Here is a 71812-nt window from a genome sequence, read left to right on the forward strand (position 1 = left end):
AATTGCTATATCCAAAACTAAATATACCACAGGTGGACTTAATGTAGATTAAACATAGTAGGACAGAGGATTATTGAAGTAGAAGAAATGACAGTAGAAAATATCCAGATAGAAGCACAGGAGAAAAATACTATGGAATATACTTAGCATGTAAGAGAATTACAGGACACGGTGAAAAGTTCAAATATATATGAGTAATAGGAGTTCTAGGAGGAGAGAAGACAACAGAACAAAAATAAAATTTAAAGAAATACTGGATTAATTTAAATATTTTCTTTAAGAATTCACATATTTTTCAAAAATTTTCCTAAACTACAAAAGATATCAAACCATAGATTCAAGGAGTTCTCTGAACCCCAAACAGGATAAATACAACAAAATAAATAAAAATAATAAAATACAAGGACATATCATACCAAAGTGCTAAAAGCAATGATAAACAGAAAATCTTAAAAACAGCCATATATAAAAGATACATTATGATCAAAGGAACATGAATACGATTCATGACTAACATTTCAACAGAAACAATGGAAAACAGAAGTGGAATGCTTCAGAATGAAAAACAGCACTTTAAATTGATGGAAAAGGGACTTCCCTAGTGGCACAGTGGTTAAGAATCCACCTGCCGGGCTTCCCTGGTGGCTCAGTGGTTGAGAGTCCGCCTGCCGATGAGGGGACACGGGTTCGTGCCCTGGTCCGGAAGGATCCCACATGCTGCGGAGCGGCTAGGCCCGTGAGCCATGGCCGCTGAGCCTGTGCGTCCAGAGCCTGTGCTCCGCAACGGGAGAGGCCACAACAGTGAGAGGCCTGCGTATCACAAAAAAAAAAGAAAAGAAAAAGAAAAAAGAAACCACCTGCCAATGCTGTGGACACGGGTTCCAATATCTCCACATCTTTGTATTGCTGGTGGGAATATAAAATGGCATACCCGCTGTAGAAATCAGTATGGCCATTCTTCAAAAAGATAAACATAGAATTTCTATATAATCCAGCAATTCCACTTCTAGGTATAATACTTAAGAGAATTGAAAGCATGGATCCAAACAGATATTTGAACAGCAATGTTCACAGAAGCATTATTCACAATAGCCAAAAGGTAGAAGCAACCCAGTGTCCATTGACGAATGAATGGATGGATAAACAAAATGTGGTACATACATACAATGGAATATTATTCAGCCTTAAGAAGGAAGGAAATTGTGATACATGACACAACATAAATGAACCTTAAAAACATCATGCCGGGACTTCCCTGGTGGTCCACTGGTTAAGAATCTGCCTTCAGAGGGCTTCTGGGAAGATGGCGTTAGAGTAAGACACGGAGATCACCTTCCTCCCCACAGATATACCAGAAATACATCTACACATGGAACAACTCCTACAGAACACCTACTGAACGCTGGCAGAAGACCTCAGACCTCCCAAAAGGCAAAAAAAAAAACCCACGTACCTGGGTAGGGCAAAAGAAAAAAGAATAAACAGAGACAAAAGGATAGGGACGGGACCTCCACCAGTGGGAGGGAGCTGTGAAGGAGGAAAGGTTTCCACACACTAGGAAGCCCCTTCGCGGGCGGAGACTGCGGGTGGCGGAGGGGGGAACCTTCGGAGCCACGGAGGAGAGCACAGCAACAGGGATGCGGAGGGCAAAGCGGAGAGAGTCCTGCACAGAGGATCGGTGCCGACCGGCACTCACCAGCCCGAGAGGCTTGTCTGCTCACCCGAGGGGCGGGCGGGGCTGGGGGCTGTGGCTCGGGCTTCGGTCTGAGCGCAGGGAGAGGACTGGGGTTGGCGGCGTGAGCACAGCCTGCAAGGGGTTAGTGCGCCACGGCTAGCCAGGAGGGAGTCCGGGGAGATGTCTGGACCTGCCGAATAGGCAGGAGACTTTTTCTTCCCTCTTTGTTTCCTGGTGCGCGAGGAGAGGGGATAAGAGCTCTGCTTAAAGGAGCTCCAGAGACGGGCGAGAGCCGCGGCTAAAAGCGCAGACCCCAGAGACGGGCATGAGACACTAAGGCTGCTACTGCCGCCACCAAGAAGCCTGTGTGCGAGCACAGGTCACTATCCACGCCCCCCTTTCCAGGGAGCCTGTGCGGCCCACCACTGCCAGGGTCCCGTAATCCAGGGACAATTCCCCCGGGAGAACGCACGGCCCGCCTCAGGCTGGTGCAACGTCACGCCGGCCTCTGCCGCCACAGGCTCGCCCCGCACTCCGTGCCCCTCCCTCCCCCCCGGCCTGAGTGAGCCAGAGCCCCCGAATCAGCGGCTCCTTTAACCCCGTCCTGTCAGATCGAAAAACAGACGCCCTCCAGCGACCTACACGCAGAGGCTGGGCCAAATCCAAAGCTGAGCTCCTGGGCACTGTGCGAACAAAGAAGAGAAAGGGAAATCTCTCCCAGCAGCCTCAGAAGCAGCGGATTAAAGTTCCACAATCAACTTTATGTACCCTGCACCTGTGGAATACATGAATAGGCAACGAATCATCCCAAAATAAGGAGGTGGACTTTGAGAGCAAGATTTATGATTTTTTCCCCTTTTCCTCTTTTTGTGAGTGTGTATGTGTATGCTTCTGTGTGATATGTTGTCTGTATAGCTTTGCTTCCACCATTTGTCCGAGGGTTCTATTCGTCCGTTTCTTTTTTGTTTTTTTAATTTTTTTCTTAATAATTACTTTTTATTTTAATAACTTTATTTTATTTTACTTTATCTTCGTTCTTTATTTCCTTCCTTCCCTCATTTAGACAACGAATCATCCCAAATTGAGGAAGTGGACTTTGAGAGCAAGATTTATGATTTTTTCCCCTTTTCCTCTTTTTGTGAGTGTGTGTGTATGCTTCTGTGTGAGATTTTGTCTGTATAGCTTTGCTTCCACCGTTTGTCCTAGGGTTCTATCCGTCCATTTTTTGTTTTCTGTTTTTTTCTCTTAATAATTATTTTTTATTTTAATAACTTTATTACATTTTATCTTACTTTATTTTACTTTACCTTCTTTCTTTCTTTTTTTCCTTCTTTCTTTCCTCCTTCCTCCCTTTCTTTCTTTCTTTCTTTCTTCTTTTTCTACATTTTATCCTGAGCCGTGTGGATGAAAGGCTCTTGGTGCTGCAGCCAGGAGTCAGGGCTGTGCCTCTGAGGTGGGAGAGCCAACTTCAGGACACTGGTCCACAAGAGACCTCCCAGCTCCACATAATCTCAAACGGCGAAAATCTCCCAGATATCTCCATCTCAACACCAGCACCCAGCTTCACTCAACAACCAGCAAGCTACAGTGCTGGTCATCCTATGCCAAACAACTAGCAAGACAGGCACACAACCCCACCCATTAGCAGAGAGGCTGCCCAAAATCATAATAAGTCTACAGACACCCCAAAACACACCACCAGACGTGGACCTGTCCACCAGAAAGAAAAGATCCAGCCTCATCCACCAGAACACAGGCACTACTCCCCTCCACCAGGAAGCCTACACAACCCACTGAACCAACCTTAGCCACTGGGGACAGACACCAAAAACAACAGGAACTACGAACCTGCAGCCTGCAAAAAGGAGACCCCAAACACAGTAAGATAAGCAAAATGAGAAGACAGAAAAACACACAAAAGATGAAGGAGCAAGATAAAAACCCACCAGACCTAACAAATGAAGAGGAAATAGGCAGTCTACCTGAAAAAGAATTCAGAATAATCACAGTAAAGATGATCCAAAATCTTGGAAATAGCATAGACAAAATGCAAGAAACATTTAACAAGGACCTAGAAGAACTAAAGATGAAACAAGCAACGATGAACAACACAATAAATGAAATGAAAAATACTCTAGATGGGATCAATAGCAGAATAACTGAGGCAGAAGAACGGATAAGTGACCTGGAAGATAAAATAGTGGAAATAACTACTGCAGAGCAGAATAAAGAAAAAAGAATGAAAAGAACTGAGGACAGTCTCAGAGACCTCTGGGACAACATTAAACGCACCAACATTCGAATTATAGGGGTTCCAGAAGAAGAAGAGAAAAAGAAAGAGACTGAGAAAAAATTTGAAGAGATTATAGTTGAAAACTTCCCTGATATGGGAAAGGAAATAGTTAATCAAGTCCAGGAAGCACAGAGAGTCCCATACAGGATAAATCCAAGGAGAAATACGCCAAGACACATATTAATCAAACTGTCAAAAATTAAATACAAAGAAAAGATATTAAAAGCAGCAAGGAAAAAACAACAAATAACGCACAAGGGAATCCCCATAAGGTTAACAGCTGATCTTTCAGCAGAAACTCTGCAAGCCAGAAGGAACTGGCAGGACATATTTAAAGTGATGAAGGAGAAAAACCTGCCACCAAGATTACTCTACACAGCAAGAATCTCATTCAGATTTGATGGAGAAATTAAAACCTTTACAGACAAGCAAAAGCTGACAGAATTCAGCACCACCAAACCAGCTCTACAACAACTGCTAAAGGAACTTCTCTAGGCAAGAAACACAAGAGAAGGAAAAGACCTACAATAACGAACCCAAAACAATTAAGAAAATGGGAATAGGAACATACATATCGATAATTACCTTAAATGTAAATGGACTAAATGCTCCCACCAAAAGACACAGATTGGCTGAATGGATACAAAAACAAGACCCATATATTGGCTGTCTACAAGAGACCCACTTCAGACCTAGAGACACATACAAACTGAAAGTAAGGGGATGGAAAAAGATATTTCATGCAAATGGAAACCAAAAGAAAGCTGGAGTAGCAATTCTCATATCAGACAAAATAGACTTTCAAATAAAGACTATCAGAAGAGACAAAGAAGGACACTACATAATGATCAAGGGATCGATCCAAGAAGAAGATATAACAATTGTAAATATTTATGCACCCAACATAAGAGCACCTCAATACATAAGGCAAATACTAACAGCCATAAAAGGGGAAATTGACAGTAACACATTCATAGTAGGGGACTTTAACACCCCACTTTCACCAATGGACAGATCATCCAAAATGAAAACAAATAAGGAAACACAAGCTTTAAATGATACATTAAACAAGATGGACTTAATTGATATTTATAGGACATTCCATCCAAAAACAACAGAATACACATTTTTCTCTAGTGCTCATGGAACATTCTCTAGGATAGATCATATCTTGGGTCACAAATCAAGCCTTGGTAAATTTAAGAAAATTGAAATTGTATCAAGTATCTCTTCCAACCACAACGCTATGAGACTAGATATCAATTACAGGAAGAGATCTGTAAAAAATACAAACACATGGAGGCTAAACAACACACTACTTAATAACGAAGTGATCACTGAGGAAATCAAAGAGGAAATTAAAAAAATACCTAGAAACAAATGACAATGGAGACACGATGACCCAAAACCTATGGGATGCAGAAAAAGCAGTTCTAAGAGGGAAGCTTATAGCAATACAATCCTACCTTAAGAAACACGAAACATCTCGAATAAACAACCTAAACTTGCACCTAAAGCAATTAGAGAAAGAAGAACAAAAAAACCCCAAAGTTAGCAGAAGGAAAGAAATCATAAAAATCAGATCAGAAATAAATGAAAAAGAAATGAAGGAAACGATAGGAAAGATCAATAAAACTAAAAGCTGGTTCTTTGAGAAGATCAACAAAATTGATAAACCATTAGCCAGACTCATCAAGAAAAAAAGGGAGAAGGCTCAAATCAATAGAATTAGAAATGAAAAAGGAAACATAACAACTGACACTGCAGAAATACAAAAGATCATGAGAGATTACTACAAGCAACTCTATTCCAATAAAATGGACAACATGGAAGAAATGGACAAATTCTTAGAAATGCACAACCTGCCAAGACTGAATCAGGAAGAAATAGAAAATATGAACAGACCAATCACAAGCACTGAAATTGAAACTGTGATTAAAAATCTTCCAACAAACAAAAGCCCAGGACCAGATGGCTTCACAGGCGAATTCTATCAAACATTTAGAGAAGAGCTAACACCTATCCTTCTCAAACTCTTCCAAAATATAGCAGAGGGAGGAACACTCCCAAACTCATTCTACGAGGCCACCATCACCCTGATACCAAAAGCAGACAAGGATGTCGCAAAGAAAGAAAACTACAGGCCAATATCACTGATGAACATACATGCAAAAATCCTCAACAAAATACTAGCAAACAATCCAACAGCACATTAAAAGATCATACACCATGATCAAGTGAGGTTTATTCCAGGAATGCAAGGATTCTCCAATATATGCAAATCAATCAACATGATACACCATATTGACAAATAGAAGGAGAAAAACCATATGATCATCTCAATAGATGCAGAGAAAGCTTTTGACAAAATTCAACACCAATTTATGATAAAAATCCTGCAGAAAGTAGGCATAGAGGGAACTTTCCTCAACATAATAAAGGCCATATATGACAAACCCACAGCCAACATTGTCCTCAATGGTGAAAAACTGAAAGCATTTCCACTAAGCTCAGGAACAAGACAAGGTTGCCCACTCTCATCACTCTTATTCAACATAGTTTTGGAAGTTTTAGCCACAGCAATAAGAGAAGAAAAGGAAATAAAAGGAATCCAAATCAGAAAAGAAGAGGTAAAGTTGTCCCTGTTTGCAGATGACATGATACTATACATAGAGAATCCTAAAGATGCTACCAGAAAACTACTAGAGCTAATCAATGAATTTGGTAAAGTAGCAGGATACAAAATTAATGCACAGAAATCTCTGGCATTCCTATACACTAATGATGAAAAATCTGAAAGTGAAATCAAGAAAACACTCCCATTTACCATTGCAACAAAAAGAATAAAATATCTAGGAATAAACCTACCTAAGGAGACAAAAGACCTGTATGCAGAAAATTATAAGACACTGATGAAAGAAATTAAAGATGATACAAATAGATGGAGAGATATACCATGTTCTTGGATTGGAAGAATCAACATTGTGAAAATGACTCTACTACCCAAAGCAATCTACAGATTCAATGCAATCCCTATCAAACTACCACTGGCATTTTTCACAGAACTAGAACAAAAATTTTCACAATTTGTATGGAAACACAAAAGACCCCGAATAGCCAAAGCAATCATGAGAACAAAAAATGGAGCTGGAGGAATTAGGCTCCCTGACTTCAGACTATACTACAAAGCTACAGTAATCAAGACAGTATGGTACTGGCACAAAAACAGAAAGATAGATCAATGGAACAGGATAGAAAGCCGAGAGATAACGCCACGCACATATGGTCACCTTATCTTTGATAAAGGAGGCAGGAATGTACAGTGGAGAAAGGACAGCCTCTTCAATAAGTGGTGCTGGGAAAACTGGACAGGTACATGTAAAAGTATGAGATTAGATCACTCCCTAACACCATACACAAAAATAAGCTCAAAATGGATTAAAGACCTAAATGTAAGGCCAGAAACTATCAAACTCTTAGAGGACAACATAGGCAGGTCACTCTATGACATAAATCACAGCAAGATCCTTTTTGACCCACCTCCTACAGAAATGGAAATAAAAACAAAAATAAACAAATGGGACCTAATGAAACTTCAAAGCTTTTGCACAGCAAAGGAAACCATAAACAAGACCAAAAGACAACCCTCAGAATGGGAGAAAATATTTGCAAATGAAGCAACTGACAAAGGATTAATCTCCAAAATTTATAAGCAGCTCATGCAGCTTAATAACAGAAAAAAAAACAACCCAATCCAAAAATGGGCAGAAGACCTAAATAGACATTTCTCAAAAGAAGATATACAGACTGCCAACAAACACATGAAAGAATGCTCAACATCACTAATCATTAGAGAAATGCAAATCAAAACTACAATGAGATATCATCTCACACCAGTCAGAATGGCCATCATCAAAAAATCTAGAAACAATAAATGCTGGAGAGGGTGTGGAGAAAAAGGAACCCTCTTGCACTGTTGGTGGGAATGTGAATTGATACAGCCACTGTGGAGAACAGTATGGAGGTTCCTTAAAAAACTACAAATTGAACTACTATATGACCCAGCAATTCCACTACTGGGCATATACCCTGAGAAAACCATAATTCAAAAAGAGTCATGTACCAAAATGTTCATTGCAGCTCTATTTACAATAGCCCGGAGATGGAAACAACCATCATTGGATGAATGGATAAAGAAGATGTGGCACATATATACAATGGAATATTACTCAGCAATAAAAAGAAACGAAATTGAGCTATTTGTAATGAGGTGGAGAGACCTAGAGTCTGTCATACAGAGTAAGTCAGTCAGAAAGAGAGAGACAAATACCATATGCTAACACATATATATGGAATTTAATGAAAAAATTGTCATGAAGAACCTAGGGGTAAGACAGAAATAAAGACACAGACCTACTAGAGAATGGACTTGAGGATATGGTGGGGGGAAGGGTAAGCTGTGACAAAGCGAGAGAGAGGCATGGACATATATACACTACCAAACGTAAGGTAGATAGCTAGTGGGAAGCAGCCGCATAGTACAGGGAGATCAGCTCGGTGCTTTGTGACCGCCTGGAGGGGTGGGATAGGGAGGGTGGGAGGGAGGGAGACGCAAGAGGGAAGAGATATGGGAACATATGTATATATATACTGATTCATTTTGTTGTAAAGCAGAAACTAACATACCATTGTAAAGCAATTATAAAAAATAAAATAAAAAAAGAATCTGCCTTCAAATGCAGGGGACATGGGTTCGATCCCTGGCAGGAACTAAGATCTCACATGCTGTGGGATGCACCACAACTGCTGAGCCCACGTGCTCTGAAGGCCTCGTGCCACAACAAGAGAGAAGCCCACGCGCAGCAAGGAAAGAACCCTCATACTGCAACGAAGATCCCGCATGCTGCAACTAGGACCTGATGAAGCCAAAATAAAAAAACAAAACAAAAAAAAATTATGCTAAGTTCAATAAGCCAAACACAGAAGAACAGATATTCTATGATTCTACCTATATGAAATACGTAGAATACTCAAATTCATAAATACAGAAAGTAGAATAGTGATTACCAAGGGCTGAGAGTAGGGGATAATGGAGAGGTAAATGGGTACAGAGTTTCAGTTTGGGATAATGAAAAAGTTCTGGAGATGGATAGTGGTAATGGTTGTATACAACATGAATGTGCTTAATGCCACTGAGCCGTACACTTAAAAATGATTAAAATAGTAAACTTTATGGTCTGTATACTTTACCAGAATGAAAAATAATTAATAAAAGCAAAAGAGGACATTTTCTGACAATAAAAGTTGAGTGAATTCCCATTTGCAACAACATGGATACACCTAGAGAGTATTATGTTTAGGGAAATAAGTCAGACAGAGAAAGACAAATACTGTATGTCATCACTTATATGTGGAATCTAAAAAATAAAACAAATAAATGTATATAGCAAAACAGAAACAGACTCACAGATATAGAAAACAAATTAGTGGATACCACTGGACAGAGGGAAGTGAGGCGGGGCAAGGTAGGGATATGTGATTAAGAAATACAAACTATTATGTATAAAATGGATAAGCAAGAAAGATATATTGTACAGCACAGGGAATTATAGCCATTATGTTGTAATAACTTTAAGTGGAGTATAATCTATAAAAATACTGAATCACCAGGCTGTTCACCTAAAACTAATATTGTAAATCACCTATACTTCAAGTTAAATTTTTTAAAAATGTTAAAAAACTGAAAGAATTCATCAAGAGCAGACCTGCACTGTAAGAAATACTAAATGAAATTCTTTAGTCTGAAGGAAAATAAGCCAGATGGAGACATGGAACTGCAAAATAGAATGAAGAACCCCTGTAAGGGTGACTACATAGGTAAATACAAATGAATATTGGAAATGAATATTGACAGTTTAAAACAACAAAGAAAATAATGTCTTAAGGAATTTAAAATATACACTGAAATAAAACATATAGCAACAATAGCACAGAAAGCACAAAGTGTTAGAGTTAAACTATTTTAAGTTTCTAGCATTGTTCAGGAAGTGTGAAAAATACTAATTTAGGATAGATCGTAATGAATTAAGAATGCATAGTATAATCCCTAGAGTAACCACTAAAAGAGTTATCAAATAATAATCAAATATCTAAATAGTTAAATAATAATAAAAAAATAAAAAGTAGAATGATAAAAAATCATTGTTCAATACAAAAGAAGGTAAAAAAATGGAATGAAGGAACAAAGAACAGAAAGAACAAACAAAATAAATAGCAAAATGGTAGAAATAAACACACTGTATCAGTAATTAAATTAAATCGAAATGAACTAAAACACTAAATAAAAAACAAAGATTGTCAGGATTTTAAAAATCCAACTATATGCTATTTACAAGTGACACACTTTAAATATAAGGTCATCAAGGTTAAAAGAACAGGATGAAAAAATAGGTGCCATACAAATACAAACAAAAGAGAGCTGGCTTAGCTAAATTAATATCAGACAAAACAGACTTTAACATAAGAAGTATTACTAGAGATAAGGAGAGGCATTACACACTGATAAAAGTGTTTGGCTGAAAAATATGACTTTCCTATTAGTATATTTAGAAATTAAATATAAGAAGCAAGGGACTTCCCTGGTGGTCCAGTGGTAAAGAATCCGCCTTCCAATGCAGGGGACGCAGGTTCAATCCCTGGTCAGGGAACTAAGATCCCACATGCCACAGGGCAACTAAGCCCACGCACCTCAACTAGAGAGCCCATGTGCCATAAAGCACAGAGCCCATGCACTCTGGAGCCCGCATGCCACAACTACAGAGCCCACGCACCCTGGAGCCCACCCGCCACAACTAAGACCCAACGCAGCCAAAAATAAGAAATAATTAATTTTTAATAAAATGAAATATAAGAAGCAAAAAATAACAGAACCAAAAAGAAAAGTAGGGCTTCCCTGGTGGCGCAGTGGTTGGGAGTCCGTTTGCCAATGCAGGGGACAAGGGTTCGAGCCCTGGTCCGGGAGGATTCCACATGCCGCAAAGCGGCTAAGCCTGTGCACCACAGCTACTGAGCCTGCACTCTGGAGCCTGTGAGCCACAACTACTGAGCCCACGTGCCACAACTACTGAAGCTCGTGTGTCTAGAGCACATGCTCTGCAACGGGAGAGGTCACTGCAATAAGAAGACCGTGCACCACAGGGAGGAGTGGCCCCCGCACGCCGCAACTAGAGAAAGACCGCGCAGCTGCGAAGACCCATCACAGCCAAATACAAATAAATAAAATAAATAAATTTATTAAAAAAAGAAAAGTAGACAAATCCACAGTCATTGTTAGTGACTTGAACACACACACACGCCCCTCAGTAATTGATAGAACTAGTCAAAACTCAGGATATAGAAGATCTGAATACACTATCAATTACATTGACATAATTGAATATTTATATAACACTATACCCATCAACTGCAAAATACGCATTCTTTTCAAATACAAATGAAATGTTCACCAACTCGACCACATGCTGGGCCGTAAAACAAATCTCAACGGTCTTCAAAAGACTGAAGTCTTATACAGTATGTTCTCTGATCACAATAAATTAAATAAGAAATTAAAGAAAGCAAGAGAGGAGACTTCCCTGGTGGTCCAGTGGGTAACACTCCAAGCTCCCAATGAAGGGGGCCTGGGTTCGATCCCTGGTCAGAGAACTAAGGTCCCACAAGCCACGTGATGTGGACAAAGAAAAAAAAGCATATTAAAAAAAAGACATTAAATTCCCTAGTACCTAAAAAATATCTACTTCATGGAGGATGCTTAATAAATGTTTAATGAATTTAAAAAGTAGGGCAAAATGAAGGATAGAATGAGAAGGTGTAACATACTTCTAATACCATTTACACCAACTAGGTTGGCAAAAGCTAAAGAAGTCGGACAGTACCAAGTGCTGGAGAGAATGAAAATCAATGGAAACTCTTACAGTTTGCTGATGAGAATATAAATTGATACAACCACTTTAGAAAACAATTTGGCATTAGCTTATAAAGTATAACATTCACATACCCTACCACCTGACAATTCAACTCCTAGGTGTGAACCCTAAGAAGCTCCTGCCCAAGTGCCCCAGGAGATAATTATAAGAATGTTAATAGTAGCTCTGCTCACTATAGCAAAAACTGGAAACATCTCAAATGTCCATCAATAGTAGAAAAGATAAGGCAATTACGGTATATCCACACAGTAAAATATTAACCCACAGTGAAAATGAATGAACCATAGTTGCTTGCAACAACATAGATCTTAGAAACTGAGTGTTGAATGAAAAAGGAAAATCACAGAAAAAAATACAAACAGTATGATACCATGCTTATGAAGCTCAAACACAAACAAAATTAGGGGGCTTCCCTGGTGGTGCAGTGGTTGAGAGTCCGCCTGCCGATGCAGGGGACACGGGTTCGTGCCCCGGTCCGGGAAGATCCCACATGCCGTGGAGCGGCTGGACCCGTGAGCCATGGCCACTGAGCCTGCATGTCCAGAGCCTGTGCTCCGCAACGGGAGAGGCCACAACAGTGAGAGGACCGCGTACCGGAAAAAAAAAAAAAAACACACAAACAAAATTAAACAATATGTTGTTTAGGCATATAAGTAATTTTTTAAATTATTTATTTATTTATTTTTGGCTGCGCCAGGTCTTAGTTGCAGCAAGCGGGATCTTCGTTGCGGCACGCAGACTCTTCATTGCGGCATGCAGGCGGGATCTAGTTCCCCGACCAGGGATCAAATCCGGGCCCCTGTATTGGGAGCACAGAGTCTTACCCACTGGACCACCAGGGAAGTCCCTATAATTTTTTTAAAGCAAGGAAATTATAAATACAAAATTCAAAATAATGGTTAGGAAGAGATGGGGTAATAGATAATGTTCTAACTCAGATTGGATGATGACTTCATGAGTGTTCATCATATTTTCATTCTTTATAATTTATATGTAATGTTTTATATGTATTAAATATGAACTTAAAATATTTTTTAAATAAGGAAAAAGCAGTAGAAAGGGTGATAGAAGCATGGAGAAATGAGTTGTTTACTTCTTCCTAGAAGAGAGGAGAAGTTAAGGAGAATTTCATCTAGTAGGTGTGTCAGGGGTCCCCAGGTTCAGTGATTCACTAGAAGGTCTCACAGGACTCAGAGTATAATTGCACTCACAGCTATGATATATTATAGCCAAAAGATACAAATAAAAATCAGCGAAGGGAAAAGGGGCATGGGGCAAAGTCCAAAGGAAACCAGGCACAAGCATCCAAGAGTCCCTTCCCAGTGGAGTCACACAGGATATAATTAATTCCTCCAGCATGACTATAATACCACTTGTGAAGTGTTGTCTACCAGGGAAATTTGCCAGAGCCTAGAAATCCAGGGTTTTTATCAGGGGTTAGTCGTGTAGGCACTCTCTGCCTACCATGTACCAAAATTTCAGGCTCCCATAAGGAAAGAAGGTGTTTAGCATAAACCATGTTGCTAGCACAGTTTAGGCTCAGTGATCCACTCCTATATGTTAGGGTAGTTAGGAACCCTCCTGAAATCCAAATTCCCAGATGCTAGCCAAAGGCCAACCTTGAAAGCAGGACTTTCAAAGGATAGCACTCTCAGTCCTGCTTTATCAACTTTTTTCTGCATAGTAAGTAATACTGCGGCTGATATTTGAGGTGAAACTTCAAGAAGTATGTCAAATGGACAAGGTAATGTGGTGGAAGGGCATTAAAGGTAAAGGTAAAGAGGTATGAAAAGATGCCCCAGTCGGGGAACAAACCACAGCGCTGAGGTCCTTTCAATATGGGTGGAGCACAAGGCACTTGGGAAAATATCAGAAGAAGGAAGTGTAGAGGGAAAGAGTCAGGCTATAATGGGCCTCTTACACCACACTGGGACATTTTAACTTTGTCCTGCAAGCGATGGGGAGTCATTAAAGTACTGTAGGTGAGGGAGTATAGTACAACGCCTGGCTGAAACAGACTGCTTGTGTCCTCCCAAAATTAAGATGCTTAAATCCTAAACCCCACTGTGATGGTATTAAGAGGTGGGCCTGGGCTTCCCTGGTGGTGCAGTGGTTGAGAGTCCGCCTGCCGATGCAGGGGACACGGGTTCATGACCCGGTCCGGGAGGATCCCACATGCCACAGAGCAGCTGGGCCCGTGAGCCATGGCCGCTGAGCCTGCGCGTCCGGAGCCTGTGCTCCGCAACGGGAGAGGCCACAACAGTGAGACGCCCGTGTACCGTGAAAAAAAAAAAAAAAGAGGTGGGCCCTTTGGGAGGTGAATAGGTGATGAGGGTGATACCCTCATTCATGGGATTAGTGCCCTTATAAAAGAGACCCTAAGAGAGCTCCCTCACCCTCTCTAACGTGTGAGGACGGAGGGAAATGGCTATCTATGAACCAGGAAAAAGGTCCCCACCAGACACCAGAGCTGCCAGCACTTCAATCTGGGACGTTCCAGCCTCCAGAACTATGAGAAACAAATGTTTGTTATTTAATCTACTCAATCTATGGTATTTTGTTATAGCAGCCCAAATGGATTAAGACACTGGCACAAAATGTAGTAGGTCCTAAGTAAATCCTGTTGATTTCATGTGACTTAAACTACTATGCCAGTTCAATATCTATACAGATTTCTTGGCAATTCTTCAGCAGAGATGGTGGAACTTCATCGATCATTTTAGGCAACTCTAGATTTCCTTAGATACATTGAACTAGACTACATCACTCTGATCCATAATCAAATGCACAGACTATTAACTGAACCTGGTTCTAGGAATTGTGGGATCTAAAACTGGTTCTAAAAAAGCAGGATTTAGGGGGCTTCCCTGGTGGTGCAGTGTGGTTAAGAATCCGCCTGCCAATGCAGGGGACACGGGTTTGAGCCCTGGTCTGAGAAGATCCCACAAGCCGCAGAGCAACTAAGCCCATGCACCAAAACTACTGAGACTGCACTCTAGAGCCTGCGAGCCACAAGCTCGTGCTCCGCGACAAAGAAAGGCCACCGCAATGAGAAGCTCGCACATTGCAACAAAGAGTAGCCCCCACTCACCGCAATTAGAGAAAGCCCGCATGCAGCAACGAAGATCCAATAAATAGACAAAAATAAACAGACAAAACTAAAAAAACAACATAAATAAATTTTTTTTAAAAAAGCAGGATTTAGGTGATAGGGTCTTCACCAAGATGGAGACTAAAACGTAGTATCAATTTGTTAAATTACCAGAAAAATGTAGCTTTCAGAATAAACTGGTAGCAACTACCATTTATTATGTGCCAGGCAAGGTGCTAAGTAGTTTATGGAGATTGTTTTCGTTAATCTTCACAACCACCATTTAAGATGGGTATCATTTTCTCATTTACAGATGAAGAAGCAGAGTCACAAATGTGAAATAATTTACCTACGGTCACATAGGTCATGGGTGCAGAATGGAGCAGTTGATGTCAAGCTGAGTACCTCATGGCTTTAACTGACTGCCTGTTTTTTTTCTCAGAGATTATTGGGGTTAATCCCCATCCTGCTTGCCTCAGACATCATCCGGGTCCAGAACATCATAGCCATCCGTTGCATCTCATATGGCTCTGAATATTCACCCCTTCTTCCCCAAGGCAACTTGGCAGGGCCTAAAATGGTTGAAATCCCTAGACTGCCACTAGAGTGATGAGAAGAAGCAGTCTTATCTGTTTACCCTAACTTGCCATACAGATATGCTCATTTTTTAAGTGGGCTATTACATGGAAAAAGTTGGGAAGCTCTACTTGAATCCAGTCTAATCCTCCTCCTCTCAAAATCCTCTGGAAATCCCAATCTATGATCAGCAAACTCCACTATATCCTCAATCTGTCCTTGGAAAGTCACTTTATTAAAACTTGGCATCCCCTGAAGACACTGCTTCCCTGTATGCAGCCCTGAAGACACTGTAATAAAAATGACCTAGCCTGAGAAATAGACTAGAATTGTAGCAAAGATGTACCCCCGCAGAGTGAAGGCAAGTCGTTTTCTACAGGCAACTGTTTTCCACAATTTCCCTCAGGAGCACCCATGCTGTTTTGGATTAATCTCAGGTTCGAATCGAATAACACTTGTTCATATCCTGTTAGTAAAACCTAATCTATGGCCACTTGTAACAGCTGGAGATGTGTTCGCAGAGCTGAGAAGTAGAAAGCATCATATGGGGTAACCCAGAAACCATCATGATCCCCACAACTGTGGCTTCTTTGTCCCACCCTATGCACACTAGCCTTGGTTGTTGTATTACTCATGTTTTGTTTTGTTTTGTTTTAATTTTCTGTTTTATTTTATGATGCTTTGACATCTTGGGACCTTGCAGACCAGGATGGAACTGCCCCTCTCAGGGTTTGCTAATTCCTAGAGATAGAAAGCCACCTGCCTTCAAGCACACCTTTCATATGCAAACCAACCAATCCAAACCAGTATCCCTAACCACCTCCTTTATGGACTCTCATACACCAAACCAATATTCTCACTACCCTAAATCACCCTAGGGCCAGGTACCAGAAAACCAGGGACCACTCCTATGGCCCAGAGCCCTGTTGAAATTATTCAAACTAGTCAACCCAACCTCTTACCTTGCCTCACCCATTCCTTCCTGGGGAAACCACAATAAAGGCTCTGGGCAATGCTCTCCCCTCACACCTTCTGCCTCCTGACCAACCTTGGTGCTTCCCCATATGGCCCTGCATGGGCCTCTTGGGAACTGCACATAATAAAACTTTCAATGGCATTGAACTCCTGTGTCATCACTCAGTCACCTCTATAAATTAAGTCCTGGGCACAATCAAAACACTTGTCACTTCCATTACAGCAGTTAACATATACTCTCTGATATCATGTATAAGTAGATACTTTCATCTCCAGAATTTAATCTCCCTGAGAGTAGGAACCATATTTTACTAAAAAGCTCTGTAGGACTTGCCTGGTGGCGCAATGGTTAAGAATCCGCCTGCCAATGCAGGGGACACGGGTTCGAGCCCTGGTCTGCGAAGATCCCACATGCCAAGGAGCAACTACACCCGTGTGCCACAACTACTGAGCCTGTGCTCTAGAACCCACAAGCCACAACTACTGAGCCCACGTGCTGCAACTACTGAAGCCTGCGCCTAGAACAACAAGAGAAGCCACCACAATGAGAAGCCTGCGCACCACTACAAAGAGCAGCCCCGGCTCATCGCAACTAGAGAAAAGCCTGCGCATAGCAACGAAGACCCAACACAGCCAAAAAAAAAAAAAAAAAAGGAATATAAAAAAATAAATAAAATAAAATTTTAAAAATAAATAACAAATAAAAAGCTCTGTAGTGTGGGTTTGCATGCCCAAGAACACACACACACAGTCACTGTTTATTCAACTGAAATGTTTGCTGAACTGTGGCCAATTTCTGTCCCTTCACAAAGCCATTTCCCTGGGATTGTTCTTCTCCCATAGCAACAATACACAGTAGAACATGTTGAGAAGTGGTTCTCATTTTCCACAGGGAAGAAATAAAAAAGCCCCACAAATACAAGGCATCACCTGCACTGCTGGATCCCAATAAGGAGTCCAGGCCTGGACCAATATTAGAAGCATTTACACAAAGCAGAAAAATGGTGACACGGGCTGTTCAGACACTCAGTGCTGTAGCTCAGGACTCTGCCTCAGTGACACAGGGGACAAATCGTGACAGCATTCATTGGAGAATAAATGGAAGTTATTTTGAGCATCTAATTGGATTGGGAGTGGGGAACTGGGGATTATTTATTATTATTTCCAATAATGTATAGCATCTTAAGTATCCCATTCTCAAGATTTGCTCCACTGTGCTTAAAAAATACATATGCTTGAGTTCTGGGACTTTGACAAAAATGCTCTCTATCCCTTCGTATTTCTACCTGAACAATTCATGCTATGCAAATATGAGTAACTAGAAATCTTCTTTAAGATAAATAAGTAACATATAGTCATCGGTTTTTAGGCTGGTCATCTGGTATTGGCAAAAAGACATGGATTTGCAGTCTGAAGACTGGTGTGTTCAAGCACACTAGTGACTGGGCTCTGTCACTAACTAGCTGTGTGACCCTGATACAAACCTTCACCTCTCTGTCTTTATCGTCAAATAAGAATCTATCATAAGAGAACCACCCTGAGGATTAAACGTTATAATGTATGTTAAAGGTGCTTCATAAACTATAAAGCACTCACAAACATCAGTCATCTATGGCATTGGAAGCTCCAGAGCCTGGCATGAGGCCTGACACAGAGCTGGTGCTCAGTATTTGTAGTCTAAATGAGTAAATACCACTGATGAGCTCTGTGATCTCAGGCAAGAAAAATCTCTCTCCTCCTCCTCTGATACCACTGTCCCCCTTGTTCACTGCACTACAGCCATACTGTCCTTTTTCCTGTTCCTCCTATTACAGCAAGCTCAGTCCTGCCTCAGAGCCTCTGCTATTTCCTCTGCCTGGAACACTCTTCCCCAGCTCTTTGCATGGCCATCCCCTTCTCATCAGTCAGGTCTTAGGTCAAATGTCATTTCTTCAGAGGCTTTCTCTTACCACCCTGACTAATGTTCCTCCCCTATCATTCACCCAATATATATTCCTGTTTTATTTTCTCCTCCTGTTGACTTGTTTATTACACTCTCCTTCACTAGAATAAAAAACACTCTACTAGAGATTCTCTGTCTGTCTTGTTTACCACTGCATTCCAATGCCTAAGACAACATCTAGCTCATAGAAAACTCTCAACAAGTGTTTGAATAACTGAGGTTGGAATAACTTAATATCAAAAGTTTCATTCATTCAACAAATGTTTTGTATGTACCTATGAGGATTCAGGCTCTATATCAATGTGCTGGGGATTCAGCTGAGAACAAAACAGACAAAAATTCCTGTTTTCTTGGGGCTTGCCTTCCAGTGGGGAAACAAACAATAAACAAGATAAAAAGCAAAGTACATACTATATCTGATAATAAGTGTTAAGGAGAAAAAAATAAATAAAGCAGTAAAGGAGGATATGAAGTGTGTTTGGAGGGGTGTACAGAAATGCGAGACTGAGCCATGAGGCTATATGGGAGAAATACATTCCAGAAGGCCAGTGTAACTGGGACAGGAATGAAGGGATTGGAGGCTAACAAAATAGAGGATGACGTCAGGGAGGTTAAGAGAAGTCAGATTGTATAGGGCCCTGTTGGCTAACCCAAGGACTTTGTCTTTTACAAAGAGTAAGATAGGGGACCTCCCTGGTGGCGCAGTGGTTAAGAATCCGCCTGCTAATGCAGGGTACATGGGTTCGATCCCTGGTCCAGGGAGATCCCACATGCCACAGAGCAACTAAGCCCTTTGTGCCACAACTACTGAGCCGGCACTCTAGAGCTGGTGAGCCACAACTACTGAGCCCACATGCCACAACTACTGAAGCCCACACGGCTAGAGCCCATTCTCCACAACAAGAGAAGCCACCGAGGGCTTCCCTGGTGGCGCAGTGGTTAAGAATCCACCTGCCAATGCAGGGGACACGGGTCTGCGCCCTGGTCCGGGAAGATCCCACATGCTGCAACTAAGCCTATGCGCCACAACTACTGAGCCTGCACTCTACAGCCCACGAGCCACAACTACTGAAGCCCACGTGCCTAAAGCCCGTGCTCTGCAACGAGAGGCCACCTCAATGAGAAGCCCACGCACCGCAACGAAGAGTAGCCCCCCGCTCGCCACAACTAGAGAAAGTCCACGTGCAGCAACAAAGACCCAACGCACACAACAATAAATAAATTTAAAAAAAAAAAGAGTAAGATGGTAAAGTTTTGGAGAATCTGAGCACCGGGGTGTCATGATATGGCCTGTTATAAGAGGATCGCTGGGGCCACTGTTTTGGGAATACCTTAAAGGTAAGCGAAGAGACCAGTAAGGATGCTACAATAACCACAGCCAAGACATAGTGGCTCCGGAAGACTGGGGAAGGAGCAGGTGCGGGGTTGGAAGATTAAATTTTGGCTTTTGACAGTTACTTTGGAGTGGAGTTTAGGGCGAGGTCTAGGCTGGGGGTCAGCATCTGGAACTCAAATGGCAACAAATGTTGCCCTGCTAGTGAAATGAAGAAGATATTCCCACATAACAGAGCCTTCATGCGAAAGAAGTGAGGTGTCAAATGCTGACCGGAGCAAGGTGAGAACCCTGAGCCAAGGACTGCACGAGCCTGTCCCGGAGGGAGGGGTATGCGGTGGAACCTGCGACCGACTTCCGAATCCACTGCACAAGCTCCGAAGTCCCAGCAGCGTCGACGAAAAAGAACGGCCAGGGTCAGAACCGCAACGCAGCCTGCAGTACTCAAACCTCGCGAGATTTGTTAGCCGGGCAAAGCCATCCTCCCACCCACATCTCGCGAGACCAAGGTTCATGAGCGGCTATAGCCGGTTAGGGTTCGTGGGGAAGATGGAGTATTCCGCGTTGGGCACCGCGGAGGCTGCGGACAGCGGCGCGGCCCGGCCGTACAACAACTCGGAGGAGCGGGAGGGCCGGGAACCCGACGGGCTGCGCTTCGACCGCGAGAGGGCGCGCCGCCTCTGGGAAGCAGTGTCCGGGGCCCAACCAGTGGGGAGGGAGGAAGGTGAGTCCGGGGACTTCAGAGGCAGGAAGACACTCGCCCGCCTGCTCCTTTCGCGGAGAGTGGCGGAAGCGCGGGGCGGGGACGCGGACCAGCCCCCGGGTCTACGGTCACACCCTCTGGCGCCCGGCCCGCCTCCTGGCGTGATGCGCCCCGGGACTCCCTGACTCGTGCACCTCACCAAGACCTGGGCGCGTTGTGCCAGCTCCCCTGAAAATCCAGGCTGTACGCCACAAGAAGCGCGCGCAAATGGTCAAGGGCCTTCTCACGCTGTGGCCGCGTGGTTCTTTACCCCGCCTTCCTCACCCGCGAGAGCTTACTTCTTCCTAAACTTGAGGACTGGAATCCTCCGGGCGTGCCGTCCACGCCGTTTCGGAGACCCTCAGAACCTTCCCCGCCAGCCTCGTAACCCCTTCACCATCCCAGTCTCCAGGTTCCCCCACCCCTAGTGTCTCTTGCCTCCCTTCTTTCATGCCCCACACTTCCGAGGGCTCTAGAAGGCCTTCTCCATACCTCAGTGTGCCTCCTGAACTTGGAGACTGAGCCCTGGTTTACCCCTGTTTCTTGGTGTCACCTGTTTCCACCACTTGAATCCCTTTTCTAATATGGGAGCCAGGAGCCCGGGAGCCTGGCCGGGTATACTATGGCTCCAGCTTTTTGTATCCCACGCTTGACCCAAGGTTGTGGAGAACAGGATATACAAGTCTCTCTAGGGGGGCACTTCTGGGCTGAAGCTTCCCAGCTTGTTCTGCACTTGACCTAGCTCTGGGTAAGATGGAGACAGAAAGAGGAGGATGGAAAGAGCTGCTCTGACCCCGTTTTGTGACCCCCTTCACAGTCCTTAGCAGAGCTAGCTGCTTAACTCTAACCCAGAAGTACACAAACTGGGCTTTTGTGCTGATCCTGTCAGGTAATCTGCAGGGAAATCAGATTTCTCTAAAGGTTTGTTTGCTTGCTGAGCAGACTAATCTTGGAAAGTTAATATGTTGCTTGTGAACTGATTGTCCTGGGACAAAATGGAATTTTTGACCACATCCAAGGAAGATATGTTTAAATTTGGGGTGGTATACATACCTATACCCTGGTGTATATTTCTCCAATTTAAAAACTAGTCTAGTCTGACTCCTAAATTAATAAGAGGCTCCTATCCCCCTCACCCCCATACTTTCAAACTTGTTTGGCACAAAGTTGCCTCTCCTCCACCCTCCACCGCCTGCAATTTTCCTTTCATTAATTTGACCAACATTCACTGATGCCTGCTCTGTTCCCAGGATTGGCTGGGCATCAGAGCTACAGAGTTGAGAATAATACTGGCCTTGCCCTGGAGGGGCTTGTAGTCTAATCCAGGAAGCAGACACCAAGACAGTTGCAGTATAATGTAGTGGGTGCAGTGAAGTGGGAAGTCTAAGAGTTGAGGGTACACAAAGAGGAGGCGCCCTTTGTCCTCAGGGGATACAGAAGGCATGCCTTGGACATTGAAGCAGAGAACACAGCAGCTGTGCTCTGGGAAGTGAACTGTTTATGTGTGTATGAATGCCCACAGTCATTTAGAACCCAGTTCACTTCCCTGCTCTCCTCACTTTGTCCAATAATTTATTTGAGGTCTAGGTAGATACCTAAAACACTGAGTCCTACTCACCTTGGTTTTTTATTTTCTCTTAGTTATAATTTTTGTTTTCTCATTGAGTTATAATTTACATACCATAAAATTCACCCATTGTAACTGTAAAATTCAATTAATTGTAGTAAAAGTATAGAGTTGTATAGCCCTAGTCCAGTTTAGAATATTTCCATCACTCCAATTTGTGCTCCTTTACATTAAATCCCCACTCTTACCTCCTGCTCTCGGCAACCACTAATCTGTTTTCTGTCTATAAATTTGCCTTTTCTGGACCTTTCAGTAAATGGAATCCTATAATATATAGTCTTTTCCATTTGGCTTCTCTCACTCAGCATGTTTTTGAGGTTTAGCCAAATTGTAGTGTGTATTAATACGTCATTCCTTTTTATTGCTAAATAGAATTCCATTGTATAAATCTTGTTTTTTTTATTCTCTAATAATCTCTGCCTTTTTTTTTTTTTTTTTTTGCGGTATGTGGGCCTCTCACTGTTGTGGCCTCTCCCATTGCGGAGCACAGGCTCCGGATGCGCAGGCTAAGCAGCCGTGGCTCACAGGCCTAGCCGCTCCGCGGCATGTGGGATCTTCCCGGACTGGGGCACGAACCCATGTCCCCTGCATCGGCAGGCGGACTCTCAACCACTGCGCCACCAGGGAAGCCCAATCTCTGCCTTTTGAGTGGGCTGTTTAAACTATTGACATTTAATTTAGTTGTTGATATGGCTAGACTTATTGTCCCTACTTCATGACCCTATGAAAATCAGCCCTCTATGTCGCATTCTAGATCTCTCAGCCTCTGCCCCATACCTCTTCTGATTGTCTACAATATGGATACAAAATAAATCCTGCCAATCAGATGCCTTCTCGTAAGATTTGGAAGGCAGAAATGCAGTGAAGATCATATTTCTACAGCTATTGTTACTGTCAAGAAAGGTCGTGGAACTATGAGATCTTCTTACATCAGTGTTCCAGCATCCATTCTCCAGCTTCATATGTTAAGAGGCATGTTCAATGACAATGGAAGCTTCTTACTTCCAGCAAGGCTGCAGTGGAGGCCTCAGAGATTATAGCTCACCTGTTGGAACAGTTATGCATTGTTCCTAGAGACATTTCTGGAAGGCTCAACCTAGTACCTTCAGCCTTTCCAATGATTTTCTAAGCATCTAATTTCCTGTATCAAACCTATCCCCTCTGGTAATTGGATTAGAGTTGTATGTGGATATTTGGGAAACAGGGATTCACATTCAGGCCACCTTCTCAGAATTCTGATAATTCATATAAGTTCTTTTTCCCTCTGTGGACCTTAGCTTCCTCCAACCTCATGAATCTCTCACAGATTTTGTGAGTCAGGAATTCAAGAAAGGGTTGGCTGGACAGTTCTGACTCAAGGTCTCTTATGCAGTTGCAGTCAGGTAGTGGCTAGAGCTGAAACAGCAGTGGGATGGAACTTCTGGAGGCTGGCCGGGCATCTCTTTTTTCACATAGTCTCAGGGTCTCTCCATGTGATTTCATGCATGGAATAGTTAAGGCTTCCTCACAGCCTGGAAGAAAATCGCTTACATGGTAGCTGAAGACTTTAAGAGCAAATATTCCCAATTTGGTTCGTTTTTATAATTTCTGTCTTCCATGTGTCTATATGTTGCTTAGTAGTCAACCAGTGATTCAGTAAACACCTGGAGCCAGTAAAGGCCTCGGTTGGATCTGTAGGTAGGTAGGAAATTACATTCAAAGTTCAGGCCATTTTAAAGTCAGCCCTGGCTTTTACTTTCTGTCAGGGCCTTTTGCATCTCTTCTGTGCATGTGTACAACCTCAGAGTTGGCCAGGAGTATGTGGCTAACTTGGGCCCTCTTAGGTCCCCACTGCCACACAGTCTCAACCACAAACATGACACAGCAAAGGCTATAGTAGAGCCTTTGGCCTTTCCTCCTCACCTACCTCTGAGACCATCACTTCCACCAATATTATCACTAGATAGGGGCATTGCCCACCACTCCAAATCAAGTGATTTCCTCTTCCACAGGGAAGCTGTTGGTTCTCACATCCTACCTCTTCCTGGTAGAACCTCTGCACTGACTGAGTGTGGGAGGGGATGAGAGCAGTCCCAGATTCCCGCTCTTCTCACCCAAAGTTCAGCAGATGTACAAGCATAAGTGCTTCCCAGATTGTTAAGTGCCTTTGGTCAATTTCCAGGGTACTGAAGGGATTGCTTTTGTCAATTTTGTTCAGTGTTTTAGTTGCCTTGGGTGAAGAGGATCTCCTCACTCTGCTATAGCCAAAGTCCCGCCTCATACTCATTTTATATTCAACTTCACTTCCTCTGCCTGACTTCTAAATTTGGAGGGTCCAAGACTCAGTCCCAGGAGTCTCAATTTGTATCCCCAGCTCTGACCTTTCCCTCAAGCTCTAGGCCTGAATCTCTAGCTGACTACTTGATATCTCTACCCATGTATGTGATAGACCACTCATGTTTAATATAGCCAAAGGAAACGTCTTTAATTTCTCCTCCAAGGCTGTCTTCCTCCAGTTCTCATCTGTTAGTTTCTCAAATTCAAAACCTAGGAGTTATCCTTGAATGCTCTCCTACTTCACCCCCTACATCCAATCAAAGAAATTGGATGTCAGATCTACTTCCAGAACATAATTCCAAATCCATCCACTTTTCTCATCTCCACTGACAACCTGCCTAGTCCACATTTCTTTCATCTATTGCCTAGAAGACTGCAACAGCCTCTTCCCTGTTCTTCCTGTTTCCATTCCTATTCCCATACAATCTGCTGACACAACGAATAGACTAATCTTTTCAAAAAATAAGCCATATCTTGTCACCTCTCATTGCACTAAGAATAAAATCTGTAGTTCATACCATGGTTTATGAGGCCTTATACTCATTCCACATGATCTGGTAGGCCTCAAACTCTCTCCAACTTTATTTCCTACCACTATTCTCTCATTCACCATACTCTATCCACACTGTCCTTCTCTTCATTCCTTGCATATGCCAAACTCATCCCTGCCTCAGAGACTTGACACTGTCTCAGGCTGGAACAGTTTCCCCCAGACCTTCTTGTGGCTAACGCCTCCCTAGCATGGTCTTCACTGACTATACTGCCCCAACATTCTCTACCACTTACTTTGTCTGCTTGTTTTCATAATATTTCTCACTCTCTGTCACTATCTTGCTTATTTATTTACTTTGTACTCTCTCTTATTTGTTGACATGGCCCCAGCACTAAACCCATTGCTGGCACGTAGAAGGCATTCTGAATACATAATTGTGAACTGTGTGAATGTATTCTCTGAGGCCAAAGATGTGTATTTCATTTACTCAGCAGGTATTCACCAAGCCCCTCCTGTGGGTTAGGGATTTTATTTTTAATTTATTTTATTGAAGTATAGTTGATTTACAATGTGTTAATTTCTGCTGTATAGCAAAGTGATTCAGTTTCATATATATACATACATATACATGTATATTCTTTTTCATATTCTTTTCCATTATGGTTTATCACAGTATATTAAATATACTTCCCTGTGCTATACAGTAGGACCTTGTTGTTTAATCCATTCTATATATGATAGTTTGCATCTACTAATCCCAAACTCCCAATCCATCCCTCTCCCACCTCCCCCTTGGCAATGATGAGTCTGTTCTCTATGTCTGTGAGTCTGTTTCTGTTTTGTAGATAAGTTCATTTGTGTCATATGTTAGATTCCACATGTAAGTGATATATGGTGTTTGTCTTTCTCTTTCTGACTTCACTTAGTATGATAATCTCTAGGTCCATCCGTGTTGCTGCAAATTACATTATTTCATTCTTTTTTATGGCTGAGTAGTATTCCATTGTATATATGTACCACATCTTCTTTATCCATTCATCTATCAATGAACATTTAGGTTGTTTCCATGTCATGGCTATTGTGAATAGTGCTGCTATGAACATAGGGGTGCATGTATCTTTTTGAATTATAGTTTTGGCTGGATATATGCCCAGGAGTGGGATTGCTGGATCATATCGCAACTCTATTTTTAGGTTTTTTTTGGTTTTTTTTGTTGTTTTTTTTTTTTGCGGTACATGGGCCTCTCACTGTTGTGGCCTTTCCCGTTGCGGAGCACAGGCTCTGGACGCGCAGGCTCAGTGGCCATGGCTCACGGGCCCAGCCACTCCGCGGCATGTGGGATCTTCCCGAACCGGGACACGAACCCGTGTCCCCTGCATCGGCAGGCGGACTCTCAACCACTGCGCCACCAGGGAAGCCCTATTTTTAGTTTTTTGAGGAACCTCCATACTGTTTTCCACAGTGGCTGCACCAATTTACATTCCCACCAACAGCATAGGAGGGTTCCCTTTTCTCCATACCATCTCCAGCATTTGTTATTTGCAGACTTTTTAGTGATGGCCATTCTGGGTCAGGCATTTTATTAGATACTGGGTATACAAAGTCATAAGTGACGTGGTCCTTGCCCTGTTTAGTCTTTGGGAGTCAGATTCTGAATATCCTTGAAAGGAAACCCCGTCTCCTTTAATAAAACAAAATCCATCATCTCCATGCGAGGAGAGAATGGCTGGATCCTGACTCCTGGGTAGCATTTTCCCTTTATGGGCTTTGCATTCTGAGGAGCCTCTCACCCTCCATTTAAAAAGCTCTGGCCCGGGCTTCCCTGGTGGCGCAGTGGTTGAGAGTCCGCCTGCCGATGCAGGGGACACGGGTTCGTGCCCCGGTCTGGGAAGATCCCACATGCCGCGGAGCGGCTGGGCCCGTGAGCCATGGCCACTGAGCCTGCGCGTCCGGAGCCTGTGCTCTGCAACGGGAGAGGCCACGACAGTGAGAGGCCCGCATACCACAAAAAAAAAAAAAAAGCTCTGGCCCAGATGTGTTCACAGACCCACTTCTGTTGATTTCTCTGAGCACGGCTGAGGCAGCCACAGTCTTTCACAAAAATTTACCAAACACTGTAGGAGAAAAATAGGGAAATAAACAAAAGACCCTCAGGGTCAGAAATATAGCCAGACAACAGCCCTTCTTCCCAAAAGGGCTGGCATAAATAAATAAGCTTTATATCTTGTGGAGTAGGGAGAGGCACCTTAAAAGTCCCCCCCCGGGCTTTCCTGGTGGCGCAGTGGTTGAGAGTCCGCCTGCCATTGCAGGGGACGCGGGTTCGTGCCCCCGTCCGGGAAGATCCCGCATGCCGTGGAGCGGCTGGGCCCGTGAGCCATGGCCGCTGAGCTTGCGCGTCCTGAGCCTGTGCTCCGCAACGGGAGAGGCCACAGCAGTGAGAGGCCCGCGTACCGCAAAAAAAAAAAAAAAAAAGTTCCCCCCCAAGAACCTCCCTCCAGAGAATCTTGCCCACTTTTTGGTCCAGAGTAGAAGATAAAACACATGAATTTGCCAGATTCTACCCCTGCCTCAGATTGTCGATGTCATGATAGAACTCATGCCTTGTGTGAGATTTTACTCCCTCCTCAAAAAGTAAAGCTTTGTTTTCCAGGCCCAACAATTAAGCACAGGTTAATACTATAGATTCCTATGGTGTGGAACTTGTGTGACACATTAGGTAATTTTTTTTTTGGCTGCATTGGGTCTTTGTTGCTGTGAGCAGGCTTTCTCTGGTTGCGGCGAGTGGTGGCTACTCTTCATTGCAGTGCACGGGCTTCTCATTGCGGTGACTCCTCTTGTTGCGCAACACAGGCTCTAAGCGTGCAGGCTTCAGTAGTTGTGGCTCGTGGGCTCAGTAGTTGGGGTGCATGGGCTTAGTTGCTCCGTGGCATGTGGGATCTTCCTAGACCAGGGCTCGAACCTGTGTCCCGTGCACTGGCAGGCGGATTCTTAACCACTGCGCCACCAGGGAAGTCCCTTCTCACTGTTCTTGATCTGATTTTGAAATATCTAAAATTACCTAACGGAATTCCATTTTGGCTGGCTCAGCTTTAACCTTGTTCCCAGAAGCATCTTTTCCCTTCCCGTCTTCCTCCACATGAAAGCGAAGGTTCTCCAGCAGGATGACAGACCCAGCAGCTAGGTCAGCACAAGCTTTCTAGTCCTTCAAGAACAAAACATCCTTGCCCAGCAGAGATTTGAGTTCTACAGCAACTGGCTGCAGGGAGTACTTGTCAGGCATGGGGACACCATCAGTCCAGTCCAGATGGCTCATAAGAACAACTGACTTGGCTCCAGTGTCCAAGCAGAATTTGATGCTTGGAACGGCAGCCTTGATCCTCTGGTTGTTTGTTATCTTGTTGTTCTTCCTAGGAACATTGAAGTCCACTCTCATGATGACCCGCTACCCCTTCACGTCCAGCTTGTCCAGAGTCAGCTTGTTAGAAAGTGACATCTTGGCAATTCAGTGGCAACAAGAGGCCGGGGGAAGAGACTGGGGCAGTGACAGCAGCAGAGACTGCGTTTGCCACTTTCTTAATGTTCTTTTTAGAGAGAACTGCAAGCCTCTCACACCAGTATCTGGCTAGAATTGTTTCATTTTTATTGTATTTATTTTTATTGGTATTTACTTAAGTTTATAATTTAAAGATTCCTTTTTAAAAGAATTTACTTAGTAAAGAAAGTTGGCATAGGGACTTCCCTGGCGGTCCAGTGGCTAAGACTCCGCGCTTCCACTGCAGGGGGCTTGGGTTCCATCCCTGGTCGGGGAACTAAGATCCCACATGCCATGTGGCACAGCCAAAAATAACTAAATAAATAATAATAATCATTTAGAAAGAAAGAAAGAAAGTTGGCGTACATAAAAGTATAAAGTAAGTTACAGGTGAGGTGGCACGAGAATATAGCGTGAGTCATGAAAGCAGTAGGGCAGGGGTGGCTGAGGTTTGCCGATTTAATAGTATGGCATTCCATTACTCAGTTCATGTGTTTGAGGCAGGGTTCAAAGACAGTGCTGTTGAGGCAGGTTTTTAACTCAAAGATTTTTTATTTTCCTCTCTGTAGTGGAACACATGATCCAGAAGAACCAGTGTCTCTTCACCAGCACCCAGTGTAAGGTTTGCTGCGCCTTGCTAATTTCTGAGTCCCAGAAGCTGGCACACTACCAGGTATGCCCTTGTACCTTTAGTACTGCTTTATTTTTCCAGACCCAGTGTCAAACCCCCACTTCTCCCTGGCTTGTGCAGTGAATTCCTTTTTAGCCACCCAGGTGTTGCCTCCATGCATGTTGGCTGTGACTTGAAGATTGACTTAATTTTTCTGAGTCTCATTTCTTCCATCCAAATCAGGATCATTATACTTACATGTTCCCATGCAGCTTGGTACAGTAGAAAGTACATGCTTTGGCTTTAAATAGACCTGTGTTTGAATCACATCTCCGCTACTCATCTTGGGCAAGAAACCTCACTATCTTCAGCCTCAGTTTCCTCATCTATAAGATTGAGATGATGATAATTTTCTCATAAATTATTGTGATGATTAGATTTGACAGCATTTAAGTACTTTATACAGAGTAGGAACTCAATAAACTAGGTTTCTTCCCCCACCCTCTCCTCCTCAAAAGTGTCTGTGAGGATAAATCAGATGAAAATCTAGTGTTTTTGAGTGCCTTAGATATGAAATGGCATTTAGCTATCTTTGATCTTTTTCCTGGGTTCTTGCAGAGCAAAAAACATGCCAACAAAGTGAAGAGATACCTAGCAATCCATGGAATGGAGACATTAAAGGGGGACACGAAGAAGCTAGACTCAGATCAGGTAATACAGCTGCCATGTTGAGACTGCTCACTTCCTGATGAAGCCAGCAGGCAGGTTGGTGTGGTGGAAAGAACATGGGCTTTGAGTCAGACTGACTTGGCTACAAATCCTGGCCCTGTTCTGTGATTTGGGCAAGTCTTATTACTTCTCTGAGCCTTGATTTCTTCCTCTATAATAATGAGGATGCTAATGTCAACTACCTTTCAGGATTTTTCCAAACTAAAATGAAGGAAGGTTTATTAAAGCACCCAACACAGAGCCTGGCACATAGTAGGGGCTCAGTAAATGGAGCCATTGTCAGTGGTTTGTTAGAGTAGGACAGCTGTCCATTCCCTACTCAAGAAGAGAAAGTGGAAGAAAGCCAGGTTGCTTGCTTTCTTGAGATCTGGGGGAAAGAGCTGAGTTCAATACTTGAATATTTGGAATAAACAAGTGGAATAAACACTTTTCCAGCATGTTTGCTTTTTGCCTTAGAAATACTGTGAGAATTATGCTGAAACAACCCCAGTGCCTCAGGTGTACCATTATTTTTGTTCCATAGCAGGCTGTGCAAATGTCATGGGATGAAAAGTCAGCAGACTAGGGCCCAATACTAGCTCTACAACTTAATGGTTGGGTGACTTTGGACAAGTCACTTAACCTCTCTGTACTTCACCCATAAAATGGAGATAATAGTTCCTACCTCTTAAGGGTATTGTGAGGTAAAATTCCAATTCCTAGTGGATGCTCAGTGAGTAAGAGCTTACACTACAAACTGTGCCTCCCTGTCATAGGGACCACAGGTTTGCAAGGGCCTTGCTTATCCCTTCTCCAAATTCACTGGCTCATCCCCTGGTTGCCCTTCTTGTGATTTAGAATCCAGAAAGACAAGATCAACTCTGTGACCCTGGGCAAGTCACTTCACCTCTTTATATCTCTGATCCTTCTACTCTCGGAGTGGCCCAGTAGTTCTAATGAGATCGTGGGCCCCTCCCCGTCCAACAAAGAGTTATCCAACCCAAAATGACAATAGTACCAAGGTTGAAAAATGCTATATTAGAATGAATACTGTATTCAGAAATCAGACATAAGAGAGAGACTGGGAACTCTTAATATAGACTTGAAGTACATTGTTTTCTAGCCTAATCATAATCATGAAATAAAACCCAATGATCTGCTTGTTCATCAAACCCTGAACATCTGCTGTGTGCCAGACTCCAGCAGAGTGCTAAGGATAGGAAACAAAGATGAATCCAACAGTCTTTGCCCAAATGTTGCACTTTAGTTCACAGAAAAGTCTCCTAAGCTGTGACACTGTCAGTTTAGGGTGACAAGCGAGTGGTATGATAGAGGTCTATTTAATGCACTCCAGGAGTACAGAGGAAGAACAAGATTAGTTCTTCCTTCCTGGAATAATCACACAAAGTGGCTTGATAATTGTTTACTGAGTAATTTTCTTGAGTAAAAGTCTCTCAGAAGAGGTAATATTTAATCTGGGCCTTGAAGGCTAAGCAGACATATGCCAGGCAGTAAAGAAAGGAAGATCATTCTAGGCAGCAGGAATGGCCCAAGTAAAACAAGGAAGTAGCAGAGAACAAAATGGGGAATGGTGAGTAGAGCATGGGATGAAGTAGCTGGAAAAGAATCCAGAAAGGTAGGTTGGGGTTAGTGTGTGAAGGGGGCCTTGAATGCTCATTCTCCTATGGGCAGTGGGGAACCAGTGAAGATTTTCTGGCCGGGCAGTGGCGTGATCAGACCTGTGTTCTTTCTCCTAACCAGAAGAGCAGCAGAAGCAAAGACAAGAACCAGTGCTGCCCCATCTGTAACATGACCTTTTCCTCCCCTGTCGTGGCCCAGTCGCACTACCTGGGGAAGACCCACGCAAAGAACTTAAAGCTGAAGCAGCAATCCACTAAGGTGGAAGGTACTGGTTTTCCTGAGTGGTGCTATGTATCGGGACCCCTCCCGTCCTCAAGGCACCAATGCCAGGTGCTCCCAGAAATGCTCACTGGGGCCACAGACTTGAAGAGGTTGAACTGCTTTTGAGAGCCCTTAAAAATATCAAAGTAGACCCAGCTTCAGTGAAATGCATCCTCGGAGTTGTACTCACCTAACCTCCCTTTCTTTGGTTACATCAGTTTTTCTCTATAGAAGCTTCTTAGCCCTGAGCTTTTGTCCTTAAAAATAATTATAAGTCAGGAGTGCCAGAGTCCTCCAGGCTATGCACACCAGGAGAGCATTCCATCTCCTACCTCTCTCACTTAGATTTTTCCCTCCTAGCATCCACCTGCCCTGTTGCCATGCATTCCAAGTTAAAAGCTAAATCCGTGTCTTTTTCGTGTGCTCAGGTTATGCCCTGCTCACTTTAATCCTCAAAGCTGCCTGTTCTCCTCAAGACAGGGACTTGCCTTTCGAAGCTGAATACTTCAGTGCTGCCACTACTGCCCAGCAAACTGTATTTGCAACTGCCATGAATTCATTCCCAGTGCAGTGACTTCTAAAATAGCCCCCTTTATCTTGTCACCACTGGGGCTCAGCCTTCACTTTCATCTCATTAACTAATGACTTTCTGGGATTTTAAACCTCTGCTAACTGCAATTAGTCAAAACTGAAAGTTCTTTGATCTTTATTTTATTTTTTTCTTGGTAATTTTTGCTTCTGTCTTTATTTTGGACCAAGAAGTAGACTATACTATCTATAATACTTGTCCTTTTTTGAATTGCTGTATTATAAAAACAAGACAGTGATGTTTTGGAAGACTTTGAAGAGAGGGTAAAAAAATCACTCATAATTATACTCTCTTATTACACCCCAATCTAGTATTCCTGCTATGAAACAAGAGATAAAGTCATGGATGCCCAAGTTTAAATCCTGCCACTGCTATTTACCATCTGTATGACTGAACTTCTTTGTGCCTGAGTTTTCTCACCTATAAAATGTTGATAATACTACTTCATAGGTTTTGAGGATGAAATAAGGTATACAAGGAACCTAGGATGTAATAAATGCTCAGTAAAGGACAGTTCTCTTTTTTTTTGGCCAAGTGGCCTGCAGGATCTTAGTTCCCCGACCAAGGATTGAACCCAGGCCCTGGTAGTGAAAGTGCCAAGTCCTAATCACTGGACTGCCAGGGAATTCCCGACAGTTCCTATTGTTAGTATTATCACCATCATCAAGATAGCCAGTGAATGGAATCCCCACATAAAATGCAGTAGTTGATCAGGCATCCACCACCTGGAGCGTGTCACTGGCTTTGCTTATGGTTTGTTCATCATTAAGTTATACTAGTACTAATTGCTTTTGTTTAAAGTCAGTGTTGGTACCATTTATGGTACCAAAAAGATTAAACATTAGACCAAGGGAAATTAGCTTAAGAACAGAACTTTATATGGTCACTTATCTTTAGGTTTATATGAGCTTAACTTTCTATAAATGGGAAAATTCCCTGGAATATGCCCGGTCCAAAGATTCCATATTCAAGGGTTTATGTTTTGTATTTACTTTTGGCCCTTGCCACATAACAGGTATGTTTTTATATAGTTATAATCATAGTGCATGTACCATTTGTATCCTGCTTTAACTTTTGATTTTGTAGTTTAAGCACATTTCCATGTTATTACATGAGTTTACAACTATATTTCTGAAATTAAACATTTTTCTAATGTAAAAGTAATACAAGCATGTTGTAGAAAATATGGAAAATATAGATAAATGGAAAGAAAAATACTCATAATTTTACCATTCAAAGATAACCACTGTTAACATTTTGTAGTACTGTTTCTCCTATAATCTTTTGTTATGTGTATGTGTGTATATCTGTGCGTATATGTGTTTTATGTATGTCTAGATTATGTATATAAACGTAAAATACTTTAACCTTATTGTTTTTATAAAAACAACGCATACTCATTATTGTTATTTCTAGTTCAAACAATGCAAAAGGTACAAAGAGGAAAGTAAAATACCACCCAAATCCTGCCATCAAGAGAGAAACACTGTTAATATGTTGGTAACATTTCAAAATACCAGTATACACATATAGATTGCACGTTATATCTTTTAATAATGACATGATCGTATCATATGTATAATTTTCTTTTATGCTCTTTTCACTTAATATAACATTTGTATTTCCCCATGTTATTAAAAACTTTTTCATAAACATTTTTAATGACAATATCCCATCACAGCACATTTATTTAACCAGTCCTCTAATGGTGAACATTTACGTTTTCCCCCTCTCCTTTATTAATGTTTGTAAATAACACTACAGCAAACATTCCTGTAGAATTCTCTTTCCATATTTCAAGTTGTTTCCTGAGAGAAGACTCCTGTAGCTCTCATTTTTACTGGATGTCTATTAAGTGGTTCCTCCAACTTTACTTAACCATTCACCTCTGATGCTTCTCTTCAGTATCTTTTAAAGAAAGACCCTTATGTTTCAGTGGTCATGATTATTTCTTTTCTGATATCAAGAATCTACATTCATTGTAGAAAAGTTGGAAAAGACTGAAAAGCACACTTCTGCTCAATGCTTTTGGTCTTTTTTCCACACATCACCAGTATGGTTTTTGTTGTTTTACAGAACCGAGGACATAAGAACCAGTTTGCTGTATAACCTGCTTTTTTTTTTTTTTAACTCAACACCACATACTGAATATTTTCTAATATTACTGAATATTCTACAACATGTACCTTACTTTTCCAGTGACTTGCTGAAACAATGGCTAAGGAAAATCAAGTAGCCAGGGAAATTGAGATTTCCTATACTGGAAAACCATTGTGGGAAAAGCCAGCAAGTTACTTCTGGCTTGTTGAAAATCCTCAAAACTTCCCCCATTGAAGTGGTACAGAGATGAAAGAACATCTGTCTGTGAGTGCTGCTGAGCCTCACCTCTCCTCCACCATTGGTGGGGGTTCTAGACCACATTTTTAAAGCAGTGGTTACTAGATTGACACCATTCCAGCCACGTGGACTCATTAGTGAGTCATGACATCCACTTTATAAAGCAGCAGTGCAGCCTGCAGTCAGCATCAGGACATTTGTTGGCCCACGGGAGGCTTACATATATGCCCATACCAGGCTCTGATTAACTGAATTCATGGACCACAGCCAGGGATGTTTTCTGAAGGTGAACGCATGGACTGTAGCCTTCAGATCTCCCTGCCACGCTCTGGCAGCCTGGCATAGAGGAGAGGGCATGGTCTTTAGGATCACAGAGGCCTGTATTCACTCATTAGCTGGGTGATCTTGGGTAAGTCATTTCACCCATCTGAGCCTCGGTTTTTCTCTGTATTGTGGCAAAATGACACCTACCTCATGGCATAGTTCTGAGGACCAAAAGAGAAAATATATATACAAATCTCATAACTAAATGTCAATGTCATCCTCCGCTCCCCCACTCAGCCTAGAAGGCAGTGTAGCCTAAAAGGCCCCCCTAGTATAGTGCCTTTTCTAAATGACCCTCCAGGCCCTCAGGCCCTCATTTTCTACATCTGTGCATTGACTTCCAAATCTATAACTGGGATACTTTGAGGATGGGAGTAAAACACCCAAACTTCTTGTCCTATTTGCTGTGAAGTTCTGGGGAATTCTGAGGGATGAGAAGATTGCAAGCATGTACATATCTAATCTGTTGTAATTTGTCAACTTGATAGTAGAAGTGCAGATCCCTCTCTGAATATAAGAAAATCAGGATTCATGTGCCTGAAGTAGTTAAAGCTGCCGAACAAAGTAGGCGGTCTTTGGGCTCCCCATATCTTCTCAATTAGAGAAGATTTTCACTGTGTGATTCACACAGGCAGTGCCACACCTGCAGGTGTGATTAACTAGTGACCCAGCCTTTCTTTGCATTCAGCATACGCGAAAGCCTGGCACCTTCTGGGTTTTTTCATTGTTTCTGTTTGAACTCTCTCACCGCAGCTCTGTCGAAACGCCTTACAAACCCTTTCCTTGTGGCCTCCACCTTAGCCTTGCACCAGAATAGAGAGATGATAGACCCAGACAAGTTCTGCAGCCTCTGCCACGCGACTTTCAATGACCCTGTCATGGCTCAGCAACATTATATGGGCAAGAAACACAGGAAACAGGAGACCAAGCTCAAACTTATGGCACACTACGGGCGGCTGGCCGACCCTGCTGTCACTGACTCATCAGGTAAGGGGCTCAGCTCACACCCAGAGCTGGATCAGGGCTTGACTGCTGGGGTTCCCTGGACCACCAAGGCTATGCTTTTCCTCCTTAGGTCTTCTGAAGCAGGCATTGCAAACTCAAATGCCTGCAGAGGCTGGACAGGAAATTTCAATATGTGAAAGAGCCAGTAGGGGATATGATCAGCTGAGGGTATGTGCCTCTCCTAGACAGCTCCAGCCAGTTGTTACCATATCTTTCAGTTTTTCAAAAGAATCTAGAAGCCAGATTTGAATAAGAATTCTCCTGATTTTTAAATGTGCAACTAAATTTTTAAAAGTTTAAACCGTATGTGAGTCAAACCTGCCTGCAAGCCAGATTTGGGGCAAGGGCCACCAATCTGTAACCTCTGATTTAAACTCCCTGTCATCCACGTTTCTTGTGTGAGGGCCTCAGCAGCCTCTGCCAGATTTTATAACGTCCTCAGAATCCCTCGTCTCCCAGCAGCTAAGGCCCACCTGTGTCCCTGGGATAGAGTGGTGAAGGAGACCACTCTGACTCAGAACATTAGCTACTGCCCTGACCTCCAGATACAAGTCAGCATCACAGGAGTGAGCATTCATAAAAAGTTAGGAGCCCTTCCCATCACAGTAACTACTCACAGCTTATAGTAAGGGTGGGGAGGGGGAGGTTATTATTTTCTCTTTCAGTCAGCAAATATTTATTGAAAACCTGCTGCATTCCCTCATTGGGGTATAGTAGTGACCAAATCTGATACAGTCTCTGTCTTGTGGCGCCCACTTAAGCATTGGTGTGGGTCCCCAGGGCTTCTTCCCCAGGCCATGGAGATGCAGCACCAGACAGAGAGCACCATGGCATCCAGGTGCAAGGAAGCTCTTGCTCAGAGCCATCTGTGCTCTTCCCACAATCCTGGAGAGGTGAACACCCAGATGCCATAGATGTTCCAGACCACATATGGGCAAGGGGAACGATCATGCCTCTCTAACAACCCCCCAAACCCCAAAGCACCATACAACACAGGCCGTCCTTGGGCAATACTGACTGATGAGAAGGTGCAAAGTGGTGGCTATGCAGCAAGGGGGAGATTCCTTTAGCAGGGTGCCAAGGATCGCCTTTCCAAAGCCTTTGAAAGACCCTCTTTTAGAAACCTCTTCAAAATCAGAAAGGAATGACTAATATTTATTTACTGGTCCTACATATAGGTAGTGCCTTTCCCTTTAACAGGATCAATTCCATATGCTGAGGCATCTGGAAACTTCAGAACCAAGCTCCTCAGAGCCCTGCTTCACGACATAGCATCCAGCTAGCACAACCCAGTGTTCCAGTTCCTGCCCCAGCTTTACTCGGTCCTGCCCTGGTCATTCCCTCATTATCTCTTTTCCACTGGCAGGACTGAGGCACTGCAGTGTTTCAGGCTGCTTATCTTAACTTGTATCCATTCTTTTCTTTTATCTCAAGCCAAAGCCTCCTTCTTGTATTTACCCTCCTCCATTTGTCTAAGCTAAATTACCATATTTAATCCTAGAACTGTATCCTGGATCCTTTTTTCTGGCTTAAATCATTTGACTTCATTACAGATCAACTAAGTTCTTTCATGAAAATCTAGGTGGGGGGAAGGGGTATCACATCCTACTTTGATATTTATATATACATTATAATTTGATCCCCACAGCATTCCTATAAAATAGTTGTGATTTTCCCACTTTACAAATAAAGAAGATGAGACTCAGAGTGACTTGCTCAGGTCATACAGCTGATATGACCTGATGTTAATAAGTGACAGCATTAGTAGGGGTCTGTAGCTCTGTCTGGTTCCAAAACGTACACTCCTTCTCCCTGCCTTCAGCTCTGAGTGTACTTGGCTGTAGGCTCTCCGAGTCCTGGATGTCAGCAGAGACACTGAGCTCTCTCTGACCCCCTTCTTACAGAGGTGGGATGTTGACCTAGGGTATGCAAGCAGTGACTTCTGCTGACAGGGGTTCTGCCCTAGCAAAGGATTTAGGTTGTTAGCAGCTTGGCTTTTCCCTGCTGGCTTCAGTCAACCCTTGTTCATTTGTTCTTTCAGACAGTCAGTCATCCTGCACTTACCAATGGCTGCTGTAGTCCAGGCCTTAGGCTAGATGCTCTCACACTTAATTACCTGACTTAATCCACACAACAACTCTGTTGTGCACATTTGATTATCACCATTTCACAAATGAGGACATTAGGATCAGAAAGATGAAATGATTTGTTCTGGGTCCCACACTAGGCTGTGGCAGCCAGCATTGAAACCCAAGTCAGGGTTCTGTGTTAGGTCCAGAGAACAGTTTCCATGGGGCTCCTGGCAAGTGTCTCATGATGAGTATGGGTCAAATGTGAGATGTATCTGATCCAGAGTGTCCAGATCTCTCCCACCAGGGGTGGATGCAGCGTCTACCAAGCAGATTAAACAAGACTTGGAGTTTGCTTTATACTCCAAGCTCACATTCCTCTCATTCACTCAAGAATGTCAAAACTAAAACCTGCATATCATTCAGGTAGCCAAATCCTTCCAGCAGCCAGAGCTCTCAGCATCCCCTCTGGGTTACATAAACAAGACAGGTATTGTCCATATTCTTGTGGAGCTTAGAGTCTAGCAGAGAAAACAGGCATTGAGCAATGAACTACAAGTGTGGCAAGCTTTAGAAAAGGAAACAAACAGGATGCTATGAAGATAACTTAAGATGGGGGACCAGGGACAAGAGAGATAGTGTGGGGCAACATGCTGCTGGCGAGATGAGCAAGTATCTAGTCATGGCATTGTGGGTCATGTTAGAGATTTGGACCTTTATCCTAAGAGCATTGGGAAGCTACTCACAGCTTCAGCATTATTAGATCATTCTAGTTACAAAGTGGAGAATGGCTTGCAATTAGGGAGGAAGGGTAGTGGAGAGAGACCAGCAGTGAGACTATTGCAATAATTCATACTGGAGAATATGGGAGGCTGGACTAAGATAGCAGTGGTAGAGGTAGACAGGAATAGATAGATTCAAGAGGTACGTAGGAAGTAGAATTGGCCATCCAGTGTGGGAGATGAAGGAAAGGGAACAGGCAAGGATGGTGCCCAGGTTTAGTCTGAAGCCATTAGGTGAATAACCAGGTTTTGGCAGCTTGAGTTTAAGATGCCCACGAGATATCAAAGTAGAGATGTTCAAGAGGCAATTGGATATATAGGTCTAGGCCTAAAAGAGAGGTCTGGGTTAGAGATATTGCCATTTTGGTAGGTCAGAAACTGTTAAATATTGGTAGTTTCATATGTTTTAAACTAATAAGTGGTCATTAAAGTCAGAGAAATGAATGAGATCCCTTAGAGTTTAGAGAGAAAGGAGCAAAGGATCTACGATTGAGCCCCCTGAAAATTCTGGCACATGCTACAAACCTGGATGAACCTTGAGGACATTCTGCACAGTGAAACAAGCCAGTCACAAAAAGACAAATCCTCTATGATTTCATTTGTATGAGATATCAAGAGTAATCACACTCATAGAAACAGAAGGAATGTGGTTTGCCAGGGATTAGGGGGAGGGAGAAATGGGGAGTCTAATGGGTGTAGGTTTTTAGTTTTACAAAATGACAGAGTTCTGGAGATTGGTTACACGACAATGTGAAGATACTTAACATGATGAAAACACAAATTTCTCTAACCCAGAACTGTCCTTTACAATTACTAAATTGTACACTTAAAATGGATTAGATGGTAAATTTTCTGTTATTTGTATTCTACCACAATTTAAAATAATAAAAAGAAATTTAAAGAGAGAAAGAAAGAAAACCAAGATTGAGCCCTCTGGAACTGCCAGTATTAAATGGTGGAGGTCAAACATGAGACAGCAAAAGAAACTGAGAAGGAGCCACCAGAGAAGAAAAATCAAGAGTGCGGCATGCTGAAAGCCAAGGACGGGGAGACTTTGAAGAAGGAAGGAGTCACCAGTTCTGTCAGGTGCTGTTGAAAGGTCAAATATGAAGAGGCCACATAAGCATTCATTTTGTCCATTAAATTCAGATACAGGGAAGCCTCCATTGGCCTCAGAAAGACTGCGTGTGTGCGTGTGTGTGTGTGTGTGTGTGTGTGTGTGTGTGTGTAGGAGGATAGGTTGCAAAGTAATTGAGAGACAAGGAAATGGAGAAGCAGTTGTAGACAGGGCTTTCAAAAGTCTTGGCAGTAAAGGGGAGGAGATACAGGTGCTTTTCCAAATAAACCAGATGTTTAAAAATCAACTCTAGTGACTTATACTTCATAAAATCACAGGGGTAAACCAGAGTATCAAACATGTAAAATGAAAATGGATTAGTGTGGGTACTGGACAAAGCTGGTTTTTTAGAAGCACCAATGAATTATTCACTTGCCCCAAATGATGATTTGAATCTAGCTTACAGATCAGTAAACTGTGTGCTGAGATGTACCTCACATAGGAGAGTCCAGAGACCTGTGGTGCAGAAGGAAAAACGGGAGCTTCACAGACCAGAGGGCAAATCCCAGCTCTGACCCCAGGTCAACCACTTAACCTCCCTGAGCCTGTTTCCTGCTCTGAAAAATGGAGCTAATCACCTATCTTGCAGCACTATTGTAAAAATCCAAGGGCATAAGTATCCAGAATTTTGGCATGGTGCTTGGTGCTTAATAGATGATGAGTGGGCTGTTGTAATCTGGGCATCAGTGACCCTTAACTGATAAGAATGGGTGGTTGTCACCCCCACACCAGCTTCAGGTTCAACTCTGGACTTTGTGAGGAGGGTGATCCTGCTAGTCCATTATGCATCTTTTCCCTGTTAGTATTGAACCATTAATTCTGGCCTTCAGTGTCTAAAAAAAGACCTGAATTCTGATTGCAGTAATTTTCCCCTTAAATGCTTTAAAGGGATGTGTCTTCCAGGAAATACCTGAAGATACAAGAGAAACAGATGTAGCTGGGAATGTCTGCTAGTTTATTGGATTAGAGGAGATCGTTGGTGTTCTCAGTAGCTGCAACTGCCATGGAAGGCTGGTTAAAAGATACTCTCCACTTCTTTGCCAGCATCACTCATGGAACTCATAAGAGTGATGATAAGCCAAAAGTTCACATTTATTGGATACTTACTAGGTCCCAGTTGCTTTTATTTGAATCATTACAATAACCTTATGAGGTTGATACTAGTATTAACCTCATTTTATAGGTAAGGAACCTAAGTCTCAGAGAAGCCCCACTTTTACAAATGAGGAAAGCAAATCCCAGAGAGACTAAGTAACTGGCCTGTGGTCCTACAAGTAAGAAATGATAGAGCTGGGATTTGAACCTAGATGATCTCACTCCAGAGCTGTGAGACTTTAGGATGGCAGATGATTCAAAAGGTGTCAGAGGGGAGCTTCCCTCGTGGCGCAGTGGTTAGGAATCTGCCTGCTAATGCAGGGGACATGGGTTCAAGCCCTGGCCGGGGAGGATCCTACATGCCTCAGAGCAACTAAACCCATGCGCCACAACTACTGAGCCTGCGCTCTAGAGCCCGTGAGCCACAACTATGGAAGCCTGCACGCCTAGAGCCCACGCTCCGCAACAAGAGCAGCAAAGAGTAGACCCTGCTCGCCGCAACTAGAGAAAGCCCACGTGCAACAACAAACACCCAATGCAGCCAAAAATAAATACATTTTTTTAAAAAAAAAAAAGGTGTCAGAGGACTCTTGAAGTCATGTGTACAGTTGCCTGTCTTGCGCAGCTAGCACCTGGCATGCTGAATAAGTACAGCCTTGGCAGTCAGCCAAGCCTGCTTGCCATTTGCTAACTCTGTGTTCTTGGACATGTAACCATGCCTTATTTTCCTCATCTCTAAGAGAATAATGATAATGGTTTTCACAGAATCATTATGAGCACCAATCAAAATTATATGAAGTGCATGGCCTATATCAGGCACTTGGTAAACAATAGCTGCTTTTTATTGTAAGTATGATGGTTGTGGTATAGTTGGTTTATTGTTGAGTAAAGCTGAGGATCAGAAAGGGGAAGGGATTTAGCCAAGGTCACGTGAATGCAGAGCCAGGAGTCCAGCCCCATATCTTTGTTCCTGGCCCATGCTCTCCCTGCTAGACCATGTGAAGAAAGGCCACTTTGTCACTGGAGCAGCACTGGTAGTGAGACAGGGTGTCTGTGAGCCCCACGGTAGAGAGAGAGAGAGAGATTGATTTTGCTAACAGGCCTCATAAATTACTGTTACTGCAAGCCCAAAGAGAGTGGCACCTTCCCAGAGATCTCTTAGCTAAAGGCATCCTTAATGAGGCTACTTAGCACAGTCAAGGTGGAAAAGACAGTTACACCAAATGTCACCTCTTTGTTCTAGCAATCTTTTATTTACTCAACAGACAGCTACTCTGGACCAGGCTCAGTGCTGGGACTGAGGGCACAGAGGGGAACGAGGAGGTTCCCAGCCCCAGGCATACATGTACCCCCTGAGCATTGAGGCCACTGGGATTCTTATCAGGGCCAATCACCTAACCTCACCCCACCCATCCATCTTCAGAAGGGCATTTGCACATGCTGTGGAAAGCAGCAGTCCCCAGGTCCCTTCTTATTGGATAACTAAGCATCTTGACTTTTATGTGTGTTTCAGCCGGGAAGGGCTACGCCTGCAAGACATGTAAGATAGTGCTGAACTCCATAGAACAGTACCAAGCTCATGTCAGCGGCTTCAAACACAAGAACCAGTGAGTAATCATACTTTGAAATTCAAGAGCCTGCAGCAGGAGTTCAGGGCTTTGGAAGCAGAACAAAGCCAAGGTACTCCTTGGCTAAAAGGGAATCCTGGCAGTCTTTTCTGCCAGTCAACAGAAGCTCAATCCATTAACAGAAAGTTCTTCTCCCATCAGCTTCTCCCCAGCCTTTAGACCTGTTGGGCTGAAGGTTTTAGTAGAGAAACATAAACAATTCCCTTGGTGGTCTCCTAGATTTTTTGGCTGTCAGCAGTCTGACTAGGGAAGCTCCCCCACCCCCACTCACCACTGGCCTGAAGACCTTAGTCTTCACTGCCATCAATTATGTGGCAAGAGCTCCCTCTACTGGTTATTACCAAATATGACCAGGTTCTTTCATCAAATATTGAACACCCTCTGAGCGGTAGCCAAGACAGACCCAGTCCCTACTCTTGTAACCCAACATTCTGATGGGAGGAGACAAACAGTAAGCATGTAAACAACCAATAATTACAAATTGTGATAAGTTCTTTGAAGGGACGAGATTAGCAGAGTCATCTGTTCATGATAATCTTGAAAATGACTAACATTCTTTGTTTGAGCTCCTGGTCTGTTGCAGGCCACATGCCAAGCAAATTCTCTCAGGTAATCCTCACAACAATCCTGGGAAGAAGGGGTTATTACTCTGATTTTACAGATATGGCAACCACCGTTCAGAGTGGTATTATGAGGCAGAGCCGTAATTCACACTGAGGCTTGTCTGGCTCACAGCATGCTGCTCCAGGGCATCATGCTGACAAGGGGGTTGTGGCGCCATATGATATAAACAGGTGAGGTCCTGCCGGGGAGGGCCCACATGGTTCTGTCCCTGCCTCTCAGAAGGGAACTGTGCAGTGTGGGCAGTGTGCCACAACATAACCTTCTGAGATAGGAATTATCCCCGTTTTACAGATGAGGAAACAGTTTCAGTCAGGCAAGTATGCTAAAATGATTGCTTTGACTTTGGTGATTGGTTCTGCATTGCTTACAGAGCCAAATGAATAAAAGTGGTAGAAGTACAGAGTGTTGGGGTCAAAACATCCCTGGTCCTCTCTGCTCTGCCTGAAGTCTCCTCTCCTACACTGCGGCTTTATTGATAGATATGTCTTTAACGAGAGGACTCTTGAGGTTCCTCTTAGATATGGACTTGAGACAAGCCATAGAAACCTGGCCTGCATCTCACTCCTGTTTCAGCATACCTCCCTTGCAGCTTGGCTGGTGGCAATTTTGTCAGATAACGTGGAACCAGTCAGAGCCCTACCCTGGGACTACCCAGACTTGAAAATGCTAGTGTTGTTTACTGTTTTCTTCCTATACTTCCCAGCTGTGTGACCTTGGGTGAGTCAGTAAACCTCTTTGAGTCTCCAATTCCTTTTCTGTAAGATTATAGTACAATTTGTTGGACACCTAATTCAAACTCATTAATTTGCACCAGCAGCTCCAAATTAGGACCCCACACACACACTTTACAACCCAAGGAAACCGAATGTCAGGTAGATTAAGTAACTTTGCCCACAATCTCATAGTTACTTGGAGTCAGACCCAGGATTCAAACCTCTGACTTCAAAGTCTATTCATTTTGCTCTGCCATTTCCAAATGGAGCTCATTATCCTCACCTTATGGGATGATATAAGGGTTAGAGATAATATATGTGAAGTTCTAGTCCTGATAAGGGGAGCTGTTAGAGATAAGCTTTCACTCATTCAACAAAGATTTATTGTGTATCTATTATGTGCCAAGCCCTGTTTTGAGCACTGGGGCTACAGTAGGAACCAAGACCAATGCTGTTCCCTGATCCTTTGGATCCCCCTCTGGTGGTAGAAGCAGATCCTAAACAAATCCATAAGCATATAAGACAATATCAGGTGGTGCTAGTGGGATAGTGATAGAAGAGCCACTTTACATTTCATTCCATGTGTTGGGGAGAATGGTCATTCTGTACCGTCCAAGTCACGTAGGGCCCTGTAGGCAGAATAAATGATTTGGTATAGAGGAAACACATACGCTGCAGTCCTGAATCTACCACACAAAAAAAGCTTACTGTGAGCAGGTCACTTATACTTTCTGAACTTTAGTTTCCTCATATGTAAAATGGGGGTGCTGGTCCCCCCCTTGCAGAATTAGCATGAGAATGAAATAGGATACTGGAAGCAAGACACCCGGCCTTGTGCCTAGCATGCAGTGGCCCTCAGTAAAGGAGAGCTGCCCTGCTTATTACTCCATGCCCTGGAAGAGCTGTACTACCGTTGGAATAAGCTACCTGGAATACCATCACAACCACTACAAACTAACCCTGTGCCTTTGTTCCTTCTCAAATTACAGGTCACCAAAAACAATGGCATCACCTCTGGGCCAGATTCCCATGCAAAGGCAACCCATTCATAAAGACTCAGCCACCTTGGAAAACTAGAGGTGTTTCTGTCCAGCACTCCAGGTTGAACCAGCCATGAGCCAACTTTCTGTGACTATGGTCAGCCCTTGGCTCCTTTTTCCTCCTTTCTTACACCTGGAGAATACACAGGCCTGAGGCAGGAGTGGACCACAGAGAGCGTCTGATTGGTCCAGGCAAATCCACCCCTGCTCCTCCCCTTTTTGGAATGGGCCCTGTAGGTCAGGATGAGGGAAGCAGAGATCTTGACAGGACTTGGGGTATCCCAGAATGGTAGTTTGGAGGACGGCCTTTCCCCTCCCCCAGCTCCTCTGGGCTATATGTCATGAGGCCCCAGGCCTATCTTTCCTTTGCAGGTCAGTTTTGGACCAGTCCCTGCAGCTGAAGAATTGAGCTCTCCCTGGGCTCTAGGTATCTCCAGTGAAACCTGGAGCTTTCACGCCAGACCTTGGCCTAGGCAGGAAAGGGCAGATGGAAGTGGCTGCCACATGGAAACTTGGAGTTAATATGACACTCCCTCTCCCCCAAAAGAGTGCAAGCTTTCCTGAGCCTGGGATCAGATGCTGGCCAGTTGTACAGATTTCTGCCGACTGTGAAGTCTCCTCCTAGAGCAATGACACAGTCCTGGCAGAGCATTGCTATTCCTCTTACCCCCCATTCTCTACAGTTCCTGAATGGTGCTAAGAATCTGCAGCAAGTGAGGACAAGCTAGAGCCGAAGGAGGCCTCAGTACCCAGTGGGATGGGTACTGGAAACCTCCAATAGAGGCCTTTCCCCTCCTCCATCAGAGGTGCTCTGACACAGGGTCACGTGGGAAGGTCCCCACATGCAAATTTCCTTGATGGTTTTGTACCCTTAAAAGGAAACTGCCTTGTGCCAGCCAGCTCAGAGGTTAATTGCTGCCCTTCAGCCCTGCTAGCCCTCTCCTTCCCCTTGTGCAGCAGACCATCTGCCCAGGTTGCTGTGGTGCTAGTCCTCCCCCATCATCCCCCAGGAGATTCTGGGGACCGAGGAGCAGGATGGGCCCCTAAGGGAAGAAAAGAGCTGGTGTAAGTTTCTGCAGTGAGGAAACAGACTTTTCCCTGACCCCACACCTAGATTTCTCTAACACTGCTGTGTTTTATGGCCTGGCACTTCACTGGGAGTGGACTTTACCTTGTAGCTTTCAAACAGGAATTCCAGGGAGAGTTACCATCTGAGGTCCCTCTTCACTGGGTCAAAGAAGCCTGCAGCTGCTCTCGTGATCTCCTCCCCACACTTCCTGTCCCTTCGCCTGTAAATGCCTTTATGTATCGTGTATGTGTGTGGGGGGGGGTGCTTATGCTCTATCTCTTGGTCACTGAAGCATCTAAATAAACAATTTCTCCAATGAGCCAGACTGCAACTTAACAGACCTGGGATTTGGATCTAGTATGTGTGTCTTTACCTTTACCCTCACCCTGCTCAGACTTCCCAGCACCCTAAATACTGATTTGAAGACTTGGGACGGAGACAGGCATCCAGTTGCTTGGCAGCTCTGTAGAAAACTTGCAGATGCCCTAAATTCAATACAAGCTCACCTGCTCATCCACCTCCCCCCTGTCCTGGAGGGCCTCACAGAGGTCTTTAGAAGGTTTAAGCTGGGAGTCTACTTTGTTCGAGATGCTCATGTGGCTGCTGTGTGGAGAAGGAATGCAGGGGAGCAGGAAAGGAGACAGACATACAGGGAGGCCAGAATGGCAGCTGTATCCAGGATGGCTCTCTCCAGGCTAACTCCTTCAGGGCAGAGACCTAGCCTCATTCATCTCCATTCCTCTAATGTACAGAGTGGTGTGTCACATAGTTTGTTGAATGAAAGAATGAATGAGGATGCATAAGAAGAGATGGCCTTTTCCCACTCAGCTAATACACAACAGTAGGTTTGTTCCATGGGACTTATCATAGCCCTGGTGGGAAGAACCTTTTCCATGACCCAGAAATGAGCTGGGAAAGGAGTGCATGTGATGGAATCAGAAGCCCTTTGTACAACGTTTGTTCCAGACAGCCAAATTTGAGGAAGGTGCCCAGGCAGCCTCAGCTCCCATCCTTCACTCAGCAAGCCGTTCTTGGGCACCTGCTCTTCGCCAGCTGGGAAAGACCCTACACAGCTCTCAGCTTCTAAAGCCTAGACTGCCTTAGCAATTTCCCGAGAGTCCTTCTACCCCACCCAAGATGTCACAATCAGCCCCGTCTACCAGGCAAGGAAGTGAAGGACAGAGAGGTGAGTGAACTGCCATACTATGAGCCCTTGACCTGCAGGATCTCTTAGTCTAAATTTTTTTTCTTTTTTTTTTTTTTGGCCACGCTTCCCATGGCATGTGGGATCATAGTTCCCCGACAGGGATCGAACCTGCGCCCCCCGCATTGGAAGGGCGTAGTCGTAACCACTGGACAGCCAGGGAAGTCCCAGGACCTCTTAGTCTGGATTCAGGAGTCCCTGCCAGCTGTGTGCCCAGCCCTGTTGGCCTGGGGATGCAGGAATGAACACTCTCTTGCCCTTGGGGAGCTCATACACTGTTAAAGATGATTATGGCAATAATTAGAGGGTATACAGGGTGCTGTGGGAATGCATAAGATGCAGGCACTAACTTAGCCAAGGGTATGAAAAAACTGAAGAAGTTGGGAAACTAGCATTTGATCTGTATAACAGCATTTTGAGCTAGGTGATGACATTCCATTTTATAGGAAAGGAACAAAGCTCAAAGAGGTATACTGATTTGCCCAAGGTCTTGCTGCTAAGAAGCAACAACATGGTGGAATCTGGTTCTCTAGATTCCTAGTCAAGAGCCCTTTACAGACAAGGACAGAGTACTTCCCACATGACCCCTCGGCCTGCCTCACTCATCTGGCATGGCCATGGTCTCACAGAGCTAGTAGCCACTCAGCAGGGGCAGCAGCAGAACCCACAAAACAGACTGGACAGGGCTCAATGGTTATTCTATATTCCAAGCCCCACACACACCTCTCATAATTTTACCCAAGATTCCTGGTATATTAGACTCTAGTTATAACTGTAAGAAACTTAGGACTATCCTGGTGGCGCAGTGGTTAAGAATCTGCCTGTCAATGCAAGGGACACTGGTTCGAGCCCTGGTCCAGGAACATCCCACATGCCGCAGAGCAGCTAAGCCCGTGCGCCCCAACTACTGAGCCTGTGCTCTAGAGCCCAGGAGCCACAGCTACTGAGCCCGCGCACCACAACTACTGAAGCCCACCCACATGCCTAGAACCCATGCTCCGCAACAAGAGAAGCCACTGCAATGAGAAGCCCGTGCACCACAACGAAGAGTAGCCCCCACTCGCTGCAACTAGAGAAAGCCCACGCGCAGCAACAAAGACCCAACACAGCCAAAAAGAAATAAAAGAAAAAAAAGATAAACTCTAAAACAAAAAACATATACCAAAAAATAGGCCAAAAGCAGAGCACCAAAACTCAAAGAATATAGAAGAAGAAATATAGTGAATATAACAGAATCTAATAAAATTCAACTCAAAGCTATATATAAGAGACTGTGTTATAATAAAGTGATCCAGAATGTCTGAAAATGAAAGGTCTAGAAGATAATGGTAATCACCTAAATCTGAATCTCTCCACATATCATCCCAGAAAAAACCACAAGACCAACAGGACCAGAAATAACACCATCTATGACCAATGTCTTCAGCATTATTAGGAGACAAAACACCACAAACTTCAAATGACGAGCGAGCAGAGAAATAAACAACAAATTCTAACAGAGCTCCCACTGCTGCTGCAAGTCTGTGAGTACACAGAACAGAGAAAGGGAAGGCTTAAGAGACTGCATGAAAAATAAGAAAAAGATGAAAAATTTAAAGCACAGACAAAATCATCTTCAGAATTAGAATGTCCCACACCAAGTAGCCCCCACTCGCCGCAACTAGAGAAAGCCCGCGCATAGCAATGAAGACCCAACGCAGCCAAAAAAATTTTTTAATTAAAAAAAAAACTTAAAGCAGTTACCTAGAAAAGGAAATTTACTGATTCACCTAATGAAAAATCTTTGTACAGGGACGGCTTAGATTCAGGTTCTGACACCATCATCAGGAGGAATTTAATCTCACTCTGCTTTCCTGTGTGGCCTCTTTCCTGGGCAGACTTTCTCCAGAAGGTGGAGATGGCCACTGGCAGCTTCCGGTTTATATCCTGATAGATTGGTAACTGCAGTGGAAAGAACATCTTTCTCTTGGTTCCAACAAAAAATTCTGGAATTGACTCATTAGCTGGTTTGGATCTGTTCCCATCCCTAAACCAATCGCTGTAGCTAGGGGAAATGGTGCTCTGATTTGGGGCCTGGGAAGGAGTATCCTCCACCTAAAACACATTGACTGAAAGAGGGAGAGATGTGCATCCCTAAAAGAAGAAAGTGTGGAGCTCCTTCTGTACCAGGGGAGAAGAGTGGATGTGGGTGGGAAAAAATAACTGTTGTCAGCCGTACTCAGTGATTATCTTTACTTGACCATTTCTTTAATTTTTTGAGATACAGCATACATTCAGTAATGTGAGCCAATTTTTAGAGTACAGTTTGATGAGTATAGTGTATACACCTGGGCAGTTGCCCTCCAGATCAAGATATAAAACATTGTCAGTTCCACAAAAGGTTGCCTTGTTTCCCTTCCTAGTCAGTATCCCACAGAAATAAACACTGTCTTGACCTCTGTCACCATAGATTAGTTTTGCTTGCTCTTGAATTTTATAAAAAGGGACTCATACATACATCCACTTTTGCTCAATATTATGTCTGTGAGATTCATCCGTGTTGTGTGTATCAGAAGTTCATTTTTTTTTTTTAAAGTTCATTTCAGGGACTTCCCTGGTGGCGCAGTGGTTAAGAATCTGTCTGCCAATGAAGGGACATGGGTTTGATCCCTGGTCCAGGAAGATCCCACATGCCGTGGAGCAACTAAGGCCGTGTGCCCCAACTACTGAGCCTGCGCTCTAGAGCCCGTGAGCCACAGCTACTGAGCCACGTGCCACAACTACTGAAGCCCACGTGCCTAGAGCCCGTGCTCCGCAACAAGAGAAGCCACCACAACGAGAAGCCCGCACACCACAATGAAGAGTAGCCCCCGCTCGCCGCAACTAGAGAAAGCCCACGCACAGCAATGAAGACCCAGTGCAGCCAAAAAAAAAAAAAAAGAAATAAAAAAGTTCATTTCTTTCATGCTGTATAGTGTGCCATTATATGAATATACCACAATTTATCCACTCTACTGTTAATGGACAATTAGGTTGTTTCTAGTTTTGAACTATTATAAATAAAGCTATTGTAAAAAATTTTGTATGCATCATTTGGTGTGCATGTGCATGCATATACCCAGGAGTGGAATTGCTGCATCATAGGGTAGGTATGTGTTTAGCTGGACTAGATAATGCTGAATACTTTTCCGAAGTGGTTCTACCAACTTACATTTCCACCTGCAATGTAGGAGAGTTTGTGCTCCACATCCTTGTCAGCACTCGGTATTGTTGATCTTTCTAATTTTGACCATTCTGGTGGCACCCAGGAATTTGAATCCAAGGGTCTTGTCTTCATATCAGGGCTCCTCTTACTCTGAGCACCCCTGAGATCAGGTTTGAATTTCTGTAGGCTGGAATGTTCTCCAGTGTGGCCCAAGACCCACAATACACAATCCAGAAGGTAAACATCAGAGGAAGTTCCTGCCCATGGTTCTGTGTCCAAGGGAGTTCTCACAGAGGGAAAGGCATCAGCCCTGGAGGGGCAGCCCAGTGCAGTGGCAAAGAACTCAGGCTCTGGAATGGGGCAGCCAAGGTTCAGACCCCAGCTCTGCCACTGCTGGGCTATGTGATCTTGGTTAGTTGATCTGTGCCTCAGGGTAAAACATTAGTACTTACCTACCTTATAGGGTTACTGAGAGAATTAAAAGAATAGGTACATATGAAACAATTACAGTGACACATGAGAGATACTATGTAAATGATGACTACTGTTTCTGTCATTGGCCTGGGAAGGTAAGTCTATAGGCAGATGAAATCTGGCTCAGCCCCCTGTATTAAGGCTCAGTGATTTATGAAATGCCAGAACATAATTCAGTCTGATTGAGGGAGGAAAAAAGGCAACATGTTGACCAAAGGCGGTTCTTCCCTGGGCTCCAGCAAGAAGTCATCTTCCACTGATACGGAACTTCAACTTATCTCAGGCACCCCAGGTGCTGCAGCCAATGACACCTGAGGAGAAGATGAAATGGAATCGTGCAGGTAAAGCTCTTAGCTCAGAGCTGGATGCACAGCAAGTGTTGGCAAGCAACTGCCCCTCAATGCAGACACAGAACTGTGTATGTACCCATATAGCTGCCAGGAGGAATGTCATGGAGGACACTGGTCTGGGATTCTGGATCCCTGGGCATTGGTCTGAGACCTGTCACCAGCTTCATGTGACCTGAGGCCTAGGTATTTTCTTGTGAACTAGAAATTGGAAGAAATCACAGTTCTCAGCCAAAGTCCTAAAGAGGTGGTGATGGGCAGGGGTTCTTCCCAGAGATGGTAAAGAAGAAAGACCTTCCCTCATAGCAGCCCCTGTCAAATGAGCTGCTCCAACCCCTAACCAGGCCTTCTGATGGGTAGTCAATAGTGTCAAAAGAATAGGAAAAACAATTTCTCCCTCTCACCATCTGTCCACCTAACAACCTCACCTACTCTGCCCTGTGCCAAGCCCATACTACAGAGAGGGCAGACACGGCCCTGCTCTGGCACTCCCAGTCTCGTTGTCCTCCATTAATGCCGCTTCATCCATCCAGGAGCTTCAAAACCCTGAAGAAACCTTATGGTTCTGTAAATGGGTCAACTCTATAGTGCAATGACCCCACCAGCCACCAGGTGGAGAAAGCTCCTTTTTTTGGTGGGACATAGTAAACCAGCCTCAGGACCCTACGATTTGTTTGTTTGTTTGTTTGTTTGTTTTATTTTGGCTGCATTGAGTCTTTGTTGCTGCGCGCGGGCTTTCTCTAGTTGCAGCGAGCGAGGGCTACTCTTCGTTGTGGTGCACGGGCTTCTCACTGTCTTGGCTTCTTTTGTTGTGGTGCACGGGCTCTAGGCATGCAGGCTTCAGTAGTTGTGGCACATGGGCTTAGTAGTTGTGGCTTGCGGGCTCTAGAGCTTAGGCTCAGTAGTTTTGGCACACGGGCTTAGTTGCTCCACGGCATGTGGGATCTTCCCGTACTAGGGCTCAAACCTGTGTCCCCTGCATTGGCAGGCGCATTCTTAAACATTGCACCACCAGGGAAGCCCCAGGACCTGCTGTTTGAATTAATGCCAAAGAGCATAGGATGACTTTTCCTGAGCCCCTGTATTTGATATTTCATTTAGCTCTCAAGACTACTTGGAAAGGTTCAATTTAACAGGAGAAACTCAGAGGCAAAGCCTTGCAAAGCTTACACAACTAAGACATAGCATGGCGAGATAATGACCCCCCATGCTCCCAAGTCTTAGCATAACTTACCAGGTGTCCCTCTGGAAGATACCTCTGAGGACTGTAATTTAGTCACCTGCCTGGGAGTACACCTGATGTCTAGCCAGCTTATCAGCATTTCTTTTACTCTTTTTGCTTGAGTAATATCTCTGCTCCATTCTTAGACCCTGTGGTTCTGAGAGACTAAAACTACTCCCTGTTTGCAGGGATGAACCTGTGGCCCAGACCTGGGCAATCAGAATCATAAGTCTGGAGCTGTTAGTAGCCATCTTTGCTAACACATAAGGATAGTCTGCCTGATAATTAAGTCAGCACAGAGGAAAACAGAGCTGAGAGATGAGAAGAGACTGATTTTTAATGAGCACCTGGATCCAACCATGCCTGAAGCTAATACTCTTGGGACTTTTTAATTATGGGTCAGTCAGTTTAAATTGACTTTCTATCATTACAACCAAGAGTTCTGCCTAATACACGCTCCAGCTCCCCTTATCAACCTAGAGATTTCTACTCATCCTGAGAAGCTTTTTCAACTCACCCCAAGGCTGAGTTGGCTGCCCTTCTGTGCTCCCAGATGCCCTGTGCCCCCTCTAGCATTACTTTTAATATTCTGTGTTATGATCTGTTTAATTCCCTGTCTCCTCTTTTAAACCAGAAACCCTCGGAGGTCAGGAACTGGGTCTTATGCATTACCCTGGGTCCCTGGTGCTCAGCATAGGACTGTGATTATCTTAATAACTGCTTGGTGATTGAGTAAATTAATGGATAAGTGAATAAAAGTGGATATGGGTTGGTGTGGACCATTGCTGGAATTTTCCACAAATATTTTTTTTTTTTTGGCTGTGCTGGGTCTTGCTTGTGGCATGTGGTATCCAGTTCCCTGACCAGGGATCGAACCTGGGCCCCCTGCACTGGGAGCACAGAGACTTAGCTACTGGACACCAGGCAAGTCCCTACACAAAAACTTCTTGAAGGAGCTGAGTCTCTAGTGATTATCAGGGTCAAAGGAACCAGGCTGCTGGGTGGGAAGAAAGTGAAAGGACACAGAAGTTATGGGGTATAGTAGATTGTTTCAATAATGGTCTCTCATGATTCTTTGCCTCCCTGGGTCTGTGCCCTTTTGCAGTGTGACTTTGTCACTCTAAGCATCAACATGGGGAGTCCATTTCCCAACCCCTTGAATCTAAGCTGGCCTCGAGACTTGCTTTGCTCAGAGAATGCAGTAATGTGACATTGTGCAACTTTCAAGGCTAGGACTTCGGCCGTGCAGCTTCCACTCCTGCCACCGTGCAAAGAATTCTGGGCTAGACTGCGTGGAAGTGAGAGACCACGTGGAGAGAGAAGCCAGCAGTCTGTTCCACATATATGAAGGAGACCATCTTAGACTGTCCAGTCTAAGTGGAGTCACCAGCATAGGCGATCTCAGGAGGTACCAGCAGAACTGCCAGGCTGAGCCCAGCTAATCCACAGAATCATGAGGAATAATAATGTTTTAAATCACTAAGTTTTGGGATGGTTCATTGCACAGTAAAGGATCACAGAATCACCAAGTATCCATACCTTGTTTTGCCCTCCTCTATCTATTTATCTGTCTTCCTATAATAAGATTTTCCTGGAGGAGCCTCACCCTCAGCTCCTGTGGTCTGGTTGGGGATGACCTCTACCCTCCTGGCTTCTGCTAGAAGCTTTGGGAAAGAGTTGCCAAATAGGAGGGTCTTGAGCCCAGAGCTGTTGGTAACCTTCTTTGTCACCTCTTGGGGAGCATCTGCTGGAGAAAGGAGCCCTCAGGGAGAAAAGAGAAGAGAGAATGAGTCATGATCTAGCTGTTCCTGAAGACTGTCCACCCCTGGACTTTAAAATGCAAAAGCCAATCAATTCACTATTTTGCTTAAGCCCATTAGAGTTGGGATATCTGTAACTTGCACCTGAGGGCCAGGAAGTTGGATAGGAGCTGAGCAGTTCCTGGCAGAGGGCTGTTAGGGTAGGAGAGAGGTCTCTGGAGTGTATGGGAAAGGGAATTTATTTTTCCTCAGTGCCTACTATATGCCAGGATCCTGGAATGAGACACAATCCCTGTCCTAGAGGACCTAATGGGTACAAGTGACTCATTACAATTGTGATAAAATGCTGGGAAGGAAAATGCCCATACAGCCAGAGCATATAATAGGGGGACTGAGACTGAACTGGGGGTGGGGCAAGGGAGATCTCCCTAAGGAAGTGACATTCACACTGAGACTGGAAGGTTTGAATAGGAATTAGGCTGTGGGTGACAGGGGAGAGGTGCCGGGGAGGGGTACGTGATGTTCCAGGCAGAGGGAACAGCATGTGCCAAGGCATTGAGGCAAGAAGATGCTTGTCACCTTGAAGGAGGGAGAGTGTGTCACCAGGTAAGGGGAGAGACTAGCAGGAGCCACGTCCCTGAGGATGTATCAAGATTTTCAGCAGAAAGCAGCAAAAATAAACTCTAGCTAGTTTAAGTTCAAGGAACTACCAAGAGCACTAAAGAACTGGGCTCAGGCTATATAGACAGCATCCTGCCCGTATCACATCACAGAACAGGTACAGAGAGGACAACGTTGTCCCCACCAGTACTAAGCACTGGACACTGCTGCCTGTGTCCCTAGTCCAGCTAGCTCAGACATGGGACAAGATTTCACTGCCCTGTGCCCAGGAGCTCAGTCTTGTCACCACAGCCCCCACCAGAGAACATTCCTCTTGGGGCTCCCAAGCCCCACTTGTGGGTATCACTGGCTCTCTGGAGTGGATGGCTCAAATTGGCAGAACGTGGGCCTTAGCTGGAAGAGAAACTGGGGGAATAGCTAGCATTTTCTGCTCCTGTTCTAAGAGGTGAACTCTGCCACAGAAAATGGAGGTATTGCCCAAACCTTAGAAAAGGGTTCAGATGACGAACACCAGAGTAAGATCTGATCTTATGGTGGTTCTAAAATATGTCCATGCTTTTTTAAAAATAGTCCTCTCTTCAGGAAGTCAAGTTTAATTTCCTCTCCCCCACCCCAAGTGGGCTATAATTAGTGATTAACTTCTGACAATTAGAATAACGTAGGAATGACGGAGTATGACTCTGAGAGTAAATCATAAAAGACATGCAGTCAGTCTTTCTCGGATCATCAGCTCTGAAGAAAAACAGCTGACATGTCCTGAGGACACTCAAGCAGCCCTGTGGAAAGGCTCACATGGAGAGAAGTGAAGGGCTCCTGCCAACAGTCAGCCAAATGTTTGTTATTTTAAGCCATTAAGTTTGGGGTTAATTTGTTATGCAGTCACAGATAATTAATACAGGTCTTCATTCTAAAAGTAATGGGAAACCATTGAAAGGTTTTAAACAAATTGGAGCAGTGACATGAATTTGCTGACATGTAAACAGATGAGTAGTATGGCCTACGAGCCAACAGAGGATGGTGGAGACACAAAAGAGAGAGGAGAAATTTCTACTGAGGAGGATATTTATTAGGAACCTCTTATTTATAAAGAGTTTTGAGGAAAAAGAAGTCAAATTAGGGACAAATTAGGGACTGGTGGCACAGTGGTTAAGAATCACCTGCCAATGCAGGGGACGCGTGTTTGATCCCTGGTCCGGGAAGATCCTGCATGCAACAGAGCAACAAAGCCCATGCGCCCCAACTACTGAGTCCACGTGCCTCAACTACTGAAGCCCACATGCCTAGAGCCCATGCTCTGCAACAAGAGAAGCCACCACAATGAGAACCACGTGCACCACAACAAGGAGTAACCCCTGCTTGCCACAACTAGAGAAAGCCTGTGTACAGTAACGAAGACCCAACGCAGCCAAAAATAAATAAATAAAAGTAAATAAAATTTTTTTAAAAGTCAAATTAACTTAAGAAAAAAGTATTTGGCTCATATAAATGAAATGCTCAAGGAGGTAATGGCTTCAGGCATGGCTGGATCCAGGCATACTTCATCTTTTGGCCCTCTTGTTTCCTCTGTTGGCTTCACTCACAGGCAGGCTTACTCAAACAGCTCTAGGCTTCCATATTCATACTTCAGTAACCTCTGAGAGTGTTAGTTTCCCATTAGTTCCAATAAAAGGCCCAGATTGGCTCTTACTGGCCCTGTTTGAGTCGCATGCATGCTCACCCCAAACCAGTCACAATAGGCTGGGATGGAATATTCTCATTGTCCAGGTCCAGGGGCACATGCCCATCACAGGAGCCAGGAAGAAGTGTTGGCTCTACCCAAACATCTCATGAATTCAGAGTAAGAGAGGGCCAGGACCTCAAAGAAAATTAAGAGGCTGTTTCCAAAGAGAAGAAAAGGGTTTAAATGTCCAGATCAGCATGGTCAGGAAATGTCTCAGAGAAGAAGGAATGCTTGAGAGGAGTTCAGAAAGCTGAATGGCAGGCATCTGGTGGGATAGCTGGAGGGAGGGAAGGAGGGACAAGAAGGACTCAGGAAGGACAATCCCAGCAACAAGAACAGCAAGTGCAAAGGCACCAAGGTGTGAAAAATCGGATCTGTTCAAGAGGGCTTGCCTGGAGCTCAGTGCAGCTGGAAAACGGAGAGGGGAGATGGGACAGGAGAGAGCAGTAGACACCAGTTTTGAAGGGTCCTGAGTGCCAGGCTGAGGAGCTGGGGTTGCCAGTGGGTGTTGGGGAGAGAGTAGTTGAAGCTGAGGAGTGACTTGGTTAGGTCTGTGTTTTAAATAAGTCATTGTGGGGCTGATGAGGAAATTGGTGATACAGAGGCTATTATGTGCTTGCCCAATGCTCAGGCACTCCTTTTTAATAGACCCAGGTTTGGGGGGCTTCACTGGTGGTGCAGTGGTTAAGAATCGCCTGCCAATGCAGGGGACACAGGTTCGAGCCCTGGTCCGGGAAGATCGCACATGCCACGAAGTAACTAAGCCCATGCACCACAACTACTGAGCCCACGTGCCACAACTACTGAAGCCGGTGCACCTAGAGCCTGTGCTCCGCAACAAGAGAAGCCACCACAATGAGAAGCCCGCATACCGCAACAAAGAGCAGCCCCCACTCGCCGCAACTAGAGAAAGCCAGCGTGCAGCAATGAAGATCCAACACAGCAAAAACTAAATAAAATAAAATTTTAAAAAAATATTTAAAAAATAAAATAGACCCAGGTTTTGTTAGGGGAGACAATGTGTCCACCAGAATGAATGTATGTACTTCCCAGCCTCCTTTGCAGCTAGGCATGGCCATGTGTCACTGTCTGGTCAAAGAGATAACATCAGAAGTTTCTTGGTGCAGATTCAACTCTTTGGGTCTTCTTCCTTCCTCCTGCCTGAACACAAATGTGATGGAAGGAGTTGAAGGTACCATTTTGCAACCATGAGGGAAAAGTCTAGAGAATTGAAGAGACCACAATCCTAATGACTTCAGAACCACCTTCACCCACCTCCAGACTTGGGGCTAAGTGGGGGATGAATAAACCCTCATTTTGTTTAAGCCCTTGTCATTTAGGTTTTCTATTATTTGTGTTGAAACAAAATCCTACACGGTCTAGGTAGTAATCAGGCAAGGTAGGAAAGGGTGAGGGTCCCTCTGGGACTTGTTTCCTAATTCCCTTCAGACCACCAACCCTCTAACCCTTCCTGCCCAGACTCTGCCACTTTCCAGCTATCCTGGCCTCCTCTTTTCTCCAAACAAATGTTCATTCCAAGACCTAGAGGGTGTACACCCAAGTCTATAAAGACCTGAGTCTGGCAAACCATGAAAACTCCCAGACATTCTGTGTCCTAATAAGCCAGGACACAGGCTCACAGTATCTGAGACCAGGAATGAGGGACCAGGGGTGCTGCTGAGATTCGGGGAAGTAGCAGGACTAGCCCAGAGAGAGCCTCAGATCCCTCGTAGCCCATTCCCCTCCATCGCACTTGGTCCAAGGGGGCCTTCCTGAGAGCACTCCCAGACTGCCAACATCAAGGGCAGGCTCCCTGCTTCCACCACCAAGGGCCTGGGCAGCCTGCAATTCCTGGCTTTGCTGTCGCCAGAGTAGAAATTGGATGTAGATTCTCCCACTGGGTGGGGAATGAGGAGATATGAGGGCTGGAGGAGAGTCACAGTCCCTCCCTTTTGGTCACAGGAGTGTATTTCCCATACCTTGGAGCGGGTCCTATCTAGGCCCATAGTTGCTAGTATTAGTATTGGCTACTCTTTCCTGAATACGGGCTGTGTGCATGACAGTTTAGACACATCGTTATCACACTGAGTCCTCACAGAAGAGCTGTTACTCCCATTTTACGGAAAATGAAACTGAGGCTTAATGTTAAGTGACTTATCCAAGGTCACAAAGGTTTCAGCATTCAAACCCTCATCTGTCTGGCTCTAACACCCAGCCTTTCACCACTCAGTTTCTCTCAGTGTCACCTCCATTTTGCAAGCCACGCCAGACCTCCCCAGAGCCTGTGGGAGAAACCAGAAGAGAAAAGGGTTGGAAAAAATGGCAAAGTAATAACTGTCAATTCTGAGTAGCAACTGTATGCTATTACCCTGTGTGCTTTTTCTATGTTTTAAAACGTCCTCAAAATAAAAATTGTTTTAAAAGAAAGAAATGAAGGAAAGAAGCAGAAAGCGCAGGACTGGGTCAGAGGCTGGGGCCAGGCCTGTGCTGGAGTGGGGCCTGGTCAGGGGCTCAGGGCAGCCCTTCTGCACGAGAGCCCCAGTGTTCACTGGGCCCGGCTGCCATCCAAGAACAACAAGGTCGGCACCAGGCAGTGTCTACCCCCTCCCCACGACTCTGCTCCCAGGCAGGTGGGGGGTAGGGCCTGGCCTCAGGAGTCCCTCCTGGCCCAGCCTTGCAATCCAAGATTCCAGAGCCTGCCAACCCCTGCCTTGTGCCTGGTACTTCATAAGTGCCCCATCAATACTTGGCCAAATGGGCAGAGGGAGCAACACCCAGACCTATCACCCACAAACACACTCACCTTCAGGTGAATCTCCACCTTTCTGGGCCACAGTTAAGGATGGGGGCAGAAAGTAGGCTGATGTGTTAGCACCAACCAGCCCAGCTCTGCGGAGAGTCACTCTGAGCTCTCCCTCCCCTTTTTGTTCCCAAAAGAGTAGGGTTCAAGTCTCACTTCCATTGTTCACTTGCTATGTGACTTAGGGCAAGTCATTCCATCTGCCTGAGCTTCTGTTTTCTCACCAGCAAAAGGGAGCTAAGGATTCCTACCCCCATTTGGCTTGAGGGAAGGATCAAAGATACAATGAATGGATAACACCTAGCCTAGCCTGTTTCCTGGCATACAGTGGGAACTCAGCCAAGGTGAGGACTTCTTCCTTACTTCCTGTTCTGGTGAAACCCATTCTCTTAATTCATTCATTTCCTCCAAAACCCCTGAGGAAAAAGAAGTAGGGGGACTTCCCTGGTGGCGCAGTGGTTAAGAATCCGCCTGCCAATGCAGGGGACACGGTTCGAGCCTTGGTCCGGGAAGATCCCACATGCTGCAGAGCGAGTAAACCCGTGTGCCACAACTATTGAGCCTGCGCTCTAGAGCCCACGAGGCACAACTACTGAAGCCTGTGCACCGAGAGCCTGTGCTCCACAAGAAGTGAAGCCACCACAATGAGAAGCCCGCACACTGCAACGAAGAGTAGCCCCCACTTGTCACAACTAGAGAAAGCCTGTGCACAGCAACAAAGACCCAACACAGCCAAAAATAAATTAATTAATTTAAAAAAAGAGGAAGTAGGGGTGAGCCCAATTTTCTGGATAAAGAAACTGAGGCAGAGACAGTTAAAGACAGGATCACAGGACAGGATCACAGGATGGCAGGCTGCTGGGCCTCTGTTAGGAGTGTGGTGTGTGTGTGTGTGTGTGTGTGTGTGTGTGTATGTGGTTGAAAGTCTTTGAGAGAGATTGCAAATGTAACTGGTGATAGATTGTTTGCAAGAGAGTGAGACCATGAAGGCAAGACAGGTTTGGATGTTTCTCCCAGACCCCCTCCGCATGTCTCCTTCTGTTCTCTGTTTACTTATCTATCTTTCCCCATTACAATGTCAGCCCCTTTATCCCGGAGACTTAGAACAGTGTATGCCGTATAATGAACCTTCAATAAACGTTTGGTAAATGAGTGAATGAATGAATGAACGACCTTGTGAGAGATGGTCAGACCCTGCAGAGGGTCAGAGTGAGAGGTTGTGTGTTTGGGAGGGGGGCTGGACAAATGTGTGCAGATGTGGGGGGTAGGGGCAGGATTGTCAGTCTGAAGGACTTGGGCATCTCAGGGGACAGAGATTGCACAACTTGGACTATGGAAGCCTTATTTTGCTTTTGGCTCAGGTAAACCTGGGAAGTGCCTGGAAGCTGAATGAAAGCTATGTGGCAGCTCACCCCACCCCACCAATAACCACATTCACTGAGGAGCCAGCAGAGGACCAGCGGTGGGGAGCTGAGTCTCTCCAGGAGTCCGGGAGGTCTGGTGAGGCCCTCTCTGGGCAGGAGGCTCCCACTTGCTGGGCATACCCAGTGCCAGGAGCCTCATCTTTCCAGGGTGCTCCAGTAAGGAAGGAGGGGAATCAGGACGTTTTTAAAAGATAACAAACTATTTTCTTGGAACTCTGCTCAGTATTCTGTAATAATCTAAATGGGAAAAAAATTTGAACAAGAATCAATACATGTATATGTATAACTGAGTCACTTTGCTGTACACTTGAAACTAACACAACTTTGTTAATTAACTATGTTCCAATATAAAGTAAAAATAAATAAAATAAAATAAAAAATTGGGCTTCCCTGGTGGCGCAGTGGTTGAGAGTCCGCCTACCGATGCAGGGGACATGGGTTCATGCCCTAGTCCGGGAAGATCCCACATGCCGCGGAGCGGCTGGGCCCGTGAGCCATGGCCTCTGAGCCTGCGCGTCCAGAGTCTATGCTCCGCAACAGGAGAGGCCACAACAGTGAAAGGCCCGCGTACCGCAAAAAAATAAATAAATAAAATAAATCAATAAATAAAATAAAATAAAAAATAAAAAGATAACCAACTATTTTCTGATTTATCTTTGGGAGGAGACCATTCTTCTGTTTGAGACGGAAAAGGAAAAATATAACTTTAATGGGCCTTTTAGTTATGCAAAGGAAAAGCCTCTATCTTATTGAGAGTAAGGGCAGAGAGGGCTAGACTTCTCCGCATAACAAAGGAAAAGGAAGCTGCTTCCCCTAGGGCAGTGTCTCCACCAGCCAGAGCACTGACCAGGAGGCATGCAAGAGACCCCAGTTGAAGGGTTTCCTTTCTCCTCCAGAAGCCTTCAGAGGAGCACGGGGCTTGGACTTAATGTGAGGGTTGGGTAGAGGTCAAGGGTCGGCTAACCTAGGACATGCTCAGCAGAGCTGTGGGTGCAGGTGAGACAGACCTGAGCCTAGAGGAGCGTGGTAGAGCTATTCCGGGTGCACCTATTGTGTACCAGGCACTTGAGATATAATGGTATGGCCTGCAGGCAGTTCCTGCCTTCTATTTACAGAATTAACTGTTTAGTTACAATTTTGGAACATGTGATGAGGAATTAACAAGTCTTAAATAATCACAGCTAACATTACAAAGCAAGTGCTGTATGTCAGGTAGTGTTCTAAAGGCTTACACATAAGAACATATCTACTTTATTTTTTCTTTTTATTGAGGTATAATTGCTATACAATCGAATATATATACATATGCCACATCTTTTTTATCCATTCATCTGTTGATGGACGATGCTTAGGTTGCTTCCATATCTTGGCAATTGTAAATAATGCTGCTATGAACATTGGGGTGCATGTACCTTTTCAAATTAGTATTTTCATTTTTTTCCATATACACCCAGGAGTAGAATTGCTGGGTCATATGGTAGTTCTATTTTTAGTTTTTTGAGAAATCTCCATACTGTTTTCCACAGTGGCTGCACCAATTTACATTCTCACCAACAGTGTGTGAGGGAAACATGTCTACTTTTTGCAACCACTTCTTGAGGATGATACTATCATTATACCTGTTTTACTGATGAGAAAACGAAGACACGGGGATGGAGTAACTTGACAAGGCCACGTGTGATGGTGCTGAGATTTGAGTCCTGCAATTAGTGATCTGAATCACTTCACTCTCTGCTTCTTTCCCCATGCTCACAGGAGAGAAGACGTGTAAGAGGAACTGGCAAGTTAAGAGGGCTTCTCTGGGGATGAGCTGAGACCTAAGAATGAGGTGGAACTATCCAGACCTAGAGCAGAAAGCTCATCCCAGGAAGTGGAACCACATGTGCAAGGCCCAGAGGTAGGGTGGGAGCAAGGAAGAAGTGAATGAAGGCTTCATCTGGAGGTGTGGGCGGGGCCAGGTCATGCTAAGAATCTCTATAGGAAACTATTGGGAAGTTTTAAAGAGATGGTTGTGGTCGGTACAGCCAGATTTGTATTTTAAATATCACTCTGAAGGTTGTGAGGAGAACGGATGGGGGTGGGGGCAGAGGGGGTGGTCTGTATGACGATTGCGCAGAAGACAGAGGAGCCAGGTTAAGCCAAGGTCTGTGGAGGTGGCAGCTCTGGACTGCTGGGTCTTGTTCCCTGGGAGGTGAAAAGCAGGGGATGGAGCGATGGACTAGAACTTGGAAGCCAGGCCTGGGTGGGGCAAAAGAGGCGGAGTCTGAAGGGGTGTGCCCAGCCGGGATTGGGCTGGCCTCCTAGGGTGCTCGGCGCATTTGGGTTTGAGGAGTGGCCTCCAGGTGAGCGAGACGCTGTGCCACCCGCTGTCAGGAGCTGGTCTAGGCCAGGCGGGACCAGAGATGGGCGGGGCGCTGGGCCTTTGCAGGCCAAGCAGCTGTCAGGATAGAGCTGGTCCAGGAGGGGCGGGGCCCGAAGTAGGTGAAACCCGAGGTGGGCGGGGCGTTGCACGCCGCTGTCGCGGGTGCTTTCCTGGCTCTCTGGCCGGGGGCTGAGCAGCTCCAGAGCGGAGTCTTCGGTCTCCCTGGCCGCGGGGGTAGGGGCTGGCGGGAGCTGGGACCGGGGCCACGGAGGACCCAGGTGAGTTGGAACCTTGTGCCGGGAGCGGGGCCATCTAGAGGTTCGAGGTGAGCTGGGACCCTGTGCAGGCCCAGGCCGCGCTCCCAGCCGCCAGGGGGCGAGCGGCGGCGGGGCTCCGGGAGCTGACCCCTCCCAGCACTGGGAACCTGGGCGTCCGCTCGGCGAGGGGTTGAAGGGGACGGTAAATCAGTAACCCGCAGCGCACACAAGGGCCTTTTGTCCCGCTCCGTCCAAAGAGCACCCTGGCCGCGGAGCTGGTTACTCATTGCCCACCGGGGCGGGGGCGGGCCAGCTGTCCCTGCAGCTCCCTTCAGGACCCGCTGACAGGCACTTCCCCTCAAGGTGGCCGGGTAGGGGTGGAGGAGGAACAGCGCGCTGGTCCCTCTGCTGCTGGACCGTGTGCGCGCCCCGAATAGAGATGAGCAAGTTGAGGCTCCGAGAGGTGCAGTCATTTGCCCAGGCTCCCCAAGCGCTTGAGTGCGAGAGGCTGGAGAACACAGGACTCCTTGATGCCAGAGTCAGGCCCTTCGACCCCACGTGCAGGGCAGTCAGTCGGTCAGCTGCGGGCAGGTGACCCGACTAAGGTTCTGAGGTCAGGGTAGCCTGGGGGTGGGAATAAAATCCCTGGGCCTCTCACTCCACTCCCAACCCAGAAAACTGCCCTCCCTGCAGAGCAGAGCAGAGTGAGGGGATTTCACAGAGACGGGGCAATGGAAACCGGGGGTGGGCACAGAGACAGTGGCAACTGAACCAGCTGGAGAAGTGGGGACAGAGAGGTATGGGCAAGAGAGAAGACATGCCCGGTTTGGAAAGCCAATGGCTTCCCAGTGCTGAAGAAGCTGACTGTGCAGCCAATGAGATTGACAAAGGCAGGGAGGGAGGCCTTGGATGCTGGATAAACAGTGTGGACTGGATCCTGCTGCACACAGGCAGCCATTAAGGGCTTGTAAGCTGGTGGGTGTTGGGGGGTGGGGGGCGGAACATGGCAGACTTGTAATTTTTAAAACACTGCTGGAGAACCCAGGGAGACGTTTGCAAAGGCCCAAGCTAGAGATGACCATAGCGTGCTCTGGGTTCAGGCAGGGAAGGTGAGATGGACTAGAGGGGGATTGGACAGGTTGTGCTCCAGCTGTAGGGGCAACCCAGGGAAGAAGCAGTTCAAAGGGGGAGATAATGGCTTTGGCCAGGACAGGCTAAGTGTCCCCTGCCTCAGAACCAGAGCTGGACAGGGGGGCAGTGGCTGAGGAGAGAGTGTGCAGTGGAATTCCCGGGCAAGGTGGATCCAGAGACACCAGTGCCACCTGACTGTTACCCAGCCCCAGGTGACAGCCAGTAAGCCCCTGGGACTACACTAGTCACCCTCTTCCCCTGCCAGCTGAGGCTCAGTTTTGAGTGTTCCTTTCAGAGGATGGAGACATCGTTGGTGGCATTTGGAGGAGGGTAACTAGATGGGGTGGGAGTGTACATCACACCTGACAGGAACAGCACCCGCAGCGGAGGTGACTGGCCGAGAGCTGAACGAGGGTGACAGTCATGGGGACGGGGAAGGGGAAGAAAACATTCCAACATTCTGTGTGCCCAGCCCTACATACATTCTCTTTTCTCCTCAAAGCAGTCCTGTGAGGACAGCAGCCCAGAGAAGGACAGGGACTTGCAAGTTGGTAAGAGTCAGGATTTGAAGTTGACTCTGTCAGACACTGGAGTCTACATTCTTTACAAGAGCTTGTGTGCCTCTGACGGAGCTGTGGGGACACAAAAAAACAGAGGTAACCCCAGAATGCAATTCTGGTTCAGAATGAGGAAGAGCTTTTGCTTGCCGTAGAATGTACTGCCTTGTTAGTAGTGAGCACCCTGCCACTGCAGGTATCCAAAGCTGGTCATGGAAATGTCAGCAATGCTGTAAGGAGTGGGGGTCAGATCAGATAACATCCAGATGCTGCAGTTTGGCCTTGTATTATATTTCAGATTTTCTTCAGTAATAAATTCATTTATTCAGCAAAAAATAAATTATGTGTGCTGAGAGAGAGCAGAATACGTGTCTCCATTCTCTGCTTCCTTCCAAGGAAAGAATCCCAAGCCTGCCCTTTTTGTGAACTTGTGCCGGGGTCTCAGCAGGACCCAAGGAGAGGAGGAAGCCCAGCCCCAGCTCCGCACCACACAACCTACTGTGGGGAGGCCTTGGGCTCTGACAACAGCAGAGCTGGTTCTAGCCTCTGCCCTGACGCTGCCTAGCAGGGGCTTGAACAAGTCAGCATTTCTTGTCTCAGTTTCCTCATCTGCAAGATAGCGGCGTAGCGCCAACAAAGGTGCACGTCTAGCAGGAGTTCTTCGCCCTTTCTGTTTCAGGAAGGCAGTCAGTGGGAGGCCCAGCCTGGGTCCCTGCGAGCAGCAAGAAGGAGATGCGGCTGCTGTTGGCCCTGTTGGGGGTCCTGCTGGGGGCACCTGGGGCTCCAGCTTTGTCCCTTGAGGCCTCTGAGGAAGCGGAGCTGGGTATGGCCTCTAAGATGGGAGAGGGTGGCAGAGGTGGGAAGAGTGGGCATCAGGAGGGGGCTGCTGGCTGAGCAAGGCTGGAGAGGATCCTGGCCCAGGCTCTGAGGAAGTGGCAGCAGGGCAGGACCAACCACTGAGACTCAGTGTCTGGCTCCCAGCAAGCATCCACCTATCTCTGTGTCCACAAGAGAGACTGGACTTGCAGGGTGCAGGGCCCTGAGGTGGGCCACAGAGCTGGTGGTGAGCCCCTTGGCTGTGTGTGTGTGTGTGTGTGTGTGTGTGTGTGTGTGTGTGTGTGTGTGTGTGTGTGTGTGTGTGTGTGTTCTGTGCACTGGGTGTGTGGCTTGGGAGGCCCAGCCAGCATGTGTGGTGTATGCACTGTGAGTGTGATATGCCCCAGAGGTGTAGGCGTGTGCCCTACATGTGGCACCTGTAGCATGTGCCTGTGTGTGTATGTGTTTCTTGGGACAGTGGCATGTCCTGTCCAGCATGTGTGCCATGCACCATGTGTGTGATATGCACCAGAGGCATGGCATTTGCCCTGCACATACCGTCTGTGGTTGTGCATGTGGTTGTGTGTATGTGGAAGAGCAGCGGTGTCCAGCATGTGTCGAGGGGTTGCTCCTGCCATGAGTGTGCAGCATGTTCTCTGTATGCAGGGGGCTGACTCAGCTCACTGACCTCTGCCCTTGGCCCACAGAGCCCTGCCTGGCCCCCAGCCCAGAGCAGCAAGAGCAGGAGCTGACTGTGGCGCTTGGGCAGCCTGTGCGGTTATGCTGTGGGTGGGCTGAGCGCAGTGGCCACTGGTACAAGGAGGGCAGTCGTCTGGCACCTGCTGGCCGGGTACGAGGCTGGAGAGGCCGCTTGGAGATCGCCAGCTTCCTACCCGAAGACGCTGGCCGATACCTCTGCCTGACACGAGGCTCCATGCTTGTCTTGCACAATGTCACCTTGGTTGTGGATGGTAAGGGGGTCTGGCAGTGGCTAAGGGGTCCCTGGGGAGAGAAACTCTGTCCTGGGCCTCAAATGCCTCCCTCTGTCCCTGACATAGACTCCATGACCTCCAGCAATGGTGATGAGGACCCCAAGACCCACAGAGGCCCCTCGAATGAGCACATTTACCCCCAGCAAGGTCAGTGTGACTCCTCAAGGACTCATTCCCCTGTCTTCCAGCTGGTCACTGAGAAGAGATCTTCTGTAAACAGGTGGTCCTCCTGAGGGCACTGAGTTCTCCCTTCCCCTCCCCGCCAGCACCCTACTGGACACACCCCCAGCGCATGGAGAAGAAACTGCATGCAGTGCCTGCCGGGAACACCATCAAGTTCCGCTGTCCAGCTGCAGGCAACCCCATGCCCACCATCCGCTGGCTCAAGGATGGACAGGACTTCCATGGGGAGCATCGCATTGGAGGCATTCGGGTGAGTCTCCGGGTTCCCCCACCGGTCCCCTCAAGTCAAACCCACAGTTCTTTCTCTACTGAGAAAGGCAGCTGCAGGGCCCCAGAAGGAGCACTAGACTGTGGACTTGGACAGCTCTGGTTCAAGTTCCCACTCTGCCACTCTCTGGCAAGTGACTTAACCTCTCGACCTTAGCAACTCCATGTGTAAAGTGGGAAGGATCACTGACCAGCAGGTATTAATATGTTTTAGCAGCTCATTCTCATAAGACCCTACAGGGTCAGTTCCAGGCTGTAGTCTCAGAGGAAGCTGAGACTCAGAGAGGGCAAAAACTGGTTCAAGGGGGCACAGCTCAGAAGAAGTAGAGCTAAAACTCAAGGACTCGAACTCACGGCTCAGATACTTCTTGGGGCCTTCTCCTTTGTTCCAAGGTCCCTAGCCTTGGCGTGGCCTCCCCAGGGCCTAGAGAGCTTGAGAAGCCCCCCGCGGGCAGAATATAGCCTCCTCATGCTCTGGTCCCCTGGATGGGCATGGTTCGGTGGCCCCTCATGGACACTTCTCCTGCTCCCAGCTGCGCCACCAGCACTGGAGCCTGGTGATGGAAAGCGTGGTGCCCTCGGACCGTGGCACATACACCTGCCTTGTGGAGAACTCTTTGGGCAGCATCCGCTACAGCTATCTGCTGGACGTGCTGGGTGAGCGGGCGGGCGGGCGGGCGGGCAAGGCGGTGTCAGGGTGGGAGCCCTGACCCTGCCCTCAGGTGGGACCCAGTCTGGCAGGCAAGATGGACTTTTAGATGACTCACTCAAGCTACTCAAATTATCCAGGTGGGTCCAAGAGAAGCACAGGGGATAATGTGGGCTTGGAGGAGCAGGGTTGGGCTGAGGAGAAACATGGGAAAGACATCCAGGCAGAGGGCACAGGCTGAGTAAAGGCCCTAGGCATAAAGAACACAATGCATTTGTGGGGACGTGTATGCCTAGAGTGTGGCATTTAAGCAGAGAGCCAGGCCTGGAGGGTTTTTGAGTGCTAGGCTGAGAAGTTGTCCTTGACCCCAAAGGCAATGGGGAGCCATGGAAGGTTTAAACAGTGTAAGAAGGGGATGAACGAGGTCTGAGCTGAGTATCAGGAAGGTCCCTCCCTTGAGCTGGGGGGGAGGCTGGAGGCAGGTGACCAGGGTGCTTCTGTGGGTGCCTGGTCAGGGCTGACGGCCCGGCCCCGCCCCAGAGCGGTCCCCGCACCGGCCCATCCTGCAGGCGGGGCTCCCAGCCAACACCACAGCTGTAGTGGGCAGCGACGTGGAGCTGCTCTGCAAGGTGTACAGCGACGCCCAGCCCCACATCCAGTGGCTGAAGCACATTGTCATCAACGGCAGCAGCTTCGGTGCCGATGGCTTCCCCTATGTGCAAGTCTTAAAGGTCCAGTCCCTGCCAGCACCTGACTCTACCATTCTCCCACGGGTGGTAGGGAGTGGTCCCCAGCTCCCTTCCTGGCCGCAGTGTGGCCCCAGGCCCTTCTGTGACCCCTGAATGTGTCCCCCTTCCCCAGACAGCAGACATCAATAGCTCGGAGGTGGAGGTCCTATACCTTCGGAATGTGTCTGCTGAGGATGCAGGCGAGTACACCTGCCTGGCGGGCAATTCCATCGGCCTTTCCTACCAGTCAGCCTGGCTCACGGTGCTGACAGGTGAGCTCCTGAGGGGGCCAGGAGAGGCTGCGGGACTCTGCTGTGGTTCCACAGTGGGCTGTGACCTGTTGGGTAGATAGTCTTCCTTGGCCTGTGGGGTCTGGATTTGGGATGTGGTGTGTGGATTTGTGTGTTTGATTCTGCTTGTAGCAGTCCCTCTATGCGTGTCCACATGTGACTGTCCGTGTGACTCTCTGGGGTGTTGGTATGAGGGATGGGGTGTAAATGCAGTTTCCTTGGTGTGTGTCCCTATGTATGTTGGGAGCTATGAGGGCCTCAGTTAGAGGGAATGGGGCCAGCCATCTGATCACTGACTGGTCAGTTTCTGTCTGTCTGTATGTCTCCCTGTGGGCAGAGGAGGATCTCATGTGGTCGGCAACAGCGCCTGAGGCCAGGTACACGGACATCATCCTGTACACATCAGGCTCTCTGGCTTTGATGGTGCTCCTGCTTCTGGCCGGGCTGTATCGCAGGCAGGTGCTCCTCGGCCGGCACCCCCGGCAGCCTGCCACTGTGCAGAAATTGTCCCGCTTCCCTCTGGCCCGACAGGTACCAACCATGCTGTCCCCCACCTCTGTGTCCCCGTCGTGAGGCTCTGGGCCTGCTTTCCTGCCTCAGCTGGGCTTCAGCAGACAGACCAAGTCTCTCACTTTGCAGTTCTCCCTGGAGTCAGGCTCCTCAGCCAAGTCAAGCTCGTCCCTGGTGCGGGGTGTCCGTCTCTCCTCCAGCGGCCCCCCCTTGCTTGCGGGCCTCGTGAATCTAGACCTACCTCTCGACCCACTGTGGGAGTTCCCCCGGGACAGGTATGCGGTGCTGAGTGACGGTGGGGATCAGACTCTGGGCAGGAATGATGCCCTGACGGCTGAGGCCTCATCTCTCTCATCTCCAGGCTGGTCCTGGGAAAACCCCTGGGCGAGGGCTGCTTCGGGCAGGTGGTGTGTGCAGAGGCCTTTGGTATGGACCCCATCCGGCCTGACCAAGCCAGCACTGTGGCCGTCAAGATGCTTAAGGGTGAGTGTGGCAGCCTGGGGGAGATCCAGTGGCCTTGGGAGTAACAGACGGGGCTCTCAGTGCTAGCGGGTGCGCACTGAGGGCCAAGAGAGGCCACCCAATCCCACCCGAGGGCCTGGGGCCCAACTCTGCTACTGACCCTGGCAAGTCATTTCTGAGCTTCAGTTTCCTTACGTGTCACGTGGAGTAAATAATAGTCCCTGCCTCCCAGCCCAAGGTTTGTGGGAAGTGCCTGGTGCCTAAAGTCTTAACCACTGGGATGATGATGACTACAAGGGTTTAGGGTGATGGGTTTGATACCCCGTGTCAGCCTTGGCCTCAAATAACCTTGTCAGCCTTGAAGGCCTCCACCTCATTCCCCCACGATTCCCCCACAAATTGCACCCTCAGCCTCCCTCGGGCCCTGTTGCCCTGTGTTCACCACTGTCTCAGAGAACAGCCCAGGCAGCAATCCCAAGGGGCTCAGAGCATACCTGGGACCCACCATCGGGGCCTCTTGCTGCTGTTCCCCAGCCCCCTCTTCAAGAGCAGCCCAAACCGCTGTTCTGCTCCCCCCGGCCCCTCCTCTCTGCACAGCTGGGGCCACCTGGCACTTTCTGGGAGGCAGGGATTGAGAAATGTGCATTGTGAGGTCTGGTGGGGAGGGTATGTCATTGGCCCAGGGCCACAGGTCAGCCCCAGGGGCTCAGCCCCTGGTCCTTAGCCTTCTCAAAAGAAGCTGGAGCAGTGTCTTCCTGGCCTCCCCGTCTGCACCCCACTGGCAGCTCCCTGAATTCCCAGGCCAGATGGACGCCAGGCCTTGGTCAGACAGACCTCAGGTCTCCAGCCCACTTCCCGCCCCCAGGAATTCTCAACCCATTCAGGGAGTAACACCAAGCCCTCCAGACAGAGCTTCCTTCCTGTTCAGAGCTCTTCCCTCTCTCTCCTGTTTCCTGGTCCCACTCACTGGCAGGCCTACCACTTTTTTTTTAAATTTATTTATTTATTTATTTATTTTTGGCTGTGTTGGGTCTTCGTTTCTGTGCGAGGCCTCTCTCCAGTTGCGGCAAGCGGGGGCCACTGTTCATCGCAGTGCACGGGCCTCTCACTGTCGCGGCCTCTCCCGTTGCGGAGCACAGGCTCCAAACGCGCAGGCTCAGTAGTTGTGGCTCACGGGCTTAGTTGCTTCGCGGCATGTGGGATCTTCCCAGACCAGAGCTCAAACCTGTGTCCCCTGCGTTGGCAGGCAGATTCCCAACCACTGCGCCACCAGGGAAGCCCAGGCCTACCACTTTTAGATCCTTGATCTTGTTGCATCCTTGCAACTGCTATGAGAGTAGGGCACGATCCATTGTCCCGTTTCATACAAGATAATCCTGAGGTTCAGAGAGGTTAAGAGATTGTTTCAAGGCCACACAGCCTAGCAGGAATTCAGGCCCAGACCTTCCTGACTCATGAGTCCAGGGCTCCGTGTCCTGTCCCCAACCCAAAATCTCGCTTATGTAGTCACCCTGGCTGTCATCCTTACAGACAATGCCTCCGACAAGGATTTGGCAGACCTGGTCTCTGAGATGGAGGTGATGAAGCTGATTGGCCGACACAAGAACATTATCAACCTGCTGGGTGTCTGCACCCAGGAAGGTGGGGTGGGGCAGGGCTA

At 46.0% G+C, this 71812-nt stretch overlaps 2 protein-coding genes across 3 annotated transcripts in view; both read left to right on the forward strand.

Annotated features, from left to right (window-relative positions):
• Positions 1-20419: 20419 nt before the first annotated feature.
• Positions 20420-45160, forward strand: ZNF346 (zinc finger protein 346; the record flags this gene model as incomplete). Its single annotated transcript, XM_082652522.1, has 7 exons — positions 20420-20594; positions 29150-29253; positions 29809-29901; positions 31660-31804; positions 35804-36037; positions 42632-42725; positions 45073-45160. 7 exons carry the CDS (start codon positions 20420-20422, stop codon positions 45158-45160), a joined length of 933 nt encoding a protein of 310 aa, XP_082508648.1.
• Positions 45161-63480: 18320 nt separating this feature from the next.
• Positions 63481-71812, forward strand: part of FGFR4 (fibroblast growth factor receptor 4) — a 10750-nt gene continuing 2418 nt past the window's right edge. Inside the window, exons 1-13 of one of the 2 annotated variants that reach the window (XM_082650490.1) lie at positions 63481-63588; positions 65201-65354; positions 65935-66078; positions 66779-67042; positions 67130-67210; positions 67330-67496; positions 68047-68170; positions 68703-68893; positions 69024-69162; positions 69518-69711; positions 69820-69965; positions 70052-70173; positions 71683-71793. In XM_082650490.1, coding sequence (XP_082506616.1) covers positions 65988-66078; positions 66779-67042; positions 67130-67210; positions 67330-67496; positions 68047-68170; positions 68703-68893; positions 69024-69162; positions 69518-69711; positions 69820-69965; positions 70052-70173; positions 71683-71793 — 1630 coding nt within the window. In that variant the 5' untranslated portion in view covers positions 63481-63588; positions 65201-65354; positions 65935-65987. The remainder of the gene's footprint in view (positions 63589-65200; positions 65355-65934; positions 66079-66778; positions 67043-67129; positions 67211-67329; positions 67497-68046; positions 68171-68702; positions 68894-69023; positions 69163-69517; positions 69712-69819; positions 69966-70051; positions 70174-71682; positions 71794-71812) is intronic. The other variant, XM_082650491.1, reaches the window with a different exon arrangement.

Source organism: Grampus griseus (assembly GCF_964374135.1).
Source record: "Grampus griseus genome assembly, chromosome: 3".
NCBI classification, from domain to species: domain Eukaryota; kingdom Metazoa; phylum Chordata; class Mammalia; order Artiodactyla; family Delphinidae; genus Grampus; species Grampus griseus.